Below are 59,094 nucleotides of genomic sequence, written 5' to 3'. Positions count from 1 at the left end.
GAGAAACAACAGATGGGACAAACACAGAGGGTGCCAAAAAAAATGTATACACATTTTAAAAAAAGGAAAACTATTAAAATTACACTGATGGTAACCACTTTGAGCACCCCTTGTAATTGCAGAAGTGAAACATGACTTGTGTTTATCTTTTGTTATCAGTATATATTGAGCATTACAATTTTAATATGATTTTTCTTCTTCTTAAATGTGTATATAATTTTTTTGGCACCCTCTGGAGAAAACCAATAGCAGTATAATAGATTTAACCCCACCCTTATCAATAATTACAGTAAATTACAGAAAAACTGGATAAACACACCAGTTGTCAGTATTTCAGCTTTCTTTCTTTTTCTGAGCCTCACCAAAATCAAATCTTCATTTTATTTTATGTACGTCCATCTGTTTCCTTACTCACCTTTTTTTCTTGGGCCACAGACCTTCCTTCAGGAAGTCCATCTTTCAGAAATTCGGCTCCTGGTAAACCCTTCAAGATTTATTCAGATAAATGTCATTATTTCACCCTCATTCTTGAGAGATGTTTTTCCGGGGACCACTCGCAGACAGATGGTTACCTACAGGTGTTTTTCTAGAGTCACTGTCACTGTGGTAGGTGATCTGTCTTCTCCTGTCTGAATTTAAGCTGTTCTTTTTGACTTCTGCATCATCCCTTCTATCTATTCTTTGAGTGTGTAATGTATTTATTTTAATTGTGTATTCATGTCTTCCATCAACAGTAGAAAAATTTCAGCCATTTTCTCTCAAAAGGTGCCTCCTCCACACTTCTCCTATTCTCTCTTTCTGCAATTTTGTTCTTATCTCTTAGCCTCCTCATGTTTCAATCTCCTTGTCTCTACTTGTGTCAGACAGGCCATTTCCCATATTGCTGCTTTTCTCTGCTTTGGTGCTTAGTTTGTCTTCCCGAATTTGTATTCACTAACACACACATACAACTCTAGACTCTGTTTGACTCTTTAAATCTCCGTGGCAACTTTAGCAGTCAAGCTCTTTATTTGTACCTTACACCTCACCCCCACACCTGCTTGTGTTTTTAAATTTATAAAACAAATTTGCTCTCTACTATGAATCTCTTTTGACAGCTGCAAAATTTGGATATCTGCTCTCTCTTTTGTTGGTTTCTGCCCACTCTCATTTGTGGTACTTTGCTTTCTTGTGTGTTTTGAGCTTTCTGAGTGTGTGTTCGTAGGCTAAACTTAATCTGTAGGAGCCCCAAGACCTAAAATGTGGGTGATTCCTTCAGAACAATCACTCATGTTGTATCTGCCTGGGGCTGCATGGACATAGAACGACTGTAGCTGCCTCAAAGGTCCTGGCTTAAAATGCGTGCAAGGTGGCGGCAGGAGAGATCAGGCCTGTACATCTCTGAAAGCGAGTCACACGTCTGCACTTTATTCTGGGATCAGTGAGAGGCCTTAGCGGGTATTAGCAGGAATGACATGCTCTTATCTGTGCTTTTCAAAGATCCTTCTAGATGCTCCCTGGAGAATGGCTAGCAGGAATGGAAGGACTTAGAAGCCTGTTGCGATAATGGAAGAGATGACGGTGGCTAAATATGGCACATGCCAGAAAGAGAAACCAAGGACATTTCCCAGTGCTGTGGCTTCAGTCTTGAGCAGTGACTGAGTGTATGTGTGTGGAAGTCAGAGTTCAGCTCCTCCTTTTACGAGACCACTTCTCAAGCAAAACCTGGAAACCCTGGTTTTGTGGTCATGACCTCTTCCCTCTGTCCTCATCTTGCCCTCAGTCTTGCAGATGCAGAGTCACCCCGGGTCACTGATTTGCCGAGTCCTGCATTTCTCTGAGACCAAGGAGAGGGCCTGCCAGAGGCACCGGGTCCTGCTCTTGGCTTGCCAGGAACCAGCACATGGCTGGGCCTGGACGCGGACTCCACAAAGGGAGCTATTTAAGGGCTTAAATCTGTAAGTAAATTCCACCTTCCAGCATCCCAGCGGCTAATTTTATCTTACTGCTTTCTTAAATTCCATCCAATGCCTTTCAACAGTGCGGAAACCCAAAGGTGTACCGTGGGAGCTGACTGTTTGCCAAGGTGCAGGAGTCAACACCAGCCCTCAGCGGTTCTGAGCCCTGAGCACTTCTTACTGGTTTTCTTAAGGCGGTTTAAGGTGCAAGAGAAAGTACACGAGGAGATGGAAGTGGGTCAGGAAGGATTAACGCGGTGAGGCGGCTAAGGCCAGGAGATCAAAGGTCTCCTCTGGCTAAGGAAGTGGGAAAACAGGACAGTGTTCCCGGGAGCTGCCAAGCTGGGCACAGCCAAGGCGTCCGAGCTCCCATGGACCCTCGTGAACCGGTGGGGCCATGTCCCCTGAAGTCCCACCCTGTCCTAGCTGGGCCATTTCCCTGATGCTAGCCGGCTGCACTGAGGGAACGCTGGCCGTGGACATGGAGACCCTGGGTTTGTGTTCCGGCTCTGCCCCAAATTGTCAGGGATTTTCAGGAAGTCTGCACCTCTGAACCTGTAAGAAAGGATGCTGACAGTTGTCCACCTGCTTCCAAGGGCTGCACGGTGATATGAGCTGATGTGCCAAAAATGATGTGTGAATTGTAAAGCGCTCTATAAAGGAAGACCATTAGTCATGTTATTTACCTTTACCACTAAGAATTAAACGTTCCAGTAACCTCTTCTGCGTGACAAATCACGAGAAAACAGGCACAGCAACCACTGTTTTATTACTGTTTTATTGTGCTCACAGAGACCCGTCCAGACCCCCGACTGAAGACGAGATGGGGGTTGCTGTGAGCCTCGGTTGGGGTAACAACAGCAGCTGGCACAATCGGTTCTTGGATTCAGGGGACCTGGGAGACAGGACTGAGGGGTGCAGAGGTCCTGTAGTGCAGCCCCCACCGCGACCCAGGACCCTGGCTGTGTGGCCACACTGCTGTCCTCTGCTCTGTTCCCCTCCCAGCAGGTCCCCTGGCTCCTCTACCACTTTGCCTCTCCAGAAAACACTTTCTAAACCCGCCCACCACTGTCCCCTCTTCACTCCAAATCTAGTTCCAAGGACATTGTCTGTCTTTCTACATTGCCAACATTCTTTGAGCTGGAACCTGCCTTGTGCCTGGAGTGCCATCTGGGCCCCTCCTGGGCCCCCCACCCGTCCCCAGGTTGTCAGGCCTCAGGACCATGTGACAGTTCATCTGGTTTTCACCCCTATCAGAGGGGCTACGGTAAGAACTAGTGACATCGCCAAATGCAGGCGAGGACACACAAGTCTGCACAGGTGATCAAATGACAGCAAATTGGCCACACACTGTACCAGGGCCAGCGTTCTGGCTCTGGTTTACTGTTGCCTGAGTTATGGGAGACTAAGCATGGGTGCCGGAGAGGACAGGAGACAGAGCCCGTTCTCTCTGCCACGTGGGTGTCCTGGGCTCCATAACGCTCCCCAGATGCCACATCCTGGTCCTGTAGCCTTCCAGCGTGACGTCCCCCAGCACAAGGGACTTTGCGGATGGCAGAATATGGTGGGCTCTGAGGTGGGGAGGTGCCATGGATCAGCCTGTGGTCCCTGTGAGAGGGAGGCAGCAGGTCAGGGTCGGGACGAGATGTGACAAAAGCTCGGAGGAGGCGGCGCTGAGTGAGGCTCTTCCAGTGTCCGGTCCTCACGCCCTCACTGGGTCTGGGGTCACGCGGCCCTGCCCTTCTGCAGGCAAAGGGTCTGTTGACCAGGTCTGGTGTTTATACTGCTTGTGGTCACCACTCAGAGACCTGGCACTGTGCTCGTTTGGCTGCCATCCAGACCCTCTTTGCCCTGATTCTGCAATCCGGCATCTTCAGGCCTCATCCAGCTGCAGATCTGAGACTTGAGCCCTATGGGTGGGGCACGCACCGGGCAGGACGCATGCCACGCGATGGGCATACACAGTACCAGAGCACCTCACTGCAGCCTGTCCCCACACACAGGCCCCCACCGTGCTTTGGCTCCTGGCACAGAATCCGCTGTTTAGAAACTTCAGGGTGTGTGAAGCCCGTACACTGCCTTGCGGAAGATTTCGAAGGGGCTTGCTGGTTGTATTTGATCTTAAACAACAACGCAGCTTTTTTCACGTCATATGATGCAAGGACGTAAGGCCGTCCCTCACTTCTCAGAGACAAACCCGCAGACCCTGCAATACGGAAGGGCACTCTGGATGGGAGCGAGTTCCATCAAACTGGGGGCTTTTCTCACATGCACATGGTACTAACCACACGCCTGTCAGTTTCTGTCTCAGTTTATTCTCTTCTTTTTTTGATTATGTTTTCAGGCTGGTTTCTCCGGGTGAACCAGAGCAACTTCAAAAAGAACAAATATCCTGAAGCAGCCCCAAATCCTCTAGCGGCAGAAGCGAGGAAGTGCTCTCGCTCTGTGGGCTCTGGAAGAGCAGAGCCCATCATCCCCAGGATTACCAGGTGGGCAGACCCCACAGAGCTCCACGAACCTGAATCATCATCTGTCTGTCAAGGGAGGGAAAGCGGAGGCCTGTTTAAATGCTACGGCCATGAATAGAAGCAATTTCCTGACCACGTTTCTCACCACTGTGAAAGGTTAACATTTGTTCAGCCGTGCAGTGTTTGCCAAACTCAGACGTCTCCTCCACGAGCCTCCCCAGACCTGGAAGTTTCCCCTCTCAGCGATTCAAAGTTGAACATCCCACAGCATCTGCATTTGGGTGGAATCTCATTAGGGTGACTCCTCTGAACTGTCTTGTTCACACGACCAGCCGCTATCACAACTGTCCCCCTGAGCCTGGGGAGGGTCTCTGCTGCGTGGTGGGTAGCCAGGGGCTCCTGGTTCTTTCTGGGGCTGCCAGGTTGTAGGCAGGTCCCCGATGTGTCCACTCTCACCTTCCACCCACGGCATGGAGGGCATGAAGGGACCATGACAAGTGTGAGGAGCCTGCAGATGGTGCCAGGCAGGGCACCTGTGGCTCCACTTTCTCCCCTCCCACTGGCAGACTGACCAGATCCTGACGAACAGGAAATTGATGTGAAATTTTTTGTTTATGGTCGGGACAAAAGAAATCTAAAAAGCCAAAGAAAAACTACAGCCCTGGGTCAAGCAGACCTAGTCCCGCGGGGCGACTGCCCTGCCGGCGACCACTACCCATTTCCTGCTCCCAGCACCGGGACGAGCTCCAGGAGCTCCAGGAGTCCAATGAGGATGCGCCTGGGCCCTCCATTTCCCCAGGCCCATCTGGCCAGAGTGCTGGCGTCCATTCTCTCCTTTGTACACTGTCCTGCTTCTTTCAAACCCCTCTGCTGGACCCCAACGCAACCCTCTGTGCCAGGGTCACGGCCCACGTGAGAAAGTGACAAACCAGAAGGACCCTTTCCCCAGGGGGCGAAGAGTGCATCAGGTCCCCCGGGCCCTCCGCCCACCCCCGGTTATGGTCCCCTTCCTTGGGTACCCCCAGAGCCTCTCCAATGTGCCACCCTCGCTGCGAGCCCTGCACCCTGGGAGGGGTCTCAGCACACGGATGGGGAGGCTGCCCGGTGCAGCTGCGCGGTGAGGACACGCCGTGTCCATGTTGAAATCCGGCACCAACACCTGGGACCTGCCAACCGGGTGGGGAGGGAAGGTAAAGCGCTGAACACCTATAGCCCGCGACCCCGCCCCTTCCTCCCCCAGCCCCGCCCCTCCCCGCGGACCCCGTCAGCCCCGCCCCTTCCTCCACGTGCACCGCCCTCCGCCGGGACCCCTACTCGCCGCGTGGCTCTGGCGCCTGTGGTCCCCGCACGTGGGAGCCCCGCCCGCCTCCCGCGATGCCGCGAGCGCCCCGGTGCCGCGCCGTGCGCGCCCTGCTGCGGAGCCGCTACCGCGAGGTGCTGCCGCTGGCCACGTTCGCGAGGCGCCTGGGGCCCGAGGGCCGGCGTCTCGTGCAGCGCGGGGACCCGGCCGCCTTCCGCTCGTTGGTGGCCCAGTGCCTAGTGTGCGTGCCCTGGGACGCGCAGCCGCCTCCAGCCGCCCCGGACTTCCGCCAGGTGGGCTGCCCGGGTACCGGTGGGGCCTGCGGGGTGGGGGTCGGGCCGTGGGGAACGAGGCCGGACGCGGCTGCGCACCGGATCCCGGACACTTCCGTCCCCAGTGACTTGGGACCCCCCCCCAGGTGTCCTCCCTGAAGGAGCTGGTGGCCAGGGTCGTGCAGAGGCTCTGCGAGCGCGGCGCGAGGAACGTGCTGGCCTTCGGCTTCGCGCTGCTGGACGGGTTCCGCGGCGGCCCGCCCGTGGCCTTCACGACCAACGTGCACAGCTACGTGCCCAACACAGTGACCGACACGCTGCGCGGCAGCGGCGCGTGGGGGCTGCTGCTGCGCCGCCTGGGCGACGACGTGCTCACCCACCTGCTGGCACGCTGCGCGCTCTACGTGCTGGTGGCCCCGAGCTGCGCCTACCAGGTGTGCGGGCCGCCGCTCTACGACCTGTTCACCACGCGACACGCGGGCCTCGAACCAATACGCCGGGCCTGGACCGGCGGCGGCAGGGAGGCCGGGAGACAACGGGGCCTGCAAGCCCCCGGCGCTAGGCGGCGTCCGGCCAGCGTGGAGGAAAGTCCGCCTCAGGCCAAGAGGCCCAGGCGCGGCCCGGTCCCCGTCCCGCAGCCGAAACCAGACCGAGGACCTGACCGGCAGGCGCCCCGGGCCCACCTGGGCAGGGCGCGTGGGCCGGGTGACCGAGAGCCCAGCGCCGTGACACCTACCAGAGTCGCCGTGGAAGCCGCGTCTGGGGAGAGCGAGCCGCGCAGGACCGGTCGGCCCTTCCCACTGCTCCGAGGCGAGCGAGAAGCCAGCTGCCCATCCTCTGGGCGGTCGCGTCCCCAGGAAGCGCTCGGTCCCCGAGCGTTCGCTGATACCAAGCATTTCCTCTACTGCTCCGGTGGTGGAGAACGCCTGCGCTCCTCCTTCCTGCTCAGCTCCCTGCGGCCCAGCCTGGCGGGGGCCCGGAGGCTTGTGGAGACCATCTTTCTGGACTCCAGGCCCCTGCAGCCGGGGGCTCCCCGCAGGACGCGCCGCCTGCCCGCGCGCTACTGGCAGATGAGGCCCCTGTTCCGGGAGCTGCTTGCCAACCATGCGCGGTGCCCCTACGGCAGGCTCCTCAGGACACACTGCCCGCTGCGGGACACCCCAGTGGGGTCCGGAGACCAGGGGCACAGTGGAGCGGGCGCCTGCGGCCCGGAGGAGGACGCGGGCCCGCGGCGCCTGGTCCAGCTGCTCCGCCAACACAGCAGCCCCTGGCACGTGTATGGGCTCCTGCGGGCCTGTCTTCGCCGCCTGGTGCCCGCAGGCCTCTGGGGCTCCAGGCACAATGAGCGCCGCTTCTTGAAGAACGTGAAGAAGTTCGTTTCTCTGGGGAAGCATGCCAAGCTCTCGCTGCAGGAGCTGACCTGGAAGATGAAAGTGCAGGACTGCGCCTGGCTGTGCCAGAAACCAGGTGAGGAGGCGGGTGGCTGGCGCCGCAGCCCCCGGCCCCACAGCCCCGCAGCAGGGGTGCCGCGGGGTGGCTCCCTCCCAGTCTCTGCCTCTGAGCCGCTCTCCCACCCCGTTTGCATCAGCCTGCTTTCATGCACTCAGGCAGGTTGTGGGAGCTGGAGGTGGGCAGTGCGTGGACGGACTTGGGGAGTGGGCTGTGGCAACAGGATGGACGCGCGGGTGGACGCGGGGCTCGCTCTCGTGAGCATGCCTGAACATCGTCCATAGCCCCTGACTTCAAGGTTTATCACCACGAAGTGGTCCCCACTGACAGAAATGGAGGTTGGGGCGAAACCCTCTTTTGTGGGCGTGGGAGATAAAGCTCCTGGCTTTGGGACAGCATTCGGTCAGCCCACACACAGATCCGAATTTAAGTTTAATCAAGCCTCTGCTGTGCCAGGGTGGACGGCCGAGTGGAAAGGCTGCCCTGCTCCAGGGCCCCAGCCATCTTTAGGAGGGAGAGGGTCACCAGGGAGCAGAGGGAGCCGCGGGGCGCCGTCCCGTGTCAAGGAGTGGGCTGCCACCGTGGGTGCCTGCAGGACGTTTTCTGTGAAGTTGGCTTTTGGTGCTCCCCACCCCCACCCATTTGCTTTTTCTGGGCTTGGTGATGAGGTTCCTCCAGTCCAGCCACCACTCAGCCCCCTCGGCGGCGTCCTCGTCTGCGCACCAGCGCCAGGGTGGAAGGACCAGCCACCCTCCCAGCTCCCCCCACTGGAGCAGTGGCGAGGACAGACCTGCGTTTTGCCATTTGACCTCCCTCAACTCCTGAGACGCTTACAGAAGAAAGATGGTTCAGAGCCCTTTGCTACAGCCGGGCGTGGCTGCACGGCAAGGCTCCCGGGATCGGGACCCTAAAATGCCCATCCCCACAAGATCCCCACGCGGCAGTGTCCTCTGGCAGCAGTGGGGGGAGGGGAGGGGGGCAGCACACCCTTTCAGGCTCCCAAGAGACGCCAGGGCCAGGTGAGGGGGACAGCAAGGTGACCTTCGGCAACTTGGTGTTTTTGTTTTAATGGTGGGGGGATAAAACCCACCGTGAGAGCTCCCCCTTAACCACGTTGGTGTGTGTGTGTGTACAGGACGACACTGCTAAGTGACAGCACAGGTGACCCTCGGGTGTGTGAGCCTCAGTCGAGTCAGCAGTTATGCGACTCGCTTTATCCTGCAGCTCGGCTGCAGCTGTGTTCCCCGGTTTCAGGCAGTGTTAGCCCAGGCGGCTGGGACCCAGGCGCTGGACCTCTGGTGCCCTCGGTCACTTGTACCCCAGACATCTGCTGCTTCCGTGGCTTCAGCCATGCCCGTTGCCCCCTGGCTGAAAAATGATGCATGCGTGCGACAGCCTCATCCTCGGGCACCTGTTCTGATCACGGCTGTCCATGGTCACCTCCGCCACCCTGTCCTGCGGGGTGCCCCATCCTCTGTAAAGGCCGTCTGCGCTGCCAGGCGCTCCATCCACAGCATCCGGGCTCCTTTGCCTCTGTCTAGCCATCCTTGACTATCGTCCTGCCTACCACGCTGCCCGTCGACCCCCGCCGGCTCCCTGGTCCCCAGTCCTGGATGCCAGACTGTCGGGCCGACCGCATCTGCTGGCAAGTGTCACTAGAAACTTGGCAAGCCGGATTCCTGATGGGAACTCAGGAGCTGCCTCCCCCTGGCCGTCCTTGGGGTGGTGGCGACCCCTGCCCCTGAACCTGGGCACGCACTGCGCTGGCTCAGGCTGTGCTCTGCCTCGCGTCCCACACGGTGTCCCTCCTGCCCAGGCCACTTGGACCTGCAGAGTGGGGCAGGTCCCACTGCAGGGGCTTTGTTTTGAATTCCGGCCGTTGCTCTGATGGTTGTGTCCTTTGTCTGTTCTGTCCTCTGGCCTCTCAGGTGGACCTCTGGCTGTGCGTTGCCCTCCGTCCTGCTCAGCGACACCCGTGCTCTGATGTGTGGCTCACAGTTTGATGTGGACTGCGCTTTAGTGTTTGTAGTTTCTTCTGTCATTTCTTTAGTCGGTGAATTACTTGGACTTATGACTTTCATTTTCCAAATGCATGGATATTTTAAGTTACCTTTTTGTTACTGATTTCCATCTCAGTGGTGTGGTCATCTGAAGCTTGCAGACCTGCTCTGTGATCACCAGCGTGGAGAGTCTTCACCAACGTTCCTTGTGTCCTGGAGGCCCGGGGTGGGGGCTCTGTCACCACATCAGGCTGTTGTGGTGCCAGGTGCTGAGTGCTGGGCATCTGGCTCCGCGTCCGTCCAGCTCCCCTGTTCTGACAGTGTTTACATGGTTTTATGAGGTGCACGGAGGGTTTAGAAGGTGTAGCTTCCTGACAAATGTCTAGTAATTCTTTCCACCTTAAAGCCTGTTTGATGCTCGTAGGATGGCCGCACTGCCTCTTTTGGTTATGTTTACGTCTTGTACCATTTTTTGTCCTTCAACTTTTATCTTTAACCTTTTCCTATCCATATAGCTGACGTTTTATTTTCAGTCGAGTGTTAGTCTTTGCCACTTTCCTTGAGACGGACTGCTCTGTGATTATAGACGTGTCTGCGTGCTTCTCTTCTGTCTGTCTGTCCAGTGTGCCTGCCTCTGCCATGTCCTTATTCCTCGTTTCCTGGCTGATTGTGTGCAGCTCCTACGATGCATTCTCCTGGTTTTGCCTCCCAGCAGTTAGAATTTATATCCTCCACTCTGTTTCCTGAGTGGCTCCCTTCTCCTGGATACCGTAAAGCCCTTTGCATACTTTAACCTGGTCGCCTTTCCAACCTGTGTGCTGTCCCCCCACTGACCTGCTTACGTCCCTATTAAACACCAGTGTGTTTCTGATGGTCATTGCTTACTTGGCTTTACCCCGTCGTCTTTGTTCCTCATTCTGTCGTCTGTCCCAGACCTGCCTCTGGGTCCCCTTTCTTCTTTCCCTGCTTCTGTCTGCCGTGGCCCCGTGGCAGCCTCATGACACCCGTGGACCTTGTGCCATGGTGTTTCCAAGTGCAAGAATAAAATGCAGAGGACCTCCAAGGAGGACAGCAGGCTTGGCCCACAGCATGTGGCGTCCCTTAGCTGCTGTGTCACCGCCTCCACTCACCGGGTTGTTGAGCCTGGAGAACCCCAGGTGTTTGTGGACCTGAAATCATAGAGAACAGCACCCAACGTGTGGTCCGGCATGCAGCATGTCTGTGCCCTCCGTCCTACGTGTTGACCAGGGCAGATGGTGACACGCCACGCCATTGCTGTCTAGAAGTATAAGAAGGGGCACATGTGTATTTAAAATGTTCTAGTGGCCACGATAAAAAAGTGAAACACAATGAAACCGATCAGCAAGATATTTTCCTAAAGCCCCACACACCCAAGATGTTCTCAGCTTGAACAGTCAGCAGACGCGTCACAACCCGTGCTCCCTGCGTTTCACCGAGATGCTGCACATGGGCGCCAGCAGCTGGTCTGGTGCCGACACGCGCATGCCAGGCGCCTGCGGCAGCCGGCCGGGCGTGCCTGAGCTGAGCGCTGCCCCTCTGCTCCCAGGGGGTCGCCGCGTCCCGGCCGCCGAGCACCGTCGGAGGGAGTCGCTGCTGGCCAAGTTCCTGTGCTGGCTGATGGGCACGTACGTTGTCGAGCTGTTGAGGTCATTCTTCTACGTCACGGAGACCACATTTCAGAAGAACCGACTCTTCTTCTTCCGGAAGAGCGTCTGGAACCAGCTGCAAAGCATTGGCATCAGGTGTGGCCGGTAGAGCCTGGCGCCACTGGATTCTTTCTGCCTTAGACTCCCTGCCTCCCACCCCGGCTGCAGGGCCCAGCGCCCCACCATGCGGCCATCTTTGCCCGTGGCCTACCCTGGCACCACTCCTGGAGCCCCCCTTTCCTTACCTGCAGCATTGGGGGTTTAAGCTCGGTGACCTCTAGGGTCTCGAGAGCGGGAACAGTGGTGCCACCAAACCACTGGTCTGGCCCTGCTCGTGGTCAAATGGTCAGGTTCTATTTTAATTTGTGCAGAATAAGTGAGGCTTGTGTCACAAGACGATGAAACCCGCCCACTTGACCACTCACTGCAGAAAGTGGGGACAGAGGCGTCCGCTGTGAAGCAGAACCCTGAGGCAGAAGCTTCCAGAATGTTGACTTGCTTCCGAGTGGATTTGTCTCAGCTGCCCAGCGGCTGTTTTGGGTTGTCGTGAATGACTGGTGGATGTAAGCTGGGTGGGACCCGGTCTGGGTAGGGACGTGATGGCCAACAGACAAGCGCTCTCTGGGGCCAGCCTGGCTGAGGCGCCCTGTGTCCTCGGCTTGGGGTAACCCTGAAGTGGCCAGGGCAGGACCTCCTGCACACTTGGGTCAAACCTGAGCCCGGGGTGCTGGGGCCTGTGTCCGGGACAAGATTGGAGGGCTTCTTTGTGGGTCTGAGTTGATACCCAGTGCACTCTAATAACCTAATTCATGGCGTGTGATCCAAAGCTGCTGTTCAGACTCACTGTGGGGCTGTGGGGACCATCACCCTCCCTGGTGGACCATCGTGTCCCACGATGGGCGGCACTCTGACCTGCCTTTGCTGCTGGGACCTCGGCCCAGGAGCGTCCTCAGCCCCACCCCTCCCTGTGGGTGGCCTGAGGAAAGGCCGGCAGGGAGCTGGGGTCCGGGGAGATGGTTCTGCTCCTCTCGGCTGCACCTAGTAGTTCCCTGCTCACTCCACGTGTCAGAACTTGGGGCGTTTCGCCCAGGGGTCCCATCCGGTCCCAGCCTGCACTATGCAGGGCTCTGTAGCAGAGGAAACCTGTGTCCTGGGCCCCCAGGGAGAGCAGCCCAGTGGCATCTGGGCTGCATGTCAGTGCAGCCCGGACCCTGCCACCTTCACAGGTGACCCGCCTGGGTTGCTGCGTGGCCTTGAGCCCTGTCCCACCCAATTCTCTGTTCCAGACAGCACTTGGATAGGGTACAGCTTCAAGAAGTGTCGGACAAGGAGGTCCAGCGACTCCGGGCAGCTGGCCCGGCTCTGCTCCAGTCCAGGCTCCGCTTCCTCCCCAAGCCCAGCGGCCTGCGGCCCATCGTGAACATGCGCTACGTCGTGGGGGCCGGGACCTTGCGCAAGGACAAGAAGGTCACCGCCTCTGGTTCATTATTTAAGCAGTGCGTTGGAACCCCAGGCTTGGTGTCCAGGTGGACACAGCCTGGAGGCCATGCGGGGTGGGCCGTGGTACACCGTGAACGGGCTGTGCTCGCAGGAGGGCCAGCCCTAGAAGCTGCAAAATAGGCTCCAGGAACCCACGGACATGGACTGGTGACTCGAGGGACCCACGTGGTGCCTGGGGTCCTGCTGTGGCGCAGGGTGGGGTGGGGGTGTGCTCTCCAGAATCCAGGGGCAGAAAAAGCCAGGCCGTTCAGCCACTGGGTTCCCAGACCCCGTAGGACCTCACCCCGTGGTCAGCACCCCTCCCTCCTAGAGCATGTCTGTGTCTGACCCTTTCTGAGTGTGTCTCTAGCATTTGGGGATGATTTTGTCATTATTGGTGCCCCCAAACAAGAAAGAGAAGCTGTGGATTAGGGACCTGGTGTGGTCTATGGGTAAAGATGAACCCTCGTCTGGTGGGGGTGAGGGCCGGGTGGGAGAAATGGATCCTGCGTGTAGGTAGTTGCAGTTTTAGTGATGGTTTCTGGGATTCCATGATGGGTCCCTGGGGGGACCCTAAGTTCTGGGGTGGACGTGGGCAGGCCAGCCATCTGGGCCTGCTGGTGTCTGAGGGGAGCTGGGTGGTGGGAGGCACAGAGGCGGAGCCGTGCCTGGCCCCGGCCCCGGAGGTCAGGGGCGGGCAGTGGGACCCCAGGTCCCTGGGCTGGGAGCATCGTCTGAAGCCGCGCCATCCTGGGCTGGCCCTGCAGGTGCAGCATGTCACCTCGCAAATCAAGACGCTGTTCGGCGTGCTGAACTACGAGCGGGCGCGGCGGCCCGGGCTCCTGGGCGCCTCTGTGATGGGCCTGGACGACATCCACCGGGCCTGGCGTGCCTTCGCACTGCGCGTGCGGGCCCAGGACCCCGCGCCCCAGCTGTACTTCGTCAAGGTGGGCTCCCGCCCCTCCACCCCCAACCCCAACCAGGGAGCCAGCTCCTCTCACCGGGACCTCAGTGACCCCACTTTGGGATCCTTGCTGGGGTGGCCACGCGTCTACCTGGGTGACATCCCTGGGAGCAGGGAGGGGCCGTCTCCGTTGGGGCACCTGGCTCCCGAGGGCAGGAGCTGTGAACCATCCTGGCTGGTGTGGCCTCTGACTGAACCCTGACTCCATGGGGCTTCTCTTTGTGGGGGAGGGTGACACTGCCACCTGCTCAGCTCACAAAGCCCAGGTGCCCTGGAACCTGGTCACACACCAGGGGACCTGCTGATCACGAGGCGGCACCAGGTGACACGGGTGTCACAGCCTAGAAGACATGGGGTGTAGAGAGACAGACCCAGGCCCGCCCTGGGGTGCCACAGTCTGGGGGACAGGCGTGCATCTCAGCGAGAGCCCCGCAGCAGGGCAGGCATGTGGGCTGTGGGCACGGCTCCCTGGTCCTGCCGTGGCCTAGTCACCCCAGGGTTTGCTAAGGGCAGGTAGGGGCCTCGCTCGACAGGGCAGAACAGGTGGGACATGGGGGCCCGAGGTGAGTACGTGAGCAGCCTGTAAACAGCACCTCCGTTCATGTAGGTGGATGTGACGAGGGCGTACGACACCCTCCCCCAGGACAGGCTGCTGCAGCTCGTGGCCAACGTGATCGGGCCCCCAGAGCACACCTACTGCATGCGCCAGTATGCCGTGGTGCAGAGGTCGGCCTGTGGACACGTCCGCAAGTCCTTCAAAAGACACGTAAGGCCCAAGGGGTGTGTCCGTGACGGGTGTCTGTCCCTGCAGCCTGGCCCTGCCCCGCTGCCGCTTGAGCGGCGCTTCCTGGGCCATAGGTGCCTCGAGCTCATGAGGCTCATACTCTTGTTCACGTCACATTCAGGCTTCTCTTCAAGCCGCTCCTGCCTGCTCTCCCTTCACAGGGCCCCTGGGGCTGCACACGGGTTTGGGCAGAGGAGGGACACGGGTGGCCACGCGCCGGGCGTGTGTTTCAGGGGCGTCCCCGTGGCCGCTCCCCCAGGAGCACACCTGGCCGGTGCCTCCTCACAGTGGCCGGGGCCTCAGGCCTCAGGGATGCTGGGGAAGGACGCCGGGGCTTCAGGTTGTGCCTGAGGCCTGGTCAGCGTGTGGGGGACCCCGAGCAGTCATCGTGAGTGTGAGGCACCCCGCCCTCAGCGCAGTGCCGTGGCGGAGGCGGGGATTCTGGGAAGGGCACGTGTGAAAATCCTCGAGTCGAGCACCCTTCACGCAGACGTTTCTCTCGCAAATGCCTTTTCAAGTTGCCTCCCACGTGTTTTCTAGACTCATGTCGTCCGTCACGTGTGCGTCTGGCAAATGTCTTCTCGGTTTGTCTCACCTTTTCAGCCGCAAGTGGAGTCTTGATGAACAGTTTTTAATTTTAAAGAAGTCCACTTTTCCATAATTTATGGCTCACGCTGTGTTCTGTGTAAAACTGCTGCCCCTAAGTCATGACGCGGCTCTTCTGTTTTCTTTTGGAATGTTTATGGCTTTAGCTTTTGCATTCAGGTCTGGGTCCTTTCTGAATTAATTTTTTTTTGGTATTTTTAACCTGCTCTGTCTCTGCTTATATCTGGATTTCAAGTGAGCCTGCTTTCCAGTTCACTAACCTTCTCTTTTTCTGTTTCTAATCCTTCACTAAACCCACTTACTGAATTCTCAAGTCTAGCTAATCTGTTTTTCAGTTCTAGAAATCCTGTGTAAGTTTTCTCATAGATTCCAGGTTTCTGGTAAAACTCTCCGTCTCCATTATTTTATTGGTTCTGCCATCTTTATTGATTTTTAAATCCAGTAATTCAGTAGCCATCTCGGCCACGGTGGGTTCCTGTCACGCTTTTGCTGTTTACTTGAGGTTTGGTCGTGCAGGCCTGTTCTTCAGCATGGCTTGCGATTTTTCTCACGAGTCGCCTGGCTTTTAAATAAAAACATTTAAAGCATAGGTTTTGCATAATGTTTGCTTCCAGAGAGGACAGGATCCTCCTGACACAGTGGTGGGTGACCTTGATCTGAGGACAGTTGTATTTAGACTGTGCAGGGGCTGGTCTCCGTCACTTTCCCTTCCCTGGCTGTGGCCCTCTGCCGTCTCACCTGAGGGCAGGTGTGCCCTCTGTGGGCCGGGCTCCCCTCAGCCCCTCGCCCCAGGGAGCTGAGCGCTGACAAGGATTAGAGGAGGCATCACGCAGTTTGGGCCCTTTCTCTGCAGCCCCGTCCCTCCAGGATCCATCCCTCAATCCCAGCTGCTTTGGTGGCCCTGAACCCTGACTGCCTTCAGTCGTAGCCCCCATTTCTGCTCAGGCTGCACCTCCCACAGTGGGCTGGATAGGCCTCAGGGAGAAGTCAGCCTGAATGTGGGATGCGCCCAGGACTGGACCGCACGTCCAGCTGTGTCCTGCCTCTCCAGCACCCCCAAGCAGTTTTCATCTGCCTTTTATCAGGCATAGCAGTCATTGGGGAAGTGACGGCAGGTGCCGTCCCCTGTGTTTTTGTCACACTTTCCTGCTCCCTGCACCTCTGTTGTCCCTTTCCCAAACATACGCTGCACGGCAGGGCCTCCCTGGCTCCGCCCTCTGTGATGTGACTGCTTGGTGGTGCACAGCCCGGGGCACAGGGAGGGTGGCATCCGCCTGCCTCACACCCTGTCCTCTCGTCAGCAGGTGTCCACCCTCACGGACCTCCAGCCTTACATGAGACAGTTCGTACAGCACCTGCAGGAGACGAGCTCGCTGAGGGACGCCGTGATCATCGAGCAGGTCAGTGTGGACGGGCGCTCGGCTCATCACCTGGGGGAGTGTGGACATGGTGGGGCCACCCCCCAAGGCTGGAGGGGACTTGCTTCTGCCTTCAGCCGCATTTCTCTCTGCCTCCGCGTCAAATTCTGTGCTGCTGTCTAGCCTTTTCACTGAGGTTTGTGAGAGACGTCTTCTCCCGTAATTTTGATCTTGAGGCCAAAAAAAGTCCACGTTGCTGTTCACCTTGTGGGCCCCTCAGATGGACCCAGCAGGTGTGAAACCTGTTTCTCTCGCGCATGAGCAGAGACAGGTCCTTGCGTCCATGGCTGTTCACAGAACCAGTTTTAGGGTCAGGCTAGTCCACCAAGTGAAGCTCTGAGACCTCCAGACCCCTTTCCTTTGGCCACCAGGGGCCCCCACGTGCCACAGTCACAGTGTGTGCTGCAGCTGTCTGGGCCTGGGAGCCCAGCCAGAGCCACAGAAGACCCAGAAGTGCCTGGCCCCCATACACACCCCTTGTGGTATCCCCCACTCACCCCTGCTCCCCCACAGCCCCTCACCCCCTCCCCCTTCCCCCGTACCCCTCCCCCACAGACGCCCCCTGCCCCCCCACACACCCCTCCTGCTGTTGCAGAGCTGCTCCCTGAACGAGGCCAGCGGCAGCCTTTTGGATTTCTTCCAGCACCTGGTGCACAGCCACGTCATCAGGATTGGGGGCAAGTGAGTCAGGGCCCCCTGCTGCCACCCCCACAGGAAGGGGCTGTGCCCCGTATAGACAGTGGCGTGGCAGGGCTTCGCGGGCGGGTGGCGTGTGTGATGTGAGCATGTGCCCCGCCTTTCCGCCCTTGTCTTGCCCCCAGGTCCTACGTCCAGTGTCAGGGTGTCCCCCAGGGCTCCGTCCTGTCCTCCCTGCTGTGCAGCCTGTGCTATGGGGACATGGAGAGCAAGGTGTTCCCCGGGATCCAGCAGGACGGGTAGGCGTCCCCGCCTGGTGCTGTAACGCTTCCTCCCGTCTCACGCTCTGGGCCCCGACACGGGCAGGGCGGCCCATCTTCACGGGAGGTCCCTGAGCGTGGACCGAGTGGCCCGGCACCCTGGGGCGTGTGGCTGCGCTGGCCTGAGCGCCGGCCCCTGCCCTCCGTGCCCGGCCAGTGTGGATCCCACAGAGACTGAGGTCGTCACTGGCCGTGCAGGTGTGACCTCAGGTGTGACCCCTCCCATGTGTCTCCTCACTAGGCTGCTCCTGCGTCTGGTGGACGATTTCTTGTTGGTCACCCCTCACCTGACACATGCGAAGGTCTTTCTCAGGTGAGGGCCCATGCACATGTGTCTGCGGGCTCTTCTGTGGCCACGCACAACTGACGTTACCCGGGTTACAGCTGTGACCTCCGTCTGTGCTCTGGTGAGGGCACGTGGCAGTCATGTTGTGCTGAGAACTGGGGTGCAGTCCCGCCTCCGGTCCCTGGAGGGCAGCCAAGCTCTGTGGAGCCGTCAGCACACGGGCGTGCCCAGAGGGAGCCAGTGACTGGGCCCCAGTGGAGGGGCGGTGACACCCCCAGGAGGCTGTGACCACAAAGGGAAGCCCAGGAGTGCACCGTGTGTGCCTCCGCCATCACTTTTCTCTGTGGCGGTCACGGGTCACCAGGGTCACGGGGGTCACAGGGAGGACAGAGGATGTGATGAAGCACAGTGTCTGTGTGGAGTCCTGGTTGTAATGTCCATGGTGTCCAAGGTGAAAGCAGACCAGCGGGCGTCCTTGCCTCAGTGTGGCCTGTGGGGCGCCGGTCCCCCTGGGGCCCCAGGAGTCGGGCTTGTTTTAAAGTTGGTTTTCCAAGGGAGGAGGTCATAAAACCGAAGCCTCGGAAGTGTGGCACCCGAGGGGCAATTCACTTTGGTCTCTGGGCTGTCTTTGGAGAACCCATCTACATGGCGTCCCGGGAGCCCACGTCCCCTGGGGGTCCTTGGGGCTCACAGGGTACATGGTCTCCCTGCTGGCACACAGTGGCCCTCATACAGGACACTGTGCAAATGTCAGTTCACCAAAGTTAAATGCCTCCCGGGTCCTCGGGCACCAGCTGCATTCATAGACATCAGTGGCCACGTGGCCACTGATTGCCAGAGGAGACAGTGCAGACGAGAGTGTGGCCCCGTCTGGGACGTCTGGGGGCACCACTCCTGAGAAGGTGTTGGGCGGGGAGGTGGCTCAGAGTGGACCATTGGGGACAGATAAACAGTTATCGCAAGGAGTCAGCCATGTGACAGTAGGGGCTGGTGAGGCAAGTCTGCAATCCACGGGACAGCAGCCAGATAGGCAGGAGCTGAAGCCGTGGTCCCCAGAGAGGCTGTCTCCAAGCTTGGACACCGGGTTCTGGTGTCTGGGTCCTTCCACCGACGGCTGTGCCCACCCTGCTATGGAAGGCAGCTTTTAAAGCCAACCTCTTCTGTACAACACCCCGCAAGCCTGGGGTCCGTGGGCTTGCCAAGTAGACACACCTGGCCGTTGCAGACAGGATGTCATCCTTGGGCCCGCCCTGCCTGTCCCAGTTCTCAGCCTGGTGCCTGAGCTCACTGCTCACCTGTCCCACCTGTGGACAGGGTCACCACCATTCAGCCTGTCCCTGGGGGTTCCATGCTGCCCTCCCCTGGCAGCCACCCTGGTCCCTAAACGTTGCCCGGTCATCTGTGTACCCCCCCCCCCCCCCCCGGCGCTGACGTGGGCCTGTGCTTCAGGACCCTGGTCAGGGGTGTGCCCGAGTATGGCTGCGTGGCAAACCTGCGGAAGACGGTGGTGAACTTCCCTGTGGAGGACGGCACCCCGGGCGGCGAGGGTCCCCTGCAGCTGCCGGCCCACTGCCTGTTCCCCTGGTGTGGCCTGCTGCTGGACACACGCACGCTGGAGGTGCTCTGTGACTACTCCAGGTAAGCGCCCACAGGGACATGGCCCGTCCAACCTGCTCCTGCTTCTTTCAGTGTGCAGGCAGCTGCGGCGCCGAAAGGCCAGGCTTGGTGGACTCACCAGGTGAGCAGCTGTTGGGGGCATTAGGGGAGAAGGAAGCTGTGTGCGGGCTCAGGGCCCAGCCCTGGGAGACAGCGCAGGTCAACCCAGAGGTTTCAGGTTCTGCTGGACACGGGTGTCTTTACTACACGGGCACACGCCTCGGTGCTCGTCCACGGCCTCACTGGACGTCATGGGTTCATGGCTGCCTCGGATCTGTTGGGGAGCAGGACAATGGCTCCATGGGTGCCTGTCTTAGTTCGGGCTGCCATAAAAACTACCAGAGACAGGACAGCTTAAACCACAGGCGTCCGTTCTCTCCCCGTCCTGGAGGCTGGAGCCGAGATCCAGGTGTGGGCAGGGCTGGTTCTTGTGAGGCCTCTCCTTGGCCTGTAGACGGCCGTCCCCTCCCGTGTCCTCGCACGGCCGTCCCGCTGCCTTCCAAGCATCTCTGGTGTGAGTCTCTTCTGAGAAGGACACCAGTCACGTTGGATCAGGGCCCCAGCCTCACGGCCTCATGTAACCTCAGTTACCTTCTTGAAGGTCCTGTCCCCAAACAGTCACACGGGGAGAATTTGGGGGACACAGTTTAGCCGTAGCTGGCTATTTCCTCTGAACCTAAGAGCTCGTAGCCCAGCCTCAGGCTCAGCACAGATGTGGACGGACTCAGCAGGCACGGCTGCTTCATGAATGAAAAGCACAGACTCCAAAGTGTGGAGGTGGGGGTCCCCTTTCCTCGTGTTGGAAATCCCAGCTGTTGTGCGTGGATGCCCTGGGTCTGCCCTGGTCCTGTCCCCAGAGGCAGCTTGGGAATTTGCTGGGTCGTGCTGACAGCATGTCTGAGGGGCCTCCTCTACGGGGAGAAACCCGCAGGTTGCGTGGACGGACATGCGTGTGAGGTGTGATCAGAGCGTGTAGACAGCAGGGGCTCAGGTGGAGGCGTGAGGTGGACACGTGTGCGTCATGGGACTCTGTTGTGTTGCAGTTACGCGCGGACCTCCATCAGAACCAGCCTCACCTTCAGCCGGGGCTTCAAGGCTGGACGCAGCATGCGTCGCAAGCTCTTCAGGGTCTTGGGGCTGAAGTGTCACAGTCTGTTCCTGGACCTGCAGGTGAGCACACGGCCGGCAGGCGGCCTGCAGAACTCAGAGCTCGGACGCCTTGTGGCTCAGCCCACCTGTGGGGCCTGCGTGGTTCATAGCTCTGTTGTGTATTGTGTGCAAGTGTGCACACGTGCATGCGTGTGTGTCCAGGGCCCCCTGCCCTCGTGCCCCTCAGGACCCATCTTTGCCCTGGGGCTCTCCTCACAGGGTGTAGGGGTCGGGACCTCGGTGGGTGCTGGCTCCAGAGCCTCAGGGCCCCAGGACGTCGGCCTGGCTGGGCTGCACGCGCCTGCTCTTCCCTTCCTTCCTCTCTTCCCTCCGGTGGCCCCAGCAGAGTCCCGACTACACCCGAGGCAGTAAGGGACTGCACAGGGGACCTCACTGGAGGGACAGTGGCTGCCCATCAGTGGGTCTCACTCCATTTGAGAGGAAAAGCAAAGCTGGGGATTGAACCTGCAGGTGTGTCCCCAGCATTCGCTTTCCTGTGTCTCCAGGTGAACAGCCTACAGACGGTTTGCACAAACGTTCACAAGGTATTCCTGCTGCAGGCCTACAGGTGGGCTTCTTGTGCTGTGGGGACCATCCCCACACCACACACCCCAGCTCGCGGGTGGGGACAAAGCTGCTTCTCGTGTGCGGTCATGTCGGCTGTGCTGGTGTGTTCCCAGTCACCAGGAAGGCCTGCGTGGCCCGGGTGTCCCCTCGTCCCTGTGTCCTGGCCCGTCCTGCAGGGGGAGGGGGCTGCAGAGTGTGAGGAGGGCAGCCACATGCGGAGGTGGGAGGTACACGCCTGAGGGAACCCAGAGACCAGACGGCTGTCCGCGGCCCCAATCCCTCCCGTGCCCCCAGAAGGGGTGGTGGGACGCAGGCCCAGCCAGCACTCCTGCCCCATTTGCTGACCCATGCTGAGGCCCAGCTGTGCTTCTGGAACATTCCTGTGCCAGGGTTCTGCGGCCGCCTGCTGAGCGAGAACTGGCGGGTGGCTTCCCTGGTTGTGCCTGTGTCTGGGGAGGACAGTTCCACCGCAGGCTGTGCTGTCGGGAAGATGGACAGGACCCCAGTCACCTGGCCATGCGGCCTCAGGACCCAGAGCAGGCTTCACTCAGTGGTTTCCAGGGAGACTGGCCCCGGGCAGCTCAGGGAGGGGCCACCTGCCCATCTGTTCTGGGAAAGTGTTCTGCCCAGAGTCCAAGTCGGGTGGTGGCTGAGTGGTAGGCGGACGAGGGTCTGCGGCCGTCGCCCAGGTGACAGGGAGCCTCTGAGTCTGTTACCAGGTGCCCATGTGACACACGGTCATGCCTCGGGCTGGGTGGTGCTCTCGGAGGTCACACCTGTTGCATGTCACACCAGGAAACGCCTTTCAGCCCCGGGGGCCCGTGCCCCGTGCCTCTGCCACACAGGCCATGGGCGCCCTTCCGTTGTCCCATTGGTGTCCCAAAGGCGCAGAGTCCGTGGGCTCAGGCCAAGGCCCAGCGCTCAGCGCCTCCTGCTTTCCGTGTCACATATGTGCCTTGACCTGCATCGTCCTCCCTGGACCTGTACTCCTGCGCAGGCTGCCAGGCAGGCCACTGCGGCTAAGGACGAGGTGGCTGTGACACACCTTGGTTCTTGGGGACTCAGCCCCAAGTCCCCGGAGGCCACGTCACCTCGCCCACTGACAGCTGTGCTCGTGTTCAGCCTCGCCTGGCCCTGTGTCCCCACCAGTGGGTCCCCTTGCTCGGTGGGGCCCTGGCCCCAGACACCTGCCTACCGGGGAATGTTGTAGACACCTGGGTTCAGGACAGGTGTCCCCACCCACTGGCGTAAATGTCAGCTTCCAGACTCGGACGGTTAGGGTCCCGGGAGGTCTGAGGGCCCCGTGCCCTCCACGGCAGGAGGGGTACGTGAACCTGGAGCATGATGGTCATGGCGGCTGGGGTTGCGGCAGGCAAGGCCGGACCAGGTGCCTGGCACGGGGAGCAAGACACCAGGCACTGTCTGCCTCGGGCCCACAGGCTCAGCCCTGGTCTCGGCCGAGTGTGGGCTCCGGGCTGGGGCTGTTGGGAGATGGAGCGCCCACCCTCACCGAGTTCTGTCCGTCCCTGGGGAGAAGGTGCTCCGCCTGTGAACGCGAGCTCCTCCCAGGCCGGCGGTGCAGCCCTGACCCAGGACCAGGCCCCGTAACGAACATGCATGTGTCCAGACCTGTCTCCCCTCTGCTGTAAGTGGGGACGACACTTCCCGCCTCACAAGGGTGACCGTGAGTGCGAGGTCAGACTGCTCGCTGGATGGATGCGTGTACGTTCTTCCAGAAAGGGCCTGGGCAGTTGGTGAGAGCAGGACCCTGGCGGGGGCTTGCTATGTGCCCTATGCCCACGTGCACACACAGAACGTGGACATGTGGGTGTGCACGCCTACACATAGACACGCCAGCACATGCACACGCGTGCATGCATGTTGCGCCCAGGAGACTTTCCTGATAAACTTGGCCCCTCAGGTTCCATGCGTGTGTGCTCCAGCTCCCGTTCAATCAGCGAGTTTGGAAGAATCCCTCATTTTTCCTCCGTGTCATCTCAGACATGGCGTCCCGCTGCTATGCCCTTCTGAAAGCCAAGAACGCAGGTGCGTGCAGGTGACCCAGGGCTGGGCTGGCAGGTGTTGGGGTCACCGTGGTGCTGGCGACCAACATGGAGCTGTCGTGTGTTCCGTGAGCACCAGGCCCTCGTGTCGCAGAGGCCGGAGATGGAGTCGGGGCTCTTGACGCTTCCGGCACTGACCTCATGTCACCTGCCTGCTGGGTGGGCAGGCGTCCTGCATGACTGGAACATGATGGGACATTTGTGAACGGGTGACAGGACCTCTCCCTGGTGCTGGGGACGCTTGCGCAAACAGGCCAGGCCCTGAGCCCCCTGTAGCCGCCCCTGCCGGTCTCAGGGAGGGTCACTCCGGCCAGCAACCCGCCGCCTCTGCCTCAGGGCCCAGCCCTCCCCACGGCCTGGTGCACGGCTCAGGCCGTGCTGTGTCTCTTTGGCCCTGAGGTTAACAGACTTTCTATTTTGTGGAAGTTTCTCTGGAGAGGTTGAAAAAACATTCCAGTTGTCAGAATTCCACGGTGCTTATGTTGGGGGGCCCCTGAAACTAAGTCACCCATTTGTCCCCCGCTCCTGCGCTCAGCCTGGCTGGGACCCCTGGTGTCTGGAGCACACGGTCTCCTGGGAGGAGCACTGGGACCTCAGCCTCCCCTGTGTCCCCCAGGGATGTTGCTGGGGGCCAAGGGTGCCGCCGGCCCATTTCCTTCCGAAGCCGCGAGGTGGCTGTGCCTGCACGCTTTCCTGCTGAAGTTGTCTCGTCACAACGTCACCTACAAGTGTCTCCTGGGGCCACTCCGGGAAGGTAAGCGAGGCACACGGGCCCAGCCCCAAGGTGCCCCTTTGTGCAGGTGCAGCCACGTCCTCGTCCTGAGTGTCGGCCCGCGTGTCTCAGTCCCGGGTGGGTGGGTACAGGAGCCCCCAGGTGACCTGCGTGCACGCCCACCCTGTTGCTCCACCTCCGCCCTGGGTCCCTCCGTCTCCTCCAGTCCCGCTGGCCTGCGTGCCCTTCCCTGCACCCTGGCCTGTGCTTGAGTTCTGCCCTGGCTACCCCCCCCAATGCAACGTGGGGTCTTCAGCGCCTCACTTCCCTGCACGTCCCCTCCCCGTCCCACCGTGCTCTGATACCCACACCAGGGCCCTGCCTGCTCCCCGGCCTCGCGGGTACATGTCTCTTGCTGAGGTTCCCAGCACCTGGAGCCTGGCCTGCACACAGTAGGTGCTCAGCGCACAGCTGTCCCACCTGCCGCCTCGGTGGGTCCAGGAGGCTGGCATGACGTGCATGCTCGAGTTCCTCCCTGGAGGAAGGCTGAGCTTGGTCATCCCCCCACAGCCCAGTCGCAGCTGTGCCTCCGGCTCCCACGGGCGACACTGACCACCCTGCAGACAGCGGCTGACCCTGCCCTGACCACAGACTTCAAGACCATCTTGGACTGATGGTCGGGCTGGGCGTGGGCCCTTAACTCCTTCCCAGCTGTATCTACCCAGAGCATCTGGCCCCTGCGCCCCGAAACCCCAGGACTTGTGCTGCTGGCTGGGCCGCACCCGGGAGGGGGTTAGCCGGCAGGGAAGCAGGGCCCGTCCCCCAGCCCCCCTTTCTGGTCACATTTCATCCTTCAGCTGCCAGCCGCCAGGAGGAGGCAGTTGGGAGAGCCTGGCGGGGCATTGGCATCTGGAAGGGGAGTGTCAGTGACCTTTGTCACCCCCTTTGCTGTGGGAAACCCCAATCTAGAGCAACGGCCCACGTGTGGCAGGTGTGGCTCCTTCTCTCTGACACGTGCAACGCTCAAAACAAGCTGCCCACACCCACCTGCAGTGGCACCCCACCCGCCGGCTGACCCCCCAGCCACATCAAAGTGCATCCAAAGTCCACACCTCAGGGCGCCTCCTGGAAGCAAAGGACCCCGTCAGCTGTTGCAGCCCCTGCGTGTGGCCACACCCAAGCCTCTCATCTCGTCCGTCCCAGCGCCCTGCCCGGGCCGCCTGGAGCCAAGTGTCCTGCACACCCCATCTGTCCAGCGCCACCACTTCCGGACTGTTCTGCTGGTTCCTGCTCAGCACTCAGCCTCCCATGGTCCCTCCTACGTACGTAGCCGTCTCCTCCCCCCCCGCCCCCCTGCAGTGAAGGGAGGGGAGAGCCGCAGAAAGAAGAAACCGAGCCTGTTTATTGTTTTCGAAGTGCTGAGTGTTTCTCTTATGTTTGTTTTAAAATACTACGAAGGTGGTGTTATCTCTAATTGTAAGCACGTGAGCCTGGGTGTGACTGGGCGTGTGTGGCGGGCATGGGTCCTGGCCTGGGGCGGGTGGAGGGGTTTCCTGGGCTGAGGAGGAGGTGGGAGGGAGGCGGGAGGTGGGCAGAGGGGAGGGGAAGTGGCCGGTGCAGCCCTGCCTGTAGCTGACCTGCCAGCTTGGGGGTGACCTGCGAGGGGAGGCAGCAGGTTTCAACGTGAGCTCTGGGTCCCCTGGGCCTGAAACCACACACTTAAGGGGGCTGCCCCCCAAATTTCCAGTGCAGCAGGTCTGGTGTAGGCCTGGGAGTTTGCGCTTTTAACAAGTTCCTGCTGCTGCCGCCTGGTGGGGGGTGGGGTGGGGGCCCCACACAACCACGGACCAGACAGTGGCTCAGGGGCAGAAGTTTGGAGGTATAAGGAGGGCAAGGTATGGGGGACGTGGATGAGGCCACCGGGCAGAAGTGACGGGTCATGGAGAGGCTTGTACGAGGGGTTCTGGGGCCTCGGTGACAGGAGAGGGCAGCCCTCACCGCAGCCTCCCCAGACACCTGCATCCCTGGTCAGCGCCCCACCTTCTGAGTGCCCCCCAGGCTTGGCCCTGTGAGGAGCCCCACTGAGGGAAGGCCTTGCCCAGGGAGTTCAGGCATCAGGTCGGCCAGCCGGCCTGCCTGTGTCAGGGTGTGCTGTGTGCAGGTGGGCGGCGCGAGGCTCTGGACAGACGACCTTGAACAGAGCCAGCAGGGTCACTCAAAGAACAGAGGGGCGGCTCAAAGGGGTGTCATCTGAAGAAACAGATCCCACCAGAGGAGCTGGCATTCTGCCCTGTGCCCTGGGGTGTTGCCAAGCCAGGAGGTGGCATGTGGACAGCAGTGAGCAATTCCAAGGCTTCCTTCCAATGTCCTTGGTGGGGACATAATGTAACAGGTGCCACTGAGTGTACTTTGGACGGGGTCGGTGCTAATGCAGCCCGGTGTCCGGGCATGAGTATGTGCTGTGGTGAGTTTTATGGATATTGCCTCGTTCTGCTGCTTCAGAGAGCAGCGAGTGCCCGGGCTATGCATTTATGGGGACCCAAGTCCATGGAACATGTCGTAAATCACCAGCGAGCTGAGCAGTAAGGACCCAAGCCCCACCCCATGTGCTGGCCTGCGGTGCCCTCGCCATCATAAACGGGCAAACTGACCCACCACCCCGGGGGGAGACGCTCAGGGCAGGTCGGACCCCACCACAGGCTCACGGCGCCCCTTGGCATTTCTGGCACTTCTGTGGCACAGCCAGCCCAGGCGGTCGGTCACCGCTCAGGTGTCTCCTACAAGCTGCACAGTCTTGTCTAGGAAAAGCATTTTCCAGCGGATCACATGTATACTACCCAAGTGTTAAGCCCTTGAGAAGGGCACACGTTTTCATCCGGCTTCACTAAGAACTTTCTGATTTATCTCCTTTCAAGAGCACTATGCCGACAGCCAAATCTCCTCAGGGTGAAACGTGGGAATAATAAAATTTTACAGAGCAAAGAAAAAAACGCAGATTTTTGGTCTTCCCTAGATCTAAACTGCATGTACAGAAGCCCGTTTGCTCACACATCCCACACATGTATGAAGCGAGTGGAACCAAGACACAGAAAGGAGTGGAAAGGAAGCAAGAATGAAAGCCGACGATGCCCCCACAGCACCCCCAAACACTGTGGTTACCCCCCAGTCCCACGTTCCTGCCCCTCGCCCGCCCGTGCTTGCTGGGTGCCTGGCTGTGAAGGGCTCCCAAACCTGGCTGGGCTCAGAACCCCCCAGGCACTTGTGGGAGGCAGAACAGTGACTCCCAAAGACGGCCAAGCCCTAACGCCAAAGCCTGACTTTGCAGGGGGCGTCAGGTAACCACTCAGCTGACTGGAGTGGAAGCCACACCTGAATACCCGGCAGGAGCAGTGTTGTCCCGTGACAACAACTTCCCGCAAGTGGAAGAAGGAGGCTGAGGCGATGGTGTCAGATGCCGTGTGAGAGACTCAGTGCCTGTTGCTGCTTTTTCAGCAGCGGTGGGGCAAGCGTCGCTGCATGGGGGCGGTGGGCAGGACTCGCCACGGGGGGCTTTGGACAGACTTCGGGGCACCCTGCAGTGCCATCCATTTTAAGATCCAGGGGCCCTTAGGCAGCGGTCGTGCGTGTGCTGTTTGCCCAGGTCTGGGCTGGCTGTGGGCACTGATGGCTCCTAGAAGCACACCTGACACAGGCTATTCACAGCCCACCATCTGGGGATTTTTCAGCACCCTGGACAGCGTTAGTCCGCCCAGGGACCTGTTTGTAAGGTGCTTAGAGAGGGGTGTGCTAGGTCTTCCCATGGGCTGCTCCCAGCAGCGCGGAGCCATGGACCCAATGGTCTCCATGTGGCAGGTCAGTAGCCAGCCTGTGTGAGGCCCAGAGCCTTAGACCTGCTCCCTGGCCGGCGGTGCTGGTGGGAGGCCGGCGGAGCGGGAGCACAGTGGGGTTGGGGGAGAGGCGCTGTCCCAAGGGCTCCGGAAGGGCAGGTCATGGCGTCGGCTGCAGGGCGGGCACCACAGAGTGACCGGGGGTCAGTGGACACAGTAGGACCCTGAATGATAATCGGTCTTTTTCTACCTTCTCGACACACATGTGGTCTTTGAGAAAGTTTAAAAGGACAACAGGCAGTGTTTCTGATGTGACCTCAGGAGTCGCCAGTCAGCCCTTGAGGAGGGTCCATCCTGGGTCCTGGGGCAAGTGGGCGGCCCTGGGTTCCCTGGGACAGTTCTCCCCGTCAGGCTGCCCTCCTCCCCTGAGACAGGCCCACGCTCCTGCTGCCTGCATGGGTCCCCTCACATGCTTAGTCACGACAGACGCTCCCCATGACGCAGATATTCCCGGGAAAGGGAACATCCATTTGCTTCTCCTTCATGGTCAGCCCTGCAGATTCCCACAACTCGTGGGGCGCAAGGCCCCACTGCAATGGGTGTGGCCTGTTTGGCAGTGGATCCTCTTCCCGTTTTGCCAGTGGCTTTGCCGAGCATAGCCTACGGCCACCCAGACGGTGCGGTGCAGGACCCCAGACTGCAGGGCCCAAGGAGCTGGACAACACACTGCCACCTGCTGGGCAAACAGCATGGACTGTGATGAGGGCTGGGCTGCCCCGAGCAGGGCGGGAGGGCATGTGGGTGTCGGCGGCACAGGCACAGGTGTCGGTCAGGATGAATATAATGGAGGCACACAGCTGGGCCCTCCTGCCACCCCCGCCCTCAGCACACCCCACTGTCCTGCAGCTCCAGGCGTGTGTCCCGCTGCGTATCCTCCTGCTTCCGTCGGCGCTGGGCGAGCAACTGGGCCAGCGCGACCCCTGGGACCCACAGTGCAGGAAGCAAGGACAGCAGCACGCAGACGGCCCACACCCAGCCCGGGTAGGACTTCTCCTGCTTCAAGGGGAACTGCTCCTGCAGGACACGAGGCCGCCGTGAGCATCGGGAAGTGGACAGCATCGCCCCCCACCCCCGCCCCCCTCCCTGGGCGGAGCGAGGCAGACCCTCGGCCACGTGGACGTGGGTTGTGCGGGCAGCTTCACTCCATCTCTTCCTGAAACAAACCAGCAGGTGGATGGATACAAAAGGTGCCCTGACCACCACGAGGGGCCCCACGGTGCTGCGGCCGCCTCAGCCTGACCCCCTGGGCATCGTCGGACCCCACGCTCCCTTCTCTCCTCTACGAGGGGGGCAACACCTCCCACGACTTCCGGCCCTTCTTGAGAGGTCCACAAGGCACTGCTGTGTCTCCAACAGGATGACAGTCACGGAAAGGCTTTGAGAAGCGCAGTGCCACGCCTGCCGCTCCTGCCCTGGTGTCTGGGACAGCACCCCTTTCTAAGGGCAATTTGGAACGAATTACTTCCACGCGCCCGACAATGGGGCACAGTGAGTTTCAGAGCAGACACCTGGGTGACAGGCCAGCCAGGCCACACGGCTGAGCACAGCCCGGCGGGCGAGGGCTGGACCAGAGTGCGGCCTGGGCACCCTCCCTGACAGGGCTTGGTGGCCGTTCTAGGACACGTGCTATGCGCACCTTCTCTTGTCTCAGACCAGGGGCGGGCAGTGAGCAGTGCCTGTCCCCACAGCACCTGGGACGTGTGGCTGGAGGCCGTGTCCCTGTACATAAGGCTCCCGGGACCTGTGATGTCGACAGAGTCTGGAATCTCTCCTGTCCTCCCGCCACCGGCCAAGGACCTTGCCCAAGGTTCCCCGGGCTGCCAGAGAGGCCTCTGATGCCCCAGGGGCCACTGGAGTTCCCATAGCGTCAGCCACATGGTCACTTAGGGTACATTTGTCCACCATGAGGGTCATCTGGGCCCTGGTTGGCACCAAGGCCAGGCCAGACCCACAGTGGGTCTCAGGGCCTCTGGGTCCCTCCGAAGGACCTACGTATTGGGGGTTCCAGGCTCTGTAGCTCAGCGGCGTCTGGGTCAGGAGGGCGAAGTAGGCCACAAAAATGGTCAGCAGGAGCAGGGGACTGATGACCTTCCAGGTCACCCGCCAGTAGAGGCCAGGCCGCCTCCCGGTCATCCATTCTATGTCATCACAGAACCTGCCACATAGACACGGGGTTCAGGCTCTCCCACCAGTGCCCTGCCTGCCCGCCCACCCACTCAGACTACAGCTTCATCCAATGTCACCAAGACATGGCCTGTGGGGCTGTCCCCACCTCCACTCCATCCTTTGCCCCCATGCCTTCCTGAGCAGCCACCAATGGGCAGCATTCACAGATCCTGACGAGGACTCAACCCCCTGGCCAACGTGTGAAAAAGGCCTGGTCAGTCAGTCCTGCCAAGGGAGAGCGCTGACCAGGGGCGGCCAGGCAGCAGGGAGGCGGTCAGCCCGGCCCCAGCCCAGCACCTGGGTGAGGTGCCAATGGACAGGACCTGCAGGTTTCAGCCCAGGAGGCTCAGCTCGGGTGAGAAGCAGCGAAGCTCTCGCCAGCCCGGCTGTGGGAGGGAAGCTGGCACCTGACCTGGTGCCCTCGGTGCACAGGGTGGAGAAGCCACCTTTGAGCCACTCTGGCCCAAGGGACGGGACAGAGGTGACCCAGGACGTGCAGCAGCTGCAGCGTCAGTTATGCCGAGCGTCCGGCTGGGAGACAGGCCTCCCCTCGCGGCCCCTCCCGGCTGGCGCCCCCCCTCCCCCCAGCCCCCACCCAGCTCCACTCCAGACGGTGCCTGAGTGTCTCCTGAGACCCATGGCTGGTCGGACTCCAGGGCTCACTGTCTGTCCCTCACACCAGGTCAGGCCCCCACCAGACAGCTGCCGCTCTCTTCCATCTCTCCGTGTGGTCAGTGTCCACCTCGGGACAAACCCACCGGCCCCTGTGCCCACAGAACAGATGAAGGCCTGACACTCATTGGCTCCCAGGGCCCCTTGGAGCCAAGGACAGAGAGCACAACCTCTAGGGCCACTCATGCAAAGCTGTGGTCAGGGGTGGCAGGTGTGAGTACGGGTGTGAGTACAGGTGTGAGTGCAGGTGTGAATATACGCATGAAGGACAGGTGTGAGTACAGGTGTGACAGGTGTGAGTGACACGTGTGTAGCAGGCCCAAGCCAGGTGGGATGGGCAGGATCAGAGCCGGGCCTTCTCAGAAGCCTCCAGGCAGGCATCCAGGTGGGCATCCAGGAAGGTGGATCTCCCAGTGCCCTAGTGTCCACCTATCCTTGGGCTTGAGGAGTCCACCCTGCATGGCTGGTGGCCATTTGTCACTCGCCTCCCCACAGACGGGGAGGCCGGCACAGCCAGGCAGGCGGGTCGTGTGGGTGCTTCTGTGGAACCCAGGGCGGGGCCTCAGATGGCCCCGTCTCACCCCGTCCCCAGCCCCGTCGCTGCCCCGGAGACCAGTTCCCTGAGGCCCAGACATCGCATCGCGGATGCCGGGAGCAGAGGGGCGGGACGCGGACAGGAATGCAACTCACCGGTCCAGCCCGTACACGTAGGCGACGCCGACCACCTCGAAGAAGGCGAAAAGGATGAGGTTCAGGGAGGCGGCGTGGCTGTCGAAGACCTCGAGCCAGTAGCTCCCGGACTGCAGCGTGAAGCAGGTGGCCGAGAGGAAGCAGGCCAGGCAGGCCGCCCCTGCACACGCACGACACCGCTGCTGGGCAGGTCGCCGGCGGCCCTCCCAGCTCCTCGCATCTCCTCTCCCGTCTGCCCATCCCCACCGCCACGGGCACTGCTCCCAGGGGCAGGAGGACACTGGGGTTGGCCTGAGCGTGCAGTGTGGGGCGGGAGGGGGTCTCTGCTCCCTGCACCTGACCCTCTGCTCCCCGGTGACATACTCGGGGACATCCAGCCAGCACAGGGCCGCCAGGACGAGTCCCTCCACCTGGGGCTGCAGCCCCGCTCCCGAGCCCTCACGGAGGAGGGCATCTGGCCACTCACCAGTTAGGACCTCCTTGGGGACCCATCTGGGCAGTACCCCCACATCCAGGAGCGGCGTGATGATGCCTTCCATGTTCCCAAACATGGATGACAGCCCCAAGGTGAACAGCATGGAGAAGAAGAGCACGGCCCACACGGGCGAACCCGGCATGTGCAGGATGGCCTCCGTGAAGACGATGAAGGCCAGGCCTGTGCCTGAGGCGCTCTGCAACACACACACGCAGCACCTGGGACACACGCACCAACGTGTCGTACACATGACACACACATGCACCAACACGCTTCCTGGCCTCAGGGCGGAGGCGGGGTCCCCTGCTGTCTGGGCTGTGCAGGGACAAGACACAGAAGCGTGTGAGGGAAAGGAACCTTCGCCCTCTGACAGCCTTTAGCCAACAGGTGATGTGGGACCCAGGGGCCTTGGGCTCAGGCTCCCCTCCTACCTCTGCCCTGGGGAGCTGCCTCCTGATTGCCCACCCCAGCCTGCCGCCCTGGTGCCCGGGGCTCAGCTCCCCGTCTATGTGGCTGCCCAGCTCTGGCACGGCCTGGCTCTGGGCATCAGTCACGCCCACTGCCCCGTCAGCCACCGGCAGCGAAGCCAGGCCCCTCGGTACCTTGTCCAGAAAGTCTTGCAGGTGGCAGGCCTCCAGGTGCAGCCCGGCCACCCTCTCGGGCTGGGTGGAATTCAGGTGTGTGAGGACGGTGGCATAGTCGTCCCGGGAGATGCTGTGCTCCGGGAAATCAAACTCATTGATGAGGTTGAGGATATTTCTGCAGGGACAGAGAGGCTGGCTGGGCGCTCGCCCTCGGGGGCGTCAGCCGGGGGTCTCGAGAACACCTGTGGCCACAGCTGGGGGTGCTGATTATTTACCTCATGCACACGGTGGGGAGGGAAGACTGTTCTCAGCCCAGAGGGGGCCCCAGGCCTGCAGGGGACGCTCCCTTGTGGGTACGACTAGACGGTGGCAGCTCCCTGCCTCCTGGACCTGTGGGTCCCCCACAGGCACTGGGCACAGCACTCCCTAGGGTTGCAGTAAGGGTGGCAGCCCCAGCGGACGTTTCAGCATTTGCAAATTTGCCCACTCCTTAAACTTATTTGTAACCTCGGAATTCACACCCGCAGCCCTTCTGCGGTTACTTGGGGACGCGGCCGCCCGGAGTGGCGCGTCCCGCCGAGGTCGGCTGGCTGTGCGATGCTTTCTTTCTTATTGCCCCACCACTGTGGGCACTGTCCTTGATACAGCCTCGCAGAGGCCTTGGCTTTCACATTCTGTCTGCGGTCGGTGGCGATTCTGAGGTTTCAAACTCTCCAGTGCAGCACAGCCATGCTGTCCTAAGGGCCTCCCGGGACACACGTCCAGGAGCAGTTCATGGATTAACGACTCGAGTTCCCAGGCGTCTCGGTGGAAGCGGCTGGCAGAGCTGAGTGGGCCCGTGCTGCTCACCAAAGTGCGGCCTGCAGCCTCTCCAGAACCTTCCAGGAGATGCACACGCTCAGCTGCTCCCAGAGCACCCCCTCCTGGGAGCGGCCACATCTGTCCTTTTCTTCCTCCCTCTGCTGGCGCAGCCCAGTTGGGACATCTGTCACCATAGACATGGACGCGGCCGGGTCGCCCTCTGGGGCTCTCAGGGGGTCCCTCCTGCCTCTTCCAGGTCCTGGTGCTCTAGGCCTTCCTAGGCTTGCGGCTGCGTCACTCCAACCTCTGCCTCCCTGTCATGTGGCCCTTCCCTGTGTGTCTGTGTGTCCCTTTCAGTCTCGTACGTATAGGGACGCGCTCATGCATTTGGGGCGCCCTCTCCAGTGTGACCTCATCCTTACCCACACTATCTGCAAAAACCCCATTTCCAAATCAGGTCACGTTCTAGGTTCCGGGGGACGTGCCCTTTGGGGGACACCCTCCTAAGGAAATAGAAGGTCAGGGTGTGGGACTCCCGGCAGCAGCCCCTGTCGGTGGCCTGAGGGCAGGCACTCACCCTTCCAGGCAGCGCCCGTGGTCTGTGGCCGCCTTAAACCCCAGGACAGAGAAGACAGCGATGGAGGCGTAGAGGGAGGTCGCGCTGTTGAGCAGGGCAACGGTCAGTGCGTCCTTCTCACAGTCGTTCCTGGGCAGACACAGGTAGGCACAGGCGGCTCTGTGGTTAGGCTCCTCGGGGAGGAACATGGTGCCTGCGCCTCAGCGCCCCCACTGGGACGCCCCGCTCTGCTCCTGGGGGTCTCAGGACGGCCCTGCCTCCAAGGCCCCAGGGTCTCAGGCACATGGACAGAGGGCTTTTCAGGGCATTCATGGAGGCTGGCGGTGGGTAGACTGCACACAGCTATTTCAAGTGACAGCTGAGGCAGTAACTTGTCAGTGCTGAGAGTGAAGCCCCCGGCCCACCTGGCCCCCGCCCTGCACCTGCTGTCCCCAGCTGCCTGGCACCAGCTCTTGCTGTGCAGCTCACGATGCCACCGTCCTCGCGGGGTCCCGCTGTGGCTCCCTGTGGAGCGGAGGCCTGAGCCTGCTCCAGGGACCACAGAGGAGCGCACACTGCGTTTCTGCTCTGCGACCTCGTGTGTCACACGCGGGGCTCGCGGGGTCGCTGTCAGCCCCAGTGATGACCTTGTTCTTGGGTTTGACTGCCTGGCTCCGGAACGGACCGGAAGCTGCCGTAGAGGCCCTGCTGTCCAGCCCTCAGGGGATGACTCAGTAATTGCTAGAATCCCCAGGTCTGGTCTTATCTCAGGTTCACCCTAGGTCACCCTCCGTCCCAGGCCGTGAGTCCCAATAAAGACGTGCTGAGCGTGGGGATGGGTGCCACCCGAGCCCCACCCACCTGGGCAGGTTGTAACTTGCAAATGCGATGTGTCCTCCTATTGCCAAGGACAGAGAGAAGAATATCTGGGTGGCTGCATCCAGCCACACGCGGGGGTTCTGGAGGGTGTGCACCTGGAGGGGACAGGGGACGGGAGCCTTGTTGTGCCACAGACAAGCCACCATGGCCCGGGCGCCTGCTGTCCCAGAATGGTGCCAGGGCTTCCTCCAGGGTGGCAGTCATGAATGGTGTCACCCGCTCAGGCCCCGGGACAGCTATAGACCAGCCAAGGACCTTGGAAAGGCAGTTAGCACAGCAAACGCGGCCTCGAGTCCTGTGGCATCTCAGATAACCCACGGCTCGCGTCCACATGGGACATGGGGGTGTGGGCACTTGGTGGCAGACCTCAGGGCCGGGAATGGTCTGGGCGACCCAAGCCTGGATGTTTTTATTCTGCTCCTCAGACCTGCTGGGCTGGGCGACTGGAGGGCCCCCAGGGGGTCCATCCGCACATAGTGCCTGATGTTTCTGCTGCCAGGAACCTGGGGAAACCCACGTCCACACACAGGTGTCCCTTCCCTTCCCCTGGGGCGGGGCACTGCCTGGGGGCCTGGGGGCTGCAGAACATGGGGTGGTCTAGAAGGGCTGTGGGCTCTGGTGGGCAAGCGCCTTGTCCTGTGGCCGCTCGCCTGCTGGGGCCGTGCAGCTAGATGAGCTCTCAGAGGGGTGCAGTCCAGGGCACTAGCAGCAGGACCCTGGGTCCCCAGCCTGCCTCTCCACTGACCCCCGGCCGCCAGCATCCCACAGGCAGGCCCCAGAGTCTGCGTGTCCTAAACTGCGTCCTCCTGCCTGGCTCCGACCCTGACCACCTCACCCTCCCCACCCCCACGGCCAGGGCATGGGACAAGGGGGCTGGGCCGTGGCCCTGACGGCAGTGCCCTCTGGAGCCTGGACTTCATTGGACGCCCACTTACGTTGGGGGTGAACAGGTAGATTAGCCCTTCGACCGCCCCGGGCAGGGTGAGTCCTCTGATGAGGAAGATCGTCAGGACCAGGTAAGGGAACGAGGCTGTGAAATAAATCGCCTGTAAAAAGGCCAGATTGTGAGACTTTTCAGTGACATCTGTTCCATATAAAAACCTTCAGAGCAGCAGGCGTGTGGAACCGCCTCGTGGGCCAGTGACCCATCACGTGTCTAGGACTCCAGCTGGGTGGGGGCGGAGGGCACTGTGGGCGTGGGAGTGGGGATGGGCTCCAGTGACGCTCGGAGGGCTTGCGGTTCACGGCCATGGTCACCCTGGACTCGCGCGTGCGTTGTGCCCGTGGGTCAGCTGAGGTGGGCACTGACCCCCTGGTGGTGGCCTCCGTCGTCCACACTGCAGGCCCTCAGCTCTCGCTCTCCCCCCACCCCCGGCTGGCTGCTCACAGAGTCCTGGGGCTGCACAGCTGCCCACACCCTCCCCCCAAGAGCAGGACAGTTCCCAGTTCTCAGTCAGGTTTGGGCAGGGGTCTGTACACCAGTGCCCACACAAAATAAACCTCCAAGTGGATGCCTTTCCTTACTGCCCTCCAAGCCTCAAATAAAGACTGACTTGGGGGGGTCACCCAGACCCATCTTTAGGTACTTCCGTAGCAGTGTTATGTGGCATTTCTGGCTGGCTTGTGGGGCCTCCTGGGGTCCCTGCTCTGCCTCAGAATTCCAATCCTGTCAAGCATGGTGACCCTCATATGGGAGTGACAGTGACTTCTGCACACTGGGTCCGTGGAGAGCTGCACAGCCGCCCTCGGCAGCTGTGACCCAGAGGCGCCTGGACTCCACGTGGCTGCTGCGTCCACTGGCCTTGCCCACGCGGGTCCACAGGCTGTGCTAGGAGGGGTGTGGATGGCAGTGACACAGGGTGGGGCACTTGAGCTGGGCCCCTCGAAAGGCCGGCTTGCGAGCTGGCAGGCAAGCTCCCCTGGTCCTTTCTGTGTGGAAACCATGCAGTATGTTTTTCCTCACTGTGTCTTTCTCTCTAAAAGACAGTCAATTGTTTCAAGCAAAAATGTAACCATGCACTTCCTGTTTATAGCGTATAATAAGATGTATGACTGCAGCATGAAAGCGTGGCGGGAGGAGGCAGGTGGGACGTGGGAGGTCCTCCTTCTACATGCCGCGCTGCTCGGGGACCGCGATGAGCTGGCGCACGGACACAAAAGAAAGCGCTATCGCTAACGAGCCAACAGAGCTCGCAGAGCGCGGCCGTGGAGAAGACTCAACGAAGAAACAGGGACAAGGAGAAAACAAACACAAGAGGACTTGAACCGGCCACATCGATAATCGCACTAAACGTAGACACTCTGAAAACCCCCAAACCAAAGGCAAGGACCAGCAGATCAGGGCAAAAAGCGAGACCCAAGAGCACGCAGTCAACAAGAGGCACACTTTAACCCCAGAGGCCCTGACAGGTTAAAAGAACAAGAACAGGGCCGGCCTGGTGGCTCAGGCGGTTAGAGCTCCATGCTCCTAACTCCGAAGGCTGCCGGTTCGATTCCCACATGGGCCAGTGGGCTTTCAACCACAAGGTTGCCAGTTCGATTCCTCGACTCCCTCAAGGGATGGTGGGTTCCGCCCCCTGCAACTAAGATTGAACACGGCACCTTGAGCTGAGCTGCCGCTGAGCTCCCAGATGGCTCAGTTGGTTGGAGCGTGTCCTCTCAACCACAAGGTTGCCGGTTCAACTCCCGCAAGGGATGGTGGGCTGTGCCCCCTGCAACTAGCAATGGTGATTGGACCTGGAGCTGAGCTGCGCCCTCCACAACTAAGACTGAAAGGACAACAACTTGACTTGGAAAACAGGCCTGGAAGTACATACTGTTCCCCAATAAAGTCCTGTTCCCCTTCCCCAATAAAATCTTTAAAAAAAAAAAAAAAAAGAACAAGAACATACGACGTGGACGTGGTCAAAGATGGCAGGTGGCTATTTTAACACCTCAGGTGACTTCAGAGTGAAGGCTGGGACCAGGGTCAGGATGGTCCCTTCCCAGTGAAAAAGACTGGTGTTCTCCTGGAGACACCACCGTCCTGCCGCCCACGCCCCTCCCAGCAGAGCCTGTGAACCGTGTCAACACTGGTGGTACCGGGAGACCTCTGCAGCTGCAGGAGCTGAGGCGTGGGGCCGGCCGCAGACTCTCACCTTCCCCGTGGACTCGATGCCTCTGATGACACAGAGGTACACGACCGCCCAGCAGGCGGCCAAGCAGGCCAGCAGCCGCCACTGCACGGAGCCGCTGTGCTCAATGGCAGCTGTGACGTTCAGCGTCTGCCGGTACCAGAAGTAGCTCACGGTGCTCGTGGCCCGGCACTCCTCCACGAACCCTGGAACCAGGCGGTCCCGTCATGCACTGGCCACAGGATGCAGGCAGGACTCAGGCTTTGCAGCCCCCCCTCCAGGAGCCATTCTGGGGGCGCGGGGCATGCCAGCAGGACCCCGGTGAGGTCGGGACCTAAAGACCTAGCTCAGGAAAGCAGCTCCCTCCCTCTCAGCACCGTGGCCGAGCACGGCCGCCAGCCCCACAAGCTGCGTTGTGAACAACAGGGCGTACGTGGGCCCCGGGTCCAGCAGTGAACAGACACACGGGGCGAAGAGAACTGGACCTGAAATGCGTGGCTTTGGAGCAGTCGCGCAGGCTTGGGGCAAGGCGAGCGCGACGACCGGGCCCTGCATCACCTGTGCGATTGAGGTCCAGCGGGCAGGTGCCCCAGGGCAGCGGCTGCTGGAAGGAGTTGAGCAGGTACCACAGCACCCAGGTCAGCACCATGTTGTAGTAGAGGCTGATCAGGAAGGACACGGAGAGGCAGCCCAGCCCTGCAGGCACGCCACCATCACCACCTCCCGCCACAGACGGCCTGACGCCTCACCCCCGGGCCATCCCCACTGCCCGCGGCTGGCCTGCCTCTGGCCACACCGCCTGAGGGGCAATGCCTCACCGTGTGACCCTCTGCCCACCCCGTCCCCGTGCCCGCCAGCTCCCGGGACGTGCTGGCCCGATGTGCACAGCTCGCAGTGACTGAGCACATGGCACAGGACTGAGTCCTCCTCCTGCACCCTGAGCTCACCCCACAGCACCCCCCACCCAAGTCGTTTGTCAGGGGACCGAACGAGGCTTCCACAGAGCGTGATGGGGACGCTGCTGCCTGGTCTCGGGTCTCCCTGCCCCTCACATCAGGGCACCTCCTTCCTCTGCAGGCTCCAGGCCACTGGCATTGTGCCCACGTGACGAGCAAACCCGCAGCCCCACCCTGGCCCCCCCAGCAATGGTGAGCAGGGGTGCAGCAGGCTGCGTACCGACTCCGCCCAGGTAGGGCGAGATGGCCATCCAGACCCCAACACTGCCTCTGCGCAGACGCTGCCCGATGGCCAGCTCAATGTGGAATAGTGGGATCCCCTCCAAGAACAGGGCAATGAAGTAGGGGATGAGGAAGGCCCCTGCAAGGACACGGCGGTCAGCAGTGGACGGACGGAGCGCAGGGCAGATAAGCACTGCGGACCCCTGAGGTGACAGGACCCGTGCGCTGTTTCACCAACAGGTAGGCTGTTCTGCTCCCACGGACACCCCAGGACCCGGGGCCAGGAGCTGGGCTCACTGACCTCTGCAGCTTCTCCCTGAGCTGGCTGGGACCAGTGACCCCACGGTCTCTCACCTGGAGCGTCACCCACACGCCTGCCCAGGTGCCAGAAGGTGGCCCACAGAGCACAGCAGGGTGAGGGCCCCACGGTGCCCAGAGTGCAAGGAACAGAACAAAACGCTCGGTTCCATGGTGTCAACGGGTGGCTCAGTTGGTTGGAGTGAGTCCTCTCAACCACAAGGTTGCTGGTTCGACTCCCCCAAGGAATGGTGGGCTGTGCCCCCTGCAACTAACAACGGCAACTGGACCTGGAGCTGAGCTGCACCCTCCACAACTAAGACTGAAAGGACAACAGCTTGACTTGGAAAAAGTCCTGGAAATACACACTGTTCCCCAATAAAGTCCTGTCTCCTTTCCCCAATAAAATCTTTAAGAAAACAAAAGAAAATAAAAATCGCTCGGTCCCCAGCGCTGAGCGGGGCCCTGGCCCCTCGCGGAGCCCACAGACCTGGGGACCCAGCGCCATCAGGAGCAGCAGCTCCCGCTGGTGGGCACTGCCATGTGTGAGAAGAACAGGGTCCCCAGCAGGCTGTTGTCACCGTCACCACAGAGTACGACGGTGTTTATGTGACAATCATTGCCAATTCTGTTACAATGTTGCCTGAGTCTTACATTTGAAGAGGAACTTTACAAAGCTGAGTGATCACGAGTGGGACAGAAAACACTGGTCACCCCAGTGTGACGCACGTGGCCAGCGCCTGCATCCCGTCTCCCAACAGTCACCGTGGTCAAAGTGACACAAAAAAGCCCTTTGCACACATGGGGGTACGTTTTTAGGAAAAGAGGGAATTAAAGAAATTTAAATATTTCATGACATTTTACCAAGTGTTTCACATCTGTAAATGTATCCTAAAGAAGCATTTCAAAAACGGGGGACCCCCCTTTGCCAAGGACTAGGGGTTCCGCTGGTGACAGGCACTGTGTTGTCCCTGGTGGCCCTGGGGGCACAGGCCAGCACGGAAACACGGCCTCGCCCTCGGCAGCCACAGCCCACGCCTGCGGTCACGAGGACCTGGGAGGTTAGTCCTCGGACACTCGGGCACACGTACCCTGGACATGGCTAACCGGCTACGGTGAGTGAAGCGTCAGAGGTTGGTGACCGCCAGTACGTCGGGCCTTGCTTCCCGCCCACACCCCATCACACTCCTTCCTGATGCCAAGGGCAGCAGAGGGCCCAGGGGGCAACAGGGCCATGTGGCTTCCTGAGGGGCCGTCCTGCCGCCAACCCCAGAAAGGCTCTGACACCCGTCAGGGCAGCAGTGACAGGCAGGCCCCTCACCAGACCCTGCTTCTGTCCTCTTTGCTCTGCAGAGCCCTCCCGCCCCGTCCCCCACCACACGGCCAAGAGGGTCACCTGTCTGTCCTCAAGAAGGGAAGGATGCTGCCCCGACCAGAAAACGAGGCATGAGAACTGAGCACCGCCATTTCCCGGGCAGGCAGGAGGCCAGGTGACCACCTGAGGGAGAGGCCACTCGCATCTCCAAGCGGAGACCCCATGGAGCCAGGTGACCACCACCAGGGAACTTGGGAGCCCTCAGGTGTCACAGGAGCAGAAGGAAGCTGGCACTGAGCCCAAAACGGCCCCTACAAGGTGGGACCCCAGAAAAGGGGGAGCCTGGCCTGTGAAGTCCCCCGCCCATCGCGTCTGGGGACAGACTCGGGCGACATCCTGTCAGGTGCCGAGGGTGGATGCTGTCGGTACCTTCACGTCCCCAGCACTATGGTGGAAAGTGACGTTTCTGCCGCACGAAGACAGACAAGTGTCTGGAGTAAGCGACTGCGGGCTGTTTTCCCACCACCCGCGGCCCCCTGTGGACCTGCCATCTTAGGGAAGCTTGGGGGTGAAACCAGAGCCCCTGCCACGTGAACAAGGGTGCCAGCCTGGCAGGTAGCACAGCAACGCCAAGGCCAGGCTGAACAGAAGCAGCATTTGGAGGGTTCCTCTGGGTCCCAAAGACCCTGGTGCCCTGTCCCCAAAGGGCCAGGTTTCTCCCTGGGTGGTAGTGTATCTCTAATTCCCAGGGTGGGGACCGGCGGCCGCTGTCCCCTGGTCCCAGGCAGGCTCACCTCCGCCATGGCTCTGGCACAGGTAGGGAAATCTCCAGAGGTTGCCCAGGCCCACGGCAAAGCCCACGCAGCTGAGCAGGTACTGTAGCTTGCTGTCCCACTTGGGCCTCTGGTCCCCGCTGCTGCCCCCCAGTGGGTCTGGTCCTGGGGCACACGCCATGCCCGCGCTCCGGTTCTGTGGAGCCGCGGAAGCCCCGGCAGTTCCCCCTTCAAGTGCAGGCCCCGTCATTTAAAGGAAAACCGTGGGGCCCGTTAATTGGTAACCAGGGCCAGGGCCGAGCTCTGGGGCCTCATCCCTCCCTGAACCCCTCCGGCCCCTACCCGCATTGTTCTGACAACCTGCGGGTGCCACCACCAAGGAACCGGTCCCTTCCAGGGACTCTCGGGCCCCAAGTCCAGGGCACATGCAGCTACTCTGTGAGATAATCGTTGACTCACACATCCTCGTCCAGTTCTACAGCCCGTGAGCCCAGCTCCCCTGATGGCAACATCCTGCAGACCTCTTGTCGAAGTCACAGTGCGATGCTGGCAGCCCTGTGTCAATTCAGGACCTTCTGCCCGCCAGGGATGGTCCCTCTGGGCCCCTTGCATGGCCACACCCACCTCCCTTCCCATCTATCCCCTCCCTAACCCCCTGGCAGCTTCCTATTTATAGTTGTCATTTCAAGAATGTTATACAAATGGGTTCACACAGTGTGACCTTTTGGTCGGAGGTGGGGGCGGGGATGGGAGTGTCTCTCTCCTCTCGGCCCTGGAGCTTGTTCCCCTTCCTTAGTCCTTAGTGTCCACTGCCACTGTCAAGCAGCGGGCAGGTGGGACAGGGTGACACCCACTGTAGAAGGGAGGGGTGGGCTCAGCCGGCTTGGGGGACATGTGGGACCTGCCCTCGAGGAAGAGGAGATGAGCTGACATGGGGTGGATCCAGCCTGGACGCTCCCACTGGGGGCTCCTGGACATGGAGACCACCCCCTGCTGGTTCTTCCACCAGGACAGGCCAGGGCCCCACACCTACAAGTCTCACTTTCCCTGGACACTGCGTCTCTCAGCAGTGTGGCCGCGACCCCAGATATGGGTCCTGGAAGTGTGGGCCTTGTGGACACAGTTTTAAGAGATTCTTTTTTGGGTGAGAGGGATAAGTGACAAAGGGGAGAATCAAAGATGCAAAGGAGGGGAAGGAGGGAAGGGAGAGGAGGAGAGGAGGGGAGGGAGAGGAGGGCAGGGGCGGGGGGCGGCCCAGCCCAGTAAACCTTGCCAGCAGCTCCTGTGTCCAGAAGCCAACCCCCCACACACACCCCCTCCCCCCCCACACCCCCCTTCTTCCCCCCAGGAACCTCGGGCAGTGGGAGGGGCCACCACCCACCATGTTGTGGCTTCTTCAGAGGAAACCCGGAAACCAGAACTGAGGTCCTGGGCCAACCCTTCGAGACGGCTGGGCTGTTCCCTCTGCCCATCCCTCTGTGTTTGGACAACATGTAGGCCGAGGATATGAAACACAGTGATTTATTTAGACAGGTACACTTGATGCTCTTAAAACCTGCTGTGGGGACAGAGCCCCAGAGAGCAGTTTCCCGGCTCTTGGCCTCATGTGGAAAGGGGCTGGCTCGGGTAATAGATGGCCGTCAGCTGTGGCTGGTTGGCCGTCAGCTGTAACCAGTGAGCCATTGGCCACTAATATAACTGCCACGGCTGCAGAGGAGAGAGGAGGAGACTGAAGGAGAGTGGAGGAGAGTCGGTCGGTTGGCAGCAAAGCGGACAGCAGGTCACACATCGTGTGAACCCAGCCTCCAGCGAGACCATAGTGGTATGACTCCCCTACCTATGGCTCCGTGGGTGTTCCTTTTTGGCCTAGCCATATCCTGTGTTCTTGTGTGGGGAGCGGGAGCAGGGACCCCTCATGCCACCCTGCCTGACACCCCGCACAACACCTGCATTTCTATCAATTTACAAAGACACCAAGTCTGTAAAACGAGGCGCTCGTCGGGTGCCATGAACTGACTGTATGAGCCCCAGCCAGTCTCTCTCTCTGTACCCCTGGGTGGGGCAGTGTGCTCCTGGGAGAGTCATCAGCACTTCCCTAATCCAGGGTCGGAAGGCTGTGGGGACAGAAGGAGGTGGGGTCCCACGGAAGCCATCAGCGTCCGGCAGGTGGAGGCCAGAGCAGGGTGGGGTGTCTGGGCATGCTGGTATGGACAGGTGGTCATGGCCCCAGGGGAGGGCTGTACGCCGCCTCCCACTCTGTCTTCAGAGGTTTCTGCCGATCGTGGCGTCCAGGTGACCAGTGGGCAGTGGAAGAGCACTCTAGACGCGCCGAGGGCTTTGGGGTTTCTCAGCCAGGCTTTGGGGCTGAGGTCCGTGGTCACCGTTGGATGGGACGTACAGGGCGAGGGGAGAGTGCGGTGTGGCATCTACATGTGACAGACAGATGTGGCGCCGGGACCCCACCTCCACTCGGGTCTCCCATCCCTGCCTGGAGAATTCTCAGAAAGTCCAGCTTAACTAAAACTTGTAGATGTTTCCATGGAATGTGCAGGTGACCAGTTCATTGAAATAAACACCCCGAGTGCCAAGTCACTGGCTGAGGTTGGTGTTGCCTCGCAGGAAATAACCCTTTCTGTGACAGCAGGAGAGCTGACACCGGCCATCACTGAGTGTCACCCAGTGGAGGTCATCCAGGGCTTTCTCAGTCCCCAGCATCGTCAGTACACATGGACTGTCCTCCACCCCACTGACCAAGGCTGAGTTACCCTATAACTTGTCTTTTCCAACATCTGGCTAAAAATTCACACAGTTAATGCCTTCTTAAAAAAACACAAAGGGTGTTTCTGCCTTAAATTATGCCAAGTTGAGGTTTATTTAACTGTCATCTATTTGTGGCAGCCAGAAGCAATGATTAAACAGGTTAGCAGTCATTAATCCAGACCACTGCCAAGACTGGGGAAACTGCCGCTGGCGGATGGCAGGGCCCAGGACTGGCCAGGCTTTCCCAGGTCAGCGGCCGAGGGGCTTGTGTCCTCTTGCAGATGGGTCTGCTCCTCGTGGGGTCAGATGCCTGACACAACCAGCAGGAGTTCCTAGGTCTAGGGCTCAACAGCAAGGGGGAAGGCTGGGGGCAGCGGGACTGGTCCAAGGAGCCAGCACAACAAAATGCTCCCCTCTCCACAGGACGAGCACAGCAGGTGTGGCCTTCCTGCTGTAGCTTCTGACTGCTCCCCCGGAGGGCACGGCAAGATCCGAGCACATGACGCAGCACAGCAAGGGGGCGGCCAGCCCCCAGGTGGCAGGCGTGTGCTGTGGGTAACACGCATATGTACATGCATACACATGCACGTACACGTACATTCTGTACACGTGTACACACACACACATGAGCATAACACATGTACACACATGTATACACCACACGGCACATGTATACACATGCATATGCATTTATAAATACACATACCCACACCTGTGTATATATACACATAGACATGTGTACACAGACATGCATGTATACACAGGTGTACACGTATGCCTATATGCATGTGCACACGAGCACATGTACGCACATGTGCAAGCACACAGTATACACAATTCACTCGTGTGTACACATACATGCATATATAACTTACATGTATATATAACTTATGCATGCAGACATATGTATATATGCACACACATATGCACACATGCACATGCTCACACAACATATACATGTGCACGCCCATATATATACACACATGCACACTTGCACATGCATATACATACTCACCCACATGCACACTCACACACATTCACACATGCATATACACACCCACGTGCACAATCCCCCACGCTCACACATGTCAGTGCACACTTGTACACGTACTCCAGTATACACACACTCACGTGTCATGCACACATGCTCTCACATGTACACACTCACCCCATGCACACTCACGCTCATGCTTGTGTATATACATGCACACGAGCAGCCGTGGGCAGGGCTGCTCAGTACTTCAGGTCCCCGTTCACGGAGGCTGTGGACAGCGTGCTGACCAGCCCCTGCTCTGGCCTCTGGAGGCGGTTCCTGATGAACTTGTAGATAGCGAAGCAGGGGATGGTGAGGCAGGGCACCCCAGCCACGACGACCACCACGGCGTATGCCCAGTCTGGGTACGAGACCTTGTGGGATTTGGGAAATTCCTCCTGGGGAGAGAGTGGTCGCAGGCTCAACAGACACAAAGGCCGCCAGCGGGGTCTCTGTCAGGGGGCACGATGCCCCTTTCTGCCTGGATGCTCACCTCCTGGCCTTGGGGGGCGGGGAGGGAGAGCCGAGGGCCCCCGCCCCACACACTCCTCCAGGGGGCACGACCCGCCCTCCCCACGCGGCCCCGCGCACTCACATAGGCAGGGTCCCAGACGCTGTACATGAGCTTCTGGTTGACCTGGACCACGAAGAAGAACAGGAAGATGACCAGCATGAGCAGGGGGCTGACCGCTCTCCACGTGACTTGCCAGAAGAGGTTGGGCTTGTGGCCAATCATGAACTCGATGTCCTTATTGAACCTGGAGGCAGAGGCCAGAAGGGCGCGGTCACCGGTGGGAACGCAGGCCTTTCATCCCACCAAGGCGGACGGTGGGCCACCTTTCCGCCTCGGACAGTCGCCGCCCCGCAACACGGCACGCTGGCTCTCCGTCATCTCAGTGGTACCGTCCTTCTGGACAAAGACGCGCCTTTGGGAAGGCTCGTGGCCACAGCACAAGCCTCTGGAAGCCTCGCCCCTCAGCCCCAGCCCTGCGCTCCGACCTGGGAGCAGACAGGGGTCAGCAGCCCCGACCTTGGAGGCCCCACCACGTCCTGTCATCCTGTACCAGACTCTCTTCTGCACAAATGAGTTTACTGTTTGCAGAAATCAGAACGGAGTGGTCAGAATGTAAACATGAGCTGTCCAGGACCGCTGACGAGCCCAGAGGACACTTCGGGAAAAGTAGAGATGCCCAGGCTTTGTACCCAGCAAATCCTGGGAGCGCAGTGATGAGTGTCTTCTGCTCGGGGCCACTCCTGGCTCTCCGCCTCCCACTCATGTGACCTCCTTGAGGCAGCGTTACATGGGAACCCCAGTAGCAAGTGTCCCGTTCACAGATGGACCTGCACTCATTAGGACGGTCACATCTGCTTCACACCCACCACCAGGCACAGGGCAACATCTGCTGGTGTCATGGCCGGGGGGGGGTCTGCCTACAGCTGCCACCTCAGCTGTTCACGCTGTGTGGCCCTTGCAAACGTGTGTCTTGGTGACACGGAACAGGGCGGGTGAGGGCGCGGGCATGTCTCATGGTAACGGGCACTAGCGTTATTCCTGAGGTCGTGGCACGTCCAGCTCCTGCCAAGGACCCGAGCTCCTGCCGTTTTCAGGACCCCCATCTTGACAACGGGCAATGCCCTGCGAGTTTGGCCGAGGGGACGCTGAAAAGGGTCCCCCCACCCCATCCTCATCTGAGTCTCTGGTTGCAGGGCCGTTCGCCCCTTAGAAAAGCCCAGCACGTCCCCTCCACAGGGCTCCCCGGCTATGGACCCATGCTGACAAAAAGCACCCAGCTCCCCCCTGCCCACAGCTCACACCCCCACCCGCCACTCCTGGCCCTCGCCGCTCCTGCCCCCTCCCCAGCCCAGGGTGCTCCTGGGCCTCGTGCTCACGTCTGGTCCCTGTCTGTCCGCCCCGTCTGAGGGCCTCTTGGTGTACGAGCGCTTCACGTGTTCGCACTGACACTGTCCTTCTAGTTCACTACTCTTTTGACTCTGCTTATGACACTTTGGCTATAAATATTTTTAAATCATGCGATCAGATCAGAGGTGGCTGCATTTTCACTTGTGGTGCTGATTTTGTTCTCCTGCCCTGAGACTGTGCAGTCTTCTTATGTCTGAGCTTAATCTGTATGCTGGATCTGGAACCATCTAGAAGCTGGAGGGGGAGCATTTGGGGTGCTCTGGATGGGCATCCTTCCAGGATCCATCTTTTCTCCACAGCGTCCATCCAGGCGCCCGACCCGCACCCACCCCACGCCGTCCAAACAAGGGAAATACTCCCAACCGCCTACGTCAGCGCACCTGTCCTCCACCCGGGCCCGGACATGGCACGGCTAATCCAAGCGTGGCAGTTTCCCGGAACAGCTGGAGCCAGCTGCATGCCCCGGTCTCCCTCCCACCTGGGCCTCACCCTCCCTCTTACCTGTCCACACCGTACACGTAGACCACAGCAAACATCTCACAGAAGGCAATGACGAGCAGGGGGATGGAGCCGGCATAGTTGTCCAGCAGGGAGAGCCAGTACTGGCCAGAGTTCAACGTGAAGATGAAGGCAATGAAGTAGCACACCAAGCAGATGAGGCCTGCGAACGGGCAGAGGGGAGCTGTCGTGGACCGAGCTCCGGGCGATGCCTCCACCAGGGCCCCTGATGCCCGTCCTCGCCGCCTGCCCACCCGGCCGCGCCCACCTACCTGTGAGCAGCTCCTTGGGCCACTTTTTGGGGATGACTTTGAGGTCCTGCAGGGGCACAACCACACCCTCCATGTTCCCAAACATGGAGGACAGGCCCAGGCAAAAGAGCATGATGAAGAAGAGCACGGCCCACAGCGGAGACACCGGCATCTTGGTGATGGCCTCCGTGAAGACGATGAACGCCAGCCCGGTGCCCTCCACACCCTGCACAGCAAGCACACGCGTCAGCCACGCACAGCACACGCTGCCAGGGCTCCCGGCCTCGGTCGGCTCGCACATGTCATGCCCACACCTTCAGGTGTCTGGCTCATTTGAGTCATTTTGCGAAATAACCAGATCTTGTCTTTGAGACCAAACTGTATTTTTAAAAGCTGAACTGTTTTACAGTCACACAGTCCAGCAGCACAAGCTGCTCAGACCCCCAGACGATTCCTGAGTTGTACCCACATGGCCAGGCTCAGAGCGCTAAGTGACTTCAGTGGGGTCAGAGTGAGTCCCCTTGGTGGCTGCCCTGGACATGCGGCTCGTTAGTGGGTTAGAGCGGGCCATAGGGCAGGCGTGTGACAGACGGGCTCACAGGACATAAGCCCCAGGGCTGACCCCGGGCCACTTTATCCAGCCCACAAGGGTCAGTGACCTCTAGCACCAGGTCCCCTCCTAGTGGCCAGTGTTCCCTTCTGGAGAGGAAGTCTGAGGGGAAGTGGTCGCCCGCTTTGACCTGGGAGGTTGGGGCTCCATAGAAGTCAGGGGCCCCAAGGCCATGTCACAGCATTTACAAAACTGTCCACCCCTTCCACTCACAGACTGAGCGCCGTGGAGGCCCGTGGGGACTTGAAGAGGACATGTGAAAAACAGCGGGGCCCACATAGGAATGGCCGCCTCACAAAGGATTGAGGGGCTGACCACACAACACCTTAGGAATCTAAAGTGGTGAGGCCGAGGGAGGGCAGCACAGGCCACCAAGGGCATGGCCCTCTTGTCATGAAATCTCTAGAGAAGGCACAACCATGGGGACAGGAGCAGCTGAGTAGTGGCCTGGGGGGCCGGGAGGCGGGGCCTGACTGCTGCTGGAAACTTCTGGGTGCTGCACAGAATTGCTCACTTATGACCCTCGGCAAACTGCCCTGAACAAGGAACTGCTTGTACCTCGATACGAAAGGGATTCGACTGCACATCCTGTGTGTCAGCCACCTGCCCTTCCAATCTGCACGGCGGTGGGAAGATGGTGCTCAGAGGACCCTTCGATGGCCTCTCTGAACCTCGCTCCTGGGGTGGCTGCGTTATTATGGCCACTGGAAAAACGGCGTCAGGCCCTAGACCACTTAACATGCCCCAAATACTGGATGGCTCCCAATAAGGAAATTGCACAACTTCAATTAGTAAATGCTGGTCTGTCAAGCGCCGTGGTTTGTAAGCGTCACTAACCCTTAGAGCTGGTGTTCAAAAGCATTCATGCCTCAGACAATGAGGTGTAGGTTACGTGTTCCTTGCCACTGTGACAATGCCGCACGTCAGCCAGCCTGACATGAAGTGTGCCACCAGGTCCCAAGTCATGTCAAAAGTACAGTTACAATGACTCTGACTTTTTCACGGAAGGAATGATGTTAACAGTGGACCTCGGGGTGTCCTCGTGTGTTTGACATGAGGCCATGGAGGAGGCCAGGCTGGTGACAGCCCCCGTCCCCGCCTGGCCTTCACTTGGGGTCTGGACGTGGGGTGTTGTGGCCAGGTAGATGCTGGTACCCCAGCCCGGGCGCCCAAGACCCCAAGGGGCATGAGGGTGAGAAGCGGGCAGGCCTGCGGGGGAGGGGACAGGCCTGTGGGAACCGGGCTCCCGGGCAGCTCGGTACCCCAATGGTGTCTTCCCTCCCTGCCTGTGCCGCCCCGGAGGGACTCACCTCCGACAGGAAGGAGGTCATGTCACAGGTCTGGAACGTGAGCTTCGCATAGGCCGCGGGGTCGGTGGCATTGCACCACTGCTGCATTTCCACGAAGTTCTCTTGGGTGACGTTGCCCTCGGGCAGGTCGAACCCATTGATGAGCGTCAGGATATTCCTGGAAAGACAGCGAGGCTGATGCCCTGGGCCCAGGCCCGGTAGGCTCCTCAGAGGTGGCTGTGAGCCGGGACGGGACTCACTTGCTGAAGCAGTCATCGAAGCGCTCGGTGGCACGGAAGCCGATGATGGAGTAGACCACGGTGGCTGCGTACACGGACGTGAAGCCATTGATGATGGACACGATTATCGCATCCATCTCACAATTGTTGCTGCGGACAAACACAGCTTCAGGTCACCACAGGCCAGGGACGCTGTGTCCACCAGCCTGGCCGAGTCAGCACAGGCCTGAGCCTGGGCTGCTGGGGTGCAGGCAGCCCACCTGTCCTTCCCGACTGGCACCCAGCAAGAGATGACCAGAGAGCTGTCCCCAAGCCCTGTGCCCACAGTCAGTGGTCCTCATTCCTGCCCTTCTCACCACTTCACAATGTCAGCTGTGCTCCTACCTGGGGTCCGGGAGACCCCCCCAAAACTCTGTGGACCCCTAGAGCAGCCTTCAACCCCCAGAGGTGGGCTGGGAGTGCCCTGTGTGCACATTTGCTTGGCCGGCAGCCGCTCCGGGCCCAGTGAGCGAGTCCTCAGCCTCAGCTGGCCAGGTCCCCACCCTACCTGCCTATGCCCCTCCCCTGCCCCGCTGTACGTCCTTCTGGCCCCCTGAGGGGCCTGTCTCCTCCCAGCTGAGGGTTCCCTGCCTTCCCCTGGAGCTCAAAGGCTTCCCCAGCTCAGCGTGTCCAGAACACAATCCCTGATGTCCCCAACCCGGCCCGGCAGCTCTCCCACCCGCCCCACTATTAAAGCTAACACCACCCTTCCAGATGCTTCCAGCAGAAGCTCAGTCCCCTAGCCCTTGAGGAAACTCAAATCAAATCACAGCAGACTCCATATGCCACCCACCAGGATGGCCAGAATCAAAAAAGTCAGATAGCAACAAGTGTCCCGAGGATGAGGAGAAATCAGCTCCACCCTCTTAGACCGTCCCCCATGGCCAGCAGCCAGAGGGGCATCTGACTCGGCCCTCCATGTCCTGGACCCGCCCACCCTGACCGAGGAGCCCGCCCGGCCCCATCCCCTCGTCTCACGCTTAGTCCACTTGTTTGTGTCTCAGCCAGGCCACAGCCACAGGCCCCAGGAGGACATCATCACGCGGCAGGCAGGGCACACAGTAGGTGCTCCATAATGTTTGCAGAGATGAACCAACACCAACTGCGTTCCTCTGAAGGCCCCTGGGGGCCCTTTCCATGTGGGTGTTGGTCTGGGTGGATCGTGGGGCCTGGGCGTCTGGGGTCCTGGATTCCGAGGGGTAGCCGGGGAGGGGGGTGGGGGGCGAGGGGGCGCACCAGAGCCCCCCATCGCCAGGACCAAGGTACCTCGCATGTAAAAACCGCCCAGACCCTAAGTCGGCCTCAGCCCAGGACCCCTGCCCGCACTCACTGGACGGAGTTGTAGCTGGAAAAGGAGATGAGACCCCCAAAAGCCAGTGAGAAGGAGTAGAAGACCTGGGCCCCCGCGTCCAGCCAGGTCACTGGGTTGGCCAGCTCCGTGACCTGTGACAGAACACAGACCCTCAGCCATGCGCCCCAAGGACAAGGGACTGGTCCAAGGGAGAGATGAGAGCTGATGGCTGGGTGGTCAGGCAAGACAACAGCTCCTGAAGGTGGCAGCTGATGACACGGAGGCGGCTGCCCTCAGGCCACATGCAGCCCCTGTAGGCCCCGCATGCATGCGTCCAGGGGCCCTGGGACTGGCCAGGGCTGGGCTTGGGCAGGGAAGCTGACACCTGGGGGTAGACGGCGGGAGACTCACATTGGGTGTGAAGAGGAAGACGATCCCGTTGGTGGCTCCCTTGAGTGTCAGGCCTCGGATGAGGAAGATGGTCAGGACGACATAAGGCAGCGTGGACGTGATGTACACGGCCTGGGGACAGGGCAGGAGTGAGACGAAGGGGGAGACGGGGCTCACGAGGCGCCAGGGCTGGTCACGCAGCTTCCCCGGCAGGGAGAGGCAGCTCCCCCCGTTTCCCCCTGTTGTGTTTGTAACGATGGTTAGTCAGCTGCCTCCATTAGGCAACGATTGTGGACCGGTCCAGCACGCAGCTTTCTAATCGCATGTTTGAGAGCCCGCACCAAGGCCCTGGAGCCGAGCTGGGGGGCAGCAGAGGCCCTTCCCAGACAGATGGCACATGGGACCGTGACCCTGTGAGCTGATGACGGGGCAGCCAGCTCAGGGCCCAGACGCGCACCTACGACCCTCGAGCCCCTGCAGCCTGGCCCGCACCTTGCCAGTGGTCTCTATGCCGCGGATGACACACACGTACAGGACGCTCCAAGCGCACGTCAGGCAGAGCAGGACCCACCACTGCACGGAGCCCGAGTTGCTGATGGCGTCAGAGATGTTGAGGGTCTCCCGGTACCAGAAGTAGTCCACTGGCGTGCTGAGGGTGCACTCCTCCACGTAGCCTGCGGGGCAGCTCTCACATGTCAGTCTGGGCCACAGAGAATGGGGACCAAGGAGGGGACAGAGGGCACAGCCGCAGGAAACAGGGGCCATGCTCCCGACTCACTGACACCAGGGACATAGTGCACACGTACGTGCACATGGGCACACACAGGCACAGACATGTATGTGCACAGCCACACAGATGAACCTGCACACCCACGTGCACACACCTAGACACGTGTGCGTGTACACGGCACACACATGTACACACCCCACACACACCCTGCACTGGCCGTTCCTTGCTTGGTGGACCCACGCTGGCCGATCAGGCAGTTTACGTCCTGAGGCTGAGCTGAGCTCACGTCCTATGCCCCCCACGGCCCCAGGCACAGGGTGTGCTCCCCACTGTCCCTCCCTGGGGAAGTCCCAGAATGACCCAGTGGTGAGGGGTGGGTGACTGCAGAGAAGGAGAACCCGGGGAATTCGGTGGGGAGGACAGTGGGGGCCAGGCCACCACCCTGGGTGACGTCGGGGAGCTGCCCACAGCCCGCTTCCCAGAGGGTCGCTCCCACCTTTCCTTCCTCCCGCCCTCAGCTACCACCGTTCCTCCTGAGGCAGAAGCACCTGTCTTAGGGCTTTTCTCTGGCGTGATTGTTTTTTTCTTTTTTAATTCCCTATTGCCTTAAATGTGCTCTGGTTTTTCCAACCTGAGCCACAACCATCTGCATCTGGGGACATCAGAGAGCGACTAAGAACTCCCAGTGTGCGTCTCAGAGGTGCGGTGGCGCCCACACAACCAGCTGTCCCGCCCCCCCACCCGTCCCAGGGCTCACCCGTCCGGTTGGCATTGAGTGGACACTCGCTCCATGGCAAGGGGTCCTGGAAGGAGTTGAAGAAGTACCACATGACCCAGGCGATGATCGTGTTGTAGTAGAGACCCACCATGAAGGACACAAACATGGACGCGATGCCTGGGGGGAACGACACAGCGACACAGCGGTGGGGGCTGTGGGGGACCGCAGGGCAGGGCGGCACTGGGGGTACCGCTGGGGGCGGACTGGGGGAGCGGGTGGACGGAGGGTCCTACACAGCAGGAGGGTGATCCCTCAGGCGCTCACTGAGCCCTGCAATGAGCAGCAATGGGGGGACGCCGTTCTCCCCATGTCTACACCCGCCCAGGCTCTGGCATCCATCGGGGGACAGCCTCGGCTGCCCAGCTGGTCCCTGGACGCCAAGAGTAGCCCCAGCCTGGACCCTGCCACTGCCACTTCCCTGATATTCCAAGGAAGGGTTTGCAGAAGGCTGGGGGCAGTGAGCCCCCCCGGAAACAGAGGCAGGAGAGAAGGAAGGAGCACGCTGCTGCCCACAGCCGACGCTGGCAGGGTCCCACCGCGTGGGCCCAGGTACATACCTACGCCCTTCAGGGTTGGGTGGATGGAGCTCCAGACGCCCACGCTGCCTTTGCGCAGCCGCTGCCCGATGGCAAACTCCAGGTAGAGCAAGGGGACGCCCTCCAAGACCAGCAGGATGAGGAAAGGGATCATGAACGCTCCTGGCAGGGAGAAGGCAGCAGGGCGTCACGCAGCCGCAGCCACACAGCAGAAGGCCCCCTCTGGGGACACAAGTGCTGGGAGAAAGTACCTAAAGAACTCTGTCACAAATACAAACTTAGGACACCGTCACTGACACGCCGCCACCACCCGTGACGGCCATCGCCACTGTTTTATGGGGGACATTTTGTGCTGCTGAGGACCGCGGTCAGTTTGTCTGCTGTCCTCCCAAGACCAAGCGTGCTTCTGGGGATTAGGGAGGGTGTCCACGCTCTGGGCACAGGCTGTGGAGACTTCCCTGTGGGCTTGAAATCCAGCCGGGAAGGCAGGCACAGCACTGGACTCTTCACTCACAGGGGATGGTGAACTCAAGGTGACAATGACACGAAAAGCAAGCAGCTGGATCCCCTGGGGAGGGCGAGTGGGGAGCTGCCCTGCATCGAGGGTCCAGCTGGGGCTGCAGGCTCACGGGCAGGGACCAACAGGGGTCACGGCGTCAGGGAGGGTAGAGTAAAAACAAGGAAAGATTTGCCTCTAATGTTTTCTCAGGAGCTTGATGTGAAAATCTTTGGGGCAAAACTACCAAGAAGAAAACAAATCTGTGGTTCCCAAATGTCCTTGTGTCCTGCCCCTGCCCCCGTGATGTCACTTTTACCCACAGGTCCCACTGCCCATCCATCTCCATCAGGAAACTCCTCTTCATGCTTGAAAACCCCGCTTGGATAGCCGCTACTCCAGGAAGCCTCTGCTGCCTGTGCTCCTGGCAGCCTCCCTCTGACAAGGTCCTCCCGGGTAGGAGGCTGTGGCTGCCCTGGGTCCCCCGAGAGTCAGGCTGAGCTCTGAGCAGGCACCACAGCCAGTGATGAGACAGGGTGGGATGGTGGGGCCAGCACATGCCCACTGCACCCCCTAAAATGGGCCTGGACTCAGCGAGCCCTCCCGGGCCCCCACGTTGTGGGGCCATCCTGTGGGGCCAGTGGGGTCTGTGCGCTTGGCACCTGAAGCCCAGGGCAGCCCCTGGCATGGGACGTGCATTCATGCCTTGTTCTTTGCAAGGATGAGCAGGGTCTTAGCGTTTTTCTCTCTCAAGAAACCCAAGCAATGCCTTACTTTTCTGCCATGTCTGCTTTCTTGCTTTTCTTTATGAGTAGAGCCCCTGGGATATGACGCTTCCTTCTTCAAACCCCCGCTGCTTCTCACTGTGGGAAGTGCGGAGGGGTGGGGCACAGAGGAGGAGGCAGGGCTGCAGGCCCCCGCGAGGGGGGAGTGCCGCGTACCTGGCAGGTGGGCAAGGTGGGTGCCTGACAGGGCTGCCGTCTGCATGGGTGTGCTCGTGTGCGTTTGCACAGCGATGGACACACATGCAGACACAAGTGGACAGAACCCGCAGGACAATGATGCACTTGCATGGAAACGTAGCTCTCTTTCTTTTTCTCTGAGGATTCAGGAAACAAGGTGGGGAGGGGGCGGGCAGGAGGGCGAGTCTGAGCCTTCCGTCCGCAGTGTCTCCTGCGTGGGCCGTGTGTGGCACAGAGCAAAGGCTCCAGGAAGATGTGCTGACCATCTGGCTGTAGGGCCAGGACCCAGAGAAGAGTGCAGCGCCAGGGACCAGGCTGGGGAGGCCATGACAGCCCTGTGCTAAGGGGGCAGCGTGGTCCTTGGGGGGCGCTGCCTCCTGCGGCTCCCCCAGCCCGCACACCATCTCTCCTGCGTGTGCTGTGGCTGAGAAGTGGGGGTGAGATGGGGTGGAGGGGACGCCATGCGTCGGAGTGGCGACACTGGGCAGACTGTGAGGTGGGCACATACAGAGAGGTCCTGGGCACACGCGCCATGAACGCACTTTGCCAGGTGCTGGTCCAGAACTCTTGGCCGAGGACCGTCCAGTCACCAGAACCTGGGTGTTGTATGGCCGCCTCCCTGAGCGGGGAGAGTCCTACCTCGGCCTCGCCCCCTGGTTTTCAGGCTTTTGCACACAGCCCCCTTCCCTGTCTGTGAGCTGGACAGAAGGGCCTGGCGGTACAGCCTTCAGCTCACAACTCTGCAGCACCTTCCATTTCACAGGCGGGAGGGACACTGAACCCAGAAGGTGCACAGGTGAGAGGGCTGGGGCAGGACGTGGGCTCTGATCCCAACTCAGCTTCTGAAAGGCCCTTCTTCAGAAAAGGGCCCCGTGAGCCCACGTCCCCCCACACTCACGCAGGGGCCGTGTGTCCCTGAGTCCCTTTCTTGTTCCCTGAAGGCTGGATGTCTCTGCCACGCGCAGTCCAAATGGACCCCATCACAGGACACCTGTGCCCACGAGCAGTGTGTGCATGTCTCCTCTCGTGTGGCCCAGAGACAGATTCTGCCCGAGGTTCCTGCGCTCTGCTGTTTGCCAAAGGCAAACATACAAAAGCGAGGCAGGCAGAGGTGATGCAGGCAGAGGTGATGCACCCGGGGCCACCCCTGGTCACAAAGATGCCCCGCCGGAGACCCAGAATGTGACGTCTTCTTGTGACAGCACATTGCTCAATGGCACGCAACACGCAGGGGGTTTGTGTGTGCACACGCACCGCCAGCACCGCCACATCGAACACGGCAAAATGCTGCCGACAGCTCATCTGTCCTGGGCGCAAGGCTTCTCTGTAGTTCTCTCTACTTTTCTGCATTTTCTTCTTGTCACAGTACAAAGTTAAACACAAAGTAAGTGATGATTTGTCTTACTTTTCAAATCACCCAAAACGCCTGCAAATAATTGAAGGCAAATTAAATTTTCACCAAATCGGGGCTGGTCATCAGAGCCCTCAGATCCATCACTCTCTCTCCAAGTCACTCAGTCGCTCCCTCCCCCATCGTTGGGGCTGCAGGGGCTGGAAATGTCACTCCTGAAGAGTCACCTGCCATGTCTTTCCATTGTCCTCAGCAATTGTCTCCTGGGCTTGGAGCACCAGGTGCTCAGCTCTGATCAGAGCTGGAGAACAGTGAGAGGCCCTCCAGGTGGGAGGGAGCACATTGGAGGGGCAGGGGCGCCAGCTGGAGGTGGGGGAGGGCTTGGCGGCAGCCTCGCCTAGGAGTTAGGGCTGGACCTGTGCAGGTCGGCCCGGGCTCTGCTGTCCGTTCCTCAGGGCCCAGGGCTGATGTGGGGACCTCTCCCTTCATCAGTGTCTGGAGGCAGCATCCCCCCCCTGCCCTCAGCCTCACAGCAAGTGTGTGGCTGCACCCTGAAAGCCCCCATTTCCTGTGGGTGAACACATCTCAGCCCGAGGGCCCCCAGCTGTCTGGGAACTTTAGATCTCCGTTTTTGTTCTGGTCACTCGTGCTGAAGACTTCAAAGTGGATTTCAGTGAGGTCCTGGGCATCCCTCCCAACCCACCAGGGCCCAGTGGGGGGGGCAACGGTGGGGGAAGGGCTGGGCTGGGATATCCTCCCTTTTGCTCAACTGAGCTTCCCTTTGGAAGGAAGTAAATGCTGGCACCTGGCCCTAGAGAGGCCCTGATGGGGGTGGGGAAGGTGACCAGGACCTTCCAGAGGGAAGGGGCAGCCTGGCCTCAGCGATTGTCTGTTACTCTACTGCTGGGTGACCTCACTGGGCCCCTGGAGTCCCCTGCCCACCCCCACTGGCACAGAAGTGACTGCAGCTGAACAGAAGTGTGTTGAGACAGACCCTCCGAGCCATTCAGAAATTCGAGTCCTTAGCCATGGGGGTGTCACAAAGGTGACCCAGGGACGACCACGTCTGCTTTCTTACTTTTCTGTCACAAAGGTTGAAACTAACGCACATCCCTAGAGCCTTGGTCTTTTCAAAGGAGATTATTCCACAGCCCACAGAACCAAGAGCAAGCCTGACCCCAGGGCATCCAGCCAGCTCTGCGGCCTCTCCCAGACCCCCTCTCAAGGCTGAGAGGTTGGGGCGCAGAAGCCAAGAAGAGGTATGGGGGCTGAGGGGACTAGGGGTGTGCCCTTGGTGACACCTGGGAGGTGGTGAAGGGATAAGATCATGGGGACTGAGACCCAGCACCTGCCCCACAGTGGAGGCTCTGTGGCTGGGGGAGAGGGGGAGACCCCTGGGCTCCAGGCAAGGCTCCCAGAGGCCTCTGGAGGCAGCAGGACAGGCCGTGTCTGGTGGGGGATGTGACTTTCCCACCTCTGGTGTGTGCCCATCGGTCAACAGCCTGCCACCTGTCCCTCCGTGGATCAGCCACTCCTGGCCCAGCTCCGTCCTCTCTGCCTCAGGGTCCCGGGCCCCCTGTGTGGTTAGGACTGGTCCCTGCTCTTACTGCCCCTCATGCCAGCACCTTCCTCTCTCAGAGGAGGGCCCCTGCCCAGAGAAGCAGCCCTTCCCACTCTGTGCCGCCATGCCCTGATCACATCTGTCCTCGGGGAACAGGACAGGGCTCCTGGGTCCTGGAGCACCGTGGCCTCCCCGACACCCAGGCACTTGGACATGTGGGACTGGGCACTGGGTGACCAGGAGCGGAGTGACCATTGTCCAGCCCTGCCCTCGGGGGGCTCAAGTCGGCCGGCGAGGGCTGGAGGGCGCGAGCGAGTGCTGTCCTGCCCACAGCCCCTTGCCCTCCAAAGTGCTCCCCTCTGTGAGAGGGGTGCCTGGCCCTGGGGCCGGCATTCCTTTGCCCCGGCCCCTGCCCCCCGCCCCAGCCTACCTCCGCCGTGGCTCTGGCACAGGTAGGGGAAGCGCCATACATTGCCCAGGCCCACGCAGAAGCCCACGCAGGTGAGCATGTACTGCGCCTTGTTGTCCCACTTGGGCCGCGAGCTGGCCTCCTCCTTCTCAATGACGTCCAGCTCACTCAGGGACGGGATTCGGTTCTCCAAGCCCGGGTTGGGCAGCACGAGCCTCACCATGGTGGTGGTGGGGGGTCCTCTCAGCACAGCGGGCCTGGCACTGACGGGTGAGTGGACACAGCCGGAGCCCCAGCACTTTATAGGGAACCTTTGGCACCTCACCCCAAGCACCTGGGCTGAAAGGAAGTGTCAGCAGATCTGGAGGGCACAGACTGTTAATGCCTTATCTGCAGGCGCTGGCCGGCCCTCCCCCTGTGCAAACGCGACGTCATGGGCACAGGTAAGCCGCCCCCACCCCCAAGTGCACTCAGACAGCCAGGCTCCCAGGGAGGTGCGATGCGGGGCAAAATGGCCATGTGGAGGGCCCTGCCTGGCTCTGTAGGATGCTAGTCCCCGGGACTCTCACAGCCCCCTGCCCCCCCTCCAGCCACACGCACCCACCTGTAGGAGGGGGCCAGGAGGGGTCTCTCTTTCCAGCTCTCTGCCAACAGGCTGGGTGCTGGGGCACCCCTTCCCCCACCCCAGTCTAGGGACTCAAGTGGGAGCCCTGGGCCCAGGGAGCAGCCCACAGCCCTGTTCACACTTAGCTCAGAGCTACCTGGACCCCTCCCGGCCTGAGCTCTGGGCGCTGAATAGATCCTCGGAGAGCCTGGGTCCCGCCAGCACTG

The 59,094-nt window shown here is 60.4% G+C and overlaps 3 protein-coding genes across 4 annotated transcripts; 1 reads left to right on the top strand and 2 right to left on the bottom strand.

The window, feature by feature from the left end:
* The first annotated feature begins 5,779 nt into the window (after window positions 1-5,779).
* TERT (telomerase reverse transcriptase) lies at window positions 5,780-25,046 on the top strand. Of its 2 annotated transcripts, XM_033109878.1 has the most exons (16): window positions 5,780-5,998; window positions 6,124-7,444; window positions 10,994-11,189; window positions 12,380-12,560; window positions 13,340-13,519; window positions 14,144-14,302; window positions 16,231-16,326; window positions 16,940-17,025; window positions 17,166-17,279; window positions 17,542-17,613; window positions 19,036-19,224; window positions 20,286-20,412; window positions 20,898-20,959; window positions 22,880-23,004; window positions 23,638-23,775; window positions 24,304-25,046. In XM_033109878.1, the coding sequence occupies exons 1-16, from the start codon at window positions 5,780-5,782 to the stop codon at window positions 24,405-24,407; spliced, it is 3,369 nt and encodes a 1,122-aa protein (XP_032965769.1). In that variant the 3' UTR covers window positions 24,408-25,046. The 2 variants fall into 2 exon arrangements, with proteins under 2 accessions (XP_032965769.1, XP_032965770.1); XM_033109879.1 differs by lacking the exons at window positions 16,940-17,025; window positions 20,898-20,959; window positions 22,880-23,004; window positions 23,638-23,775; window positions 24,304-25,046 and having other exon boundaries at window positions 20,286-20,409.
* A 3,385-nt stretch (window positions 25,047-28,431) lies between these two features.
* Window positions 28,432-41,300, bottom strand: SLC6A18 (solute carrier family 6 member 18). The gene is made up of 12 exons (XM_033110907.1): window positions 41,141-41,300; window positions 38,733-38,873; window positions 38,115-38,252; window positions 37,581-37,762; window positions 35,379-35,489; window positions 34,426-34,538; window positions 33,586-33,714; window positions 32,226-32,382; window positions 31,615-31,819; window positions 31,149-31,308; window positions 29,613-29,775; window positions 28,432-28,634 (listed from the first exon to the last, which is right to left on the bottom strand). Exons 1-12 carry the CDS (start codon window positions 41,298-41,300, stop codon window positions 28,443-28,445), a joined length of 1,851 nt encoding a protein of 616 aa, XP_032966798.1. The 3' UTR covers window positions 28,432-28,442.
* A 3,219-nt stretch (window positions 41,301-44,519) lies between these two features.
* Window positions 44,520-58,627, bottom strand: SLC6A19 (solute carrier family 6 member 19). Its single transcript, XM_033111225.1, has 12 exons — window positions 58,285-58,627; window positions 53,506-53,646; window positions 52,928-53,065; window positions 51,933-52,114; window positions 51,462-51,572; window positions 51,090-51,202; window positions 49,742-49,870; window positions 49,503-49,659; window positions 47,604-47,808; window positions 47,335-47,494; window positions 45,508-45,670; window positions 44,520-45,310 (listed from the first exon to the last, which is right to left on the bottom strand). Exons 1-12 carry the CDS (start codon window positions 58,484-58,486, stop codon window positions 45,113-45,115), a joined length of 1,899 nt encoding a protein of 632 aa, XP_032967116.1. The 5' UTR covers window positions 58,487-58,627; the 3' UTR covers window positions 44,520-45,112.
* Between the last annotated feature and the right edge of the window lie 467 nt (window positions 58,628-59,094).

The sequence above is a fragment of the Rhinolophus ferrumequinum genome, chromosome 7, assembly GCF_004115265.2.
Source record: "Rhinolophus ferrumequinum isolate MPI-CBG mRhiFer1 chromosome 7, mRhiFer1_v1.p, whole genome shotgun sequence".
Lineage (NCBI taxonomy): Eukaryota > Metazoa > Chordata > Mammalia > Chiroptera > Rhinolophidae > Rhinolophus > Rhinolophus ferrumequinum.
Note: the sequence above shows the minus strand (reverse complement) of the source record. Positions and strands in the feature narration are given on the sequence as shown.

What these genes read in the sequence shown, in the direction of transcription:
- TERT (XM_033109878.1), top strand. Translation starts at nt 5,780, where the DNA reads ATGCCGCGAGCGCCCCGGTGCCGCGCCGTGCGCGCCCTGCTGCGGAGC. An exon ending in CTGCAAAGCATTGGCATCAG is followed by an intron (nt 11,190 to 12,379) that starts GTGTGGCCGGTA and finishes TCTCTGTTCCAG; the next exon opens with ACAGCACTTGGATAGGGTAC. An exon ending in TTCCTGCTGCAGGCCTACAG is followed by an intron (nt 20,960 to 22,879) that starts GTGGGCTTCTTG and finishes TTGGCCCCTCAG; the next exon opens with GTTCCATGCGTGTGTGCTCC.
- SLC6A18 (XM_033110907.1), bottom strand. Translation starts at nt 41,300, where the DNA reads ATGGCGTGTGCCCCAGGACCAGACCCACTGGGGGGCAGCAGCGGGGAC. An exon ending in GCAAGTTACAACCTGCCCAG is followed by an intron (nt 33,715 to 34,425) that starts GTGGGTGGGGCT and finishes GTGTCTGCCCAG; the next exon opens with GAACGACTGTGAGAAGGACG. An exon ending in CACGGGCGCTGCCTGGAAGG is followed by an intron (nt 32,383 to 33,585) that starts GTGAGTGCCTGC and finishes CTGTCCCTGCAG; the next exon opens with AAATATCCTCAACCTCATCA.
- SLC6A19 (XM_033111225.1), bottom strand. Translation starts at nt 58,486, where the DNA reads ATGGTGAGGCTCGTGCTGCCCAACCCGGGCTTGGAGAACCGAATCCCG. An exon ending in GTGCCAGAGCCACGGCGGAG is followed by an intron (nt 53,647 to 58,284) that starts GTAGGCTGGGGC and finishes TCTCCCTGCCAG; the next exon opens with GAGCGTTCATGATCCCTTTC. An exon ending in TACGTGTACGGTGTGGACAG is followed by an intron (nt 45,671 to 47,334) that starts GTAAGAGGGAGG and finishes CTCTGCCTCCAG; the next exon opens with GTTCAATAAGGACATCGAGT.